This window comes from Gallinula chloropus (genome assembly GCF_964237585.1).
Source record: "Gallinula chloropus genome assembly, chromosome: 26".
Lineage (NCBI taxonomy): Eukaryota > Metazoa > Chordata > Aves > Gruiformes > Rallidae > Gallinula > Gallinula chloropus.
In genome coordinates, this window is record NC_140111.1 from 126886 (window position 1) to 195770 (window position 68885).

General features: G+C 52.0%; 3 protein-coding genes across 3 annotated transcripts; 2 read left to right on the top strand and 1 right to left on the bottom strand.

Moving 5' to 3' along the window:
• Positions 1 to 12733: 12733 nt before the first annotated feature.
• RPRML (reprimo like) lies at positions 12734 to 13069 on the bottom strand (the record flags this gene model as incomplete). Its single annotated transcript, XM_084275579.1, has 1 exon — positions 12734 to 13069. The coding sequence occupies one exon, from the start codon at positions 13067 to 13069 to the stop codon at positions 12734 to 12736; it is 336 nt and encodes a 111-aa protein (XP_084131705.1).
• A 4163-nt stretch (positions 13070 to 17232) lies between these two features.
• ITGB3 (integrin subunit beta 3) lies at positions 17233 to 36434 on the top strand (the record flags this gene model as incomplete). The annotated part of the gene is made up of 15 exons (XM_084275484.1): positions 17233 to 17290; positions 21960 to 22045; positions 26059 to 26242; positions 28203 to 28455; positions 28942 to 29104; positions 29709 to 29870; positions 30029 to 30124; positions 30333 to 30422; positions 30803 to 30937; positions 31366 to 31795; positions 33644 to 33866; positions 34079 to 34179; positions 34304 to 34423; positions 35109 to 35275; positions 36012 to 36434. 15 exons carry the CDS (start codon positions 17233 to 17235, stop codon positions 36078 to 36080), a joined length of 2337 nt encoding a protein of 778 aa, XP_084131610.1. The 3' UTR covers positions 36081 to 36434.
• Positions 36435 to 45013: 8579 nt separating this feature from the next.
• METTL2A (methyltransferase 2A, tRNA N3-cytidine) lies at positions 45014 to 57692 on the top strand. The gene is made up of 9 exons (XM_084275326.1): positions 45014 to 45204; positions 46996 to 47087; positions 50335 to 50696; positions 51980 to 52029; positions 52340 to 52400; positions 53629 to 53768; positions 54515 to 54621; positions 54820 to 54885; positions 56236 to 57692. The coding sequence occupies exons 1-9, from the start codon at positions 45116 to 45118 to the stop codon at positions 56385 to 56387; spliced, it is 1119 nt and encodes a 372-aa protein (XP_084131452.1). The 5' UTR covers positions 45014 to 45115; the 3' UTR covers positions 56388 to 57692.
• The last annotated feature ends 11193 nt before the right edge of the window (positions 57693 to 68885 follow it).

The window sequence follows — 68885 nt, forward strand, 5'->3', positions numbered from 1 at the left end:
CAAATAGCTTTCGGCACAGGTTCTGGGCTGAGGCAGCTGACTGTAAGGAGGAACATAGTCAGTTTGGCACACAGGTCTCATTACTGGTGTTTTCCCATTCCACAGAACAGTGTGTACTGGGATGAGAGGACACTTTTCTCCTCTTTTGGAAAGGTACAAAGGGCTCTTAATGGGGCAGCTGAGCTGTGTGAGTTTCCTGTTTGCTGATCAGTGACAAAACATTTGACTTGACTTCCCCAGTGACCCTGTGGCAGGAAACCAGCCGGACGGGGTTGAGCTGCAGCCGGGCAACAGCAGTTCCACCAGGACCAGATGAGGTCTGTGTTGGCCATGGTCTTCTCGAGTGTCTCCTCCCTTCCACACCTGGGAGGTAATTGGTAATGGGCAGCACAGCTATCACAGGCAGGGACTGAGGAAGAATTGTTTCAACACTGAAGGTGTTGTCACAGAAGATAAGCTTTTCCACTTGCGTGACGGTCAGGTTCGTGTCCACAGCAATGTCTTTCATTCCTCCCCCTTCCCTTCACTACTCCCATGACCACCAGCAGATGCATCTCTGTTTTATTCAGTCAATCCCATGAGGAAGGAGAGAAAGCCATGGCTGAGCCAAGCAGTTGTATTTCACTTGGAAATAAGCAGATGGAATAGACAGATGGGAGAACAAAGCTATATATATATTTTTTATTGCACAGATATCTAATAACCAATAAAATGGGTCTGGGACCACAAAAATCTCTGGCATGGTTGCCATGGCAATATGCACACAATTCCAGTGAGAAGCAGGAAAGAAATCTTTTGTGTTGTTAGGGAGCTTTCTAAAATAAAAATAAATGAGATTTAAATGAGTGATTACGGCTGCCTCAAGGAGCACCTGCCAAAAACTCTGGGCCAGACCATCTACCAGAGTATGGCATGTTTAAAAAAACAAAGATCAACCGTGGCAGAGTGTCCTCTGGAGCCAAAGCTGAGGGGAAATAGGAGGACTTAGATTTCAGGGGATTTTATGTATGAAGGGAGCTGACGCGTGAAAGTCTTTATGTTGTTAAGGTGGTAGAAGTTTACATGAATACAAAAGGAAACTAGATAAATTCATGGAAGCAGAACCCACGGAGAATTACCCAGTGAATCCACAGCCAGGTCTGGAAGTCTGGAAATAACTGGGAGAAGGGAAGCTGAGGAAAGAGTTTTCTTGGTTGGACAGATATCTGCCACCAAAAGTCTCCTCAGGCCAGAGACGGTTAAAATTACAGGGATTAAATGACATTAAAATAACGGATTTATAGGCATAGGAGGCAGTGTCTGCCCTGCTGTCAGCCTGACATTAAGCTGATGGCTACAAGCGGATGAAATGCCGAATTTGGTTCTCTCTGAATATTTCATAAATGAAGTCCTGGCAGAGTGGTGGATAACCCCACTTGTGAGCCATGACCATGAGTCTCACTGGAGCTCCCCTGCACTGCCAACTACCCCTGCAAGAGGCTGAAAGGGGATAGGAGTATTGACAACCTCACCATCTAAGTATGTGCTAGTAACGGTGATGTCACAGTCTGTCATCTTCTGTACCTGGTCTTGCTGGGCTCTCCATGAGTGCATTCCCCTGTGGATTTCTAGGTAAGAGGAAAGGAAAGGAGCCTCTGTCACATCAAACACCTGACCTTTTTTGCAAGGAGTCTTCTGCCTGGGCATCCCAGCTCTCTAAATAAAGTGCAAGGTATGGCTAAGAGCAAGCAAGCACCCTTTACTGTGGGAAGTAGGCTTGGACCTCCTAAAGCTAGCCCAAAATTGGTGAGCAGAGTGCAGGAATCCCACAGCATTGCACAGAGCTGTCAGACTTGCACTGTAACTTTTCCTGGTCCTCCAGACATCTTCCCTGCACACAGAAAGGCCCTCCAGCATCTCTGTCTCTGGGGCTCACACACTTGCAGGCGATAGTGCTTTTCCACAAAATCTCATGTTACAAACCCATTGGGAAATCTGAAAGAATTGTTCAGAGAAAAATCCTTTCCAAGCTGGCATGCCCAAATGCGTATCAGCTAGCAACAGTTTGAATTGCAGCGTTCCTTCACGCTCTTTGTTTCCCAGACCGCGTGGGCCAGTGTTTAATGCACAATCTGGATTTATCACTGGTTTATCTTAATGCAGGAAACTGTCCAAAAAAAGAAAAAGAGGGAGTAATGGAGGGGGAAGGGCTCATGACTGTTGGCAGCAAGTTTTAATTTGGGTTTGGCAGATGAGGGGACTTATTCATGGAAATCTTGCCCTGAAATAACACTGCGCCTGCTCTGCCTCAGCCATGGCACGCGCGAAGCTTGCTTCTTCTTCCCAGCCGTGGGGCTGAGCAGCACATGGGTGGTGAGAACCACAGCCCTGGGGTGGACTACAGGGCACGAGGCTTGGTAGCTGCCTGCAGGCACTGCAGCAGATCGATAAATGGTCTGGCTCTGCTCCTATGTGTTCCCTTGTCACCTGCAGATCGGGGATCTTTTTACAGCTGAGAGTCCTGGGGAGCAGATTTCAGCCGGTGCCACTTGCCCCACACTGAGCCCACCAGTGGCTTTGGCTCCTGTGAACAAACATGAATCCTGTAGCATGCAAAAGCACTGTTGTGTATTTCTTTTGCACCCGCTGATTTTTCATTTCTTTTGAGTTCTGCCTTTCTAGTTCTTGAAGAGTGAAGAACGAGCAGTATTAGCACCCAGGTCACTGTCTGAAGATCTTACAAACCTCAGCTATTTCTTTCCTGTCACTGAATTCTCCTCCAGGCTGAAGATTTCTAGGTTAACCTGAAAAGGAGCTGTTTTACACTTCTGGTCTTTGATTCCTTTCAATTCCTTCAGAAGCTGCAGCACGGACACTGCATCAGTCCCCTCATCCCTTCCTGCGCTGCTCAAACTGTACGGTTCCTCAGAGCGTCTTCCGCAGACTGGGGGCCCGATCCTTACCGCAGAGAGTAGGAGGCAGCAGCAGTCTTCAATGGGGATTACAACTGTGCTGCACAGAGTCTGCCAGGATGATTCAGACGGGTCAGAGGCTGCTTGTGCCCAACAGACCTGACACAGCCCAGAAGATCTTGTGTGCACAGATCGATATCGATCATATACTTTTCCTCTGGGAAGTTTTGATATGTAGGGATAATCATATGCCCTTCCCGCCTGCACTGTGTTACAAGGAGTCCTACATTAATGGAGCTGCTGGCCAGAGGGGATGGCTGTATCCCAAATGCAGTTGGCCAGACATCAGCACAGGTTTAACTTCTCAGGAGACTTTTGCAGGGAAATAGGTAGCCCCTTCTTTGCCATCGCAGTGTACTGCTGCCACCAAAGATACTGGCTTCGTGTTACCTTGTAAGGTACAAACAGGAAAGAAGCCGGAGAGACTGGCGAGGGGAATGAGGTAACAGGCAGGATCAGACTCAGGACCAGAGCACAGCAAACTGCATGCTGTGGTACTGGCACAGAACCTGAGCATCGCTGACATTATAGCTGGGGAAACCGAGGCCTGACTGAAACAGCTTATTGAGCTGTCCAAACCCAGGTGGAAATGATCCTGAGCTCTTTTCAATCTGGACCATCATACTGTTAAACCAGGACTGGGCCCCACCAACCCCAGGAAAACATGAGAGAACCTTGCAGTGATGAACAGCTGCATCGCTTCAAAAAGACTCTCCCCTTTCACACTGTCTGCTCTGGTGTAACAAACCATCTGTTTCATTCAAGGTGCTGCAGGATCAGGCCCTGAGATGCTGACCTTGGCCAAGCAACCAGCATCTATCTGGCTGCGGAGGCTTGTGCTCTTCATGGGGTCAGTTCTGTAGAGCACACTGTGGTGCAGCGTGGGAGCCGTGTAGGCGGCAGCTCTTTCAGAAGGCCCAGGGAGAGCTGGAAAATAGACACACGCCTGACTGACCTTATCCGAGGCTCAGTCCTGCCAGCCCATTGCATATGAATGGATGTGGGTACCATGCAGAGGGAAGGGGCGGATGGAGCCAGAGGAGGGCCCCAGTCTGTCTCCTGAGAGGAGCAGGAAGGATGCTGGCACTGTAAATAGCAAGTAATTTCCATTTCAGTGCTCCTGCTTCAGGGAAGGGCTGGGTTTGGGTGTGTGGGTGCAGATCAGCTCTGTCTGTGCCTACTTTGTGCTGCTTCTCCACAGAATTTTCCTGTCACTGGATTTGCTCTGCTCCCTCACCTTCAACCAGCCCACCACCATCTCTTCCATTTTTTCCTCCTGAACCATCTTTGCAAGGGGCTTTGGCTAATGCTCCCAAGGGCACTGAGGTGGCAGCAAGCCAGAGAGCCCAGTGCAGCGCTGGCCTAAGGCAGAGTAGCTGCCAGCTGCTCATCCTTCACTTACAGTCTCCTGGTCCTCAGGGCTGGAAGCTGCTTTGAGAGCCTTTTGGGACTCCCTAGGCCCATGAGGGCTCACAGCTCCCAGTGGAAACAAGTTCATTTCACATTGTGTTACCTAATGTGATGCTGATTTTTCATCAGCCTCAGAATTAGGCTTCCCTGCCTCAGGCAAAGAGGGTCTGGCTGCCTTAAACACCGGTGCTGCCCACCGCTCCCTTGAATTCAGGGAGAGCATTCCTCCATTGCAGGCAGGAGAGGCAGAAGAACCGTTGTTGAGCTGCTCAGAGTCCACCTATCTGTCCATCCCTTCTTGCCTGTCTACCTGCTGCCAAGGCAGAGAGTGTGAGATCTCCTAGTGGAGAAACAGAGGGAGAAAGGAGAGAATTGCCAAGTGCAACACGGCAGAAGCAGGAGGCAGATAGACACTGTGCCAAGCAGAGATGTCAGTCACTCATTCTGCACCAAGCAGGCTGCAAAAGGGGACGGTGTCCTGGCAGCTGAGCAGTGCAGCAGAAGCGGCTCTCTCCTGGCATGGAAACAGACCCCACAGCATGGAGCAGCAGCTGCCTGCACAGGATGGTGTGGTTCATGCCTGTGTCCCTCTGTGGGGACATTCCCACCACCTCCAAGGCATCCCACCAGTGACAGCAGTTTACAGTCACCGGCCTCTCCATGCTTCCTGTCTCTGGCAGCAGTTTATTGCATCTCCGTGCCACGTCAGGTATTGAGGCCTCCATCTCTCTCTAGCCCAGCAGTCCTTGCGTGCTGCCATGATGTCTGCGCCCCAGAAGGGAGTTCAATGGTCCCTTGAGATGCTGAGTGACAAGCACAACAACAGAGGCAGTGGCACATCAAGGCGTTTCAGAAACTGGGTTCTGTCAAAACTTTGGCTTGCCCAGCGTCCTCCATGCAAAGTTAGCGTTGGGTCTGTAAGAACAAGAGCCAGTATTGGACATCATGAGGCAGAAGGAGACCCTGCCCTAGTTTTCCTGGGCTATCTGCTCCCCGAGTACCAATTTGGGCCAGCGACCATTGCAGGCATGTAGTACAGGGCTGATCAGTGGCTCTGCAAAAGCAAACACTCCACCTCAAGCCCCATCTTGGGCACGAATTCCTATAGGAGAAGGCCTTGATGTAGGTCACAAAGCATGAGAGATATAGGGGAGAGATGTGCCTGGGGTGGCCAACACCCTGCTCCAACCTTCTGCTGCCTCCTCAGCTCTGGTGCCAGCCGCGTGCTGGCAGCACGTATCATCCCCAAACACCACCTCCAGTGCAGGAGACAGCAGAGGAGGAAGCACAGAGGTGATATAAAAAACAGCACTTGCTTTCTTGGCCATCTGTCGCACTGTTGCAGTCACCTTCCCAAACACATCCCAGCTCAGCACTGGCTGGGAAAAACAGGGAGTTATTTTGGTTCATCAGCATCTAGAAGGAACAGGGCGATAGATCGTAGCAAGCAGGCAGGCAGTGTGCAGCATCAGAACTATTGGCTGCAGGGCTGGCATGGGACACAGCACCCTGAGACACCTGTGGAGTCCAGCCACTGCAGGAGCATCCACCAGCACCTCTGATGCTCTGGTTTGTCTGAAGATACATCCATGATCTTGAGGCTGTGGTCAGGGAGATGCAGGATCCCACGTTGCTGTCCTCCCAGGGATGGTACCAGCAGCAAACAGATCTTCACTGTAAGTCCGATCAGGGAGCTGATCCAGAGAACTGAGGACCAAAAAACCCCCAATATTCAGCTCCCTGATCTGCCCCACTGATGGGCACAGGAGGTGGTATGAGAGGAGGGAACCCCTCTCCGGCACTGGTATACTATCACAAAGTTGGGTTTGGGCTGGTGTAAGCATGCAGGCAGAACTGCCATGCTGCAAGTGGCCCACCACACTAGGATTGTTGGTAGGGTCCTACCTGGCCAGGGGAGGCTTAGTGGCCCACCAGCTCCCTGGTTTGAACAGGTTGCCCAGAGAGGTGGTGGAGGGACCATTTTTGGACATATTCAAGGTCAGGCTGGATGAAACTCTGAGCAATTTGATCTAGTGAAGATGTCCCTGCTCACTGCAGGGGGGTTGGACTAGATGGCCTTGAAAGGTCCCTTCCAACCTAACACAGTCTGCGGTTCTATGGTTTAAGTGTGGGATGAAGAACAATGAGCCTTGCTGTGCACATCGGTCACTAAACCACCCCCCACTGCAGCCTGGGGTTTTCAGGTCTCTCTGGAGATGGGCAACTGGACCCTGCAGAGTATTGCCAGAGGTCACTGGGTAGCAGTGTTCAGCTTCCACACCTCATGTGTTGGTGTGGCAGCTGGCATAGTGCACACCAAGCTGGATGGCTGTCTGTACTGGGAATTCATTGCAACAAATTAGTCCAATTTTCAATTATCTGAGAGAACGAACTTCACTAATTAAAGCCTAATTACATTTTCCCTGCTTCTTCAGCTGTCTTGTCCTATTAAACCTGCATTCTGGGACTCACTGAGGCAAGAGGGAAGTACTCACAGCTGCACAGAAACCTGTAAGGTGTGAACACTTGTGGGGCCTGTCAGAAAGGATGGCTCTGGATTTAATCCCTGCACACGAAAGCTTGAGCCGTGCCAGGGAAGAGACCCAGCGTCCAGCACCAGCCTGGCAGCTGTCATGAAAAAGAAGCAGTACCCTGAGCTTGCTTTCATGCACATCTTGTTTTCCTGGAAGGTGTAGTGTTCTGCAGAAGAGCCTGCATCCATCCTCGGAGTGTACGAGCCTCCAACACCATCAACAGACACACTGAGGTAACCTGCTCTGGGGGGAGGTTGGACTGGGTGATCTCCAGAGGTCCCCGACAAGCCTGATCATTCTGTGATTCTGTGATTCAGTGACTTTAAATGCTCACGCAGTCCCATAACAGCTCTGATCTGGTGAAGAGCAAGAAGCATAACCCAAGTTTATTTGGAAGCAAGGAGCTTTCTGTGCCCCAGGTGCTGTGATGGGTGCCAGGCGCTCTGCACACCTCAGCAGGGAGCATGACTTCAGGCAGCCTCAAGCATGGGGCTGGGACACAACAGGGGATCTCAGGAATTCCAGGCCAAAATGCCATCAGCAGCCACAGCAGCAAAGCACCTGGGAAGACACAGAAACTGGGAAACACTTCCCTTTCAAACAGAGAAACTGGTAGGCAGTCTCTGAAGCTGTGAGGCAATGCTGGATCTTGAATTCTGTCATCACTTGGCCTCAGTTTTCCCTTGAGTACCTGACTCTCATAGCATCAACTTGTCCCCCTCTGACAGAGCTAATGGACTACAGAGGCTTTATCTGGAGGCTAATGGCTCTCACGCAGCTGATACAAAAGAACCACGCTGAGCTGCAGGGGGAATTATGGAGTGATGTTCCTGAGTAATTGCACTGCGTATTTCAAGCCATCTCTCTGCTAAGTGAACCCCTACATGCACTGCCTCAGCTTCCTTAATAGAAAATGGGCTGTCATAGCTGCTGATTTAACCAGCACTAAATTAAAATGCAATATGAGGATCAGCTGGATGAACCTGATATGCTTGCTGGAAGGGATGGCTTGGGAGTGGAGACAAAAGCAGCTCTTTGACCATCAATGTGAGGGCAGGAGGGGGATGCAGAAGATTTCTGATTTCCTTTCTGGCTTGATGGGTGCCCCTTTGGGGAGCACAGCAGCCTGGAAAGCTTGCCAGAGCTCAAGAAACCTGTGTTTTCTTCTTAGGTCTGCCATGTAGCTTTAGGAAAAGTGGTCTGTTACCTCCTGTCCAGCCCCCAAGCTGCCTGCCTCATCTTGGAGATGAGCTCTGGGACCTTCATTGGGTTTTTAGGATGGAGGTAATCGTAGGGAGGTTACCAACCAGGACCAGCACAGCATCCTTCTGTGGGCTCAGCTGGGATGAGGGCTTGCCCATGACCACTCTTGTGTGCATACACTTGGGAGAAACACATGTGGCCATCCCATCAGCCAGCTGGGCACTTGTCTGAAACCATGGGCCACCCATGAGGGTGGTCCAGCCCCTTACCCCCGTCAGCACTCAGTTTTGGACCTGCGGAGATCCACTCCAGATGCTCCCCAGGCTTCCCAGGGCAATTTGTGTCTCGAACAACCTGCTTCCCTCCACCTACCTACAGAACAAGCCCAGAACTGCCAGACAAGAGACTGCTACTTCTCTAATTTGATTTGGTTTTACTTCTTTTTTATTTTTTGGGCTCTCAGAAATGTGTTCAGTCTGGATTGAGGTTACAACCTGGGTAATGCCTCCTTGCCTAAAAAAAAGGCTGTTACCATAGCGACGTGACTCTGCACTTCATTACCATGGCAATTCTCAGGAATTATTAAATACTGTGTGTGTTTGGTGCACGCGCTCCAGTACATCTGGTGCCAGGCTCAGGTTGGGATCCTCCCTCCCCCCTCCCAATCTGTTTGTCTCATTTAACTCTTTCAGACAAGGCTACCAGGGCAGGGAGAAGGAGGTGGGTATTGTCTGGGATGGTGTTTGGGGTTTTCCACACTGCAGGCAGGGCTGTGTGACCAGGGCTGATGGTTTTCCTCGGGTGGGTCAAGCTTTCCACTTGCCAAATTACAGAGGTAGAGGATTTCTCTTTGCAGGCAGGCTGCTCAGTAGGGGGAAATGCTCTCACACTTCTGGAAAGGAGCAATTCTAGCTGGAAGGGAGTCACAGCAAGTGTTGCCCAGCCCAGAGATGGAGAGCTGTTCCTGAAGGAGGTTGTGAATGTCCAGAGTAGGTTGCTCTTGGTAAGGGTCAAGAAGCAGTTCCCCATTAGTAGGATAATTTGATTGGCCATGTACTGCCCACAATCATGATGAGTATCTTGTATGTCACTGCTAGGAGATGATTTTAAATGAGATTCAGTGCCTGGTCCTCACTCTGCTGATGACGTGATGACCCACCTAAGCATGTCTCTTCTCTCCCTCTCTGCTGTACTTTCTAACCAGTGGCATCCCTCAGTCATATTTGTACAGCTCCTGGCACCCCAGTGATGTTTGGGAAGCTAATGTGCTACAAGTAACAATTAAAAAAAATAAGCAAAATAACATTAAACTATCCTCACTCAAAGAAAAACTGTTTAAATTTCCTTGGGAGCTAGTACCCACTTGTGAGCTTAAGCTAAATGAGTAGGCGTGAGATGAAAAAACACTATTTGTGGGGAAAGGCAGCAGAAAAAGCCATTATCGTCTGCTTTGCTTACACAAGCCTTGGAGTAAGCGCCTCATCTTCTGTCTGCAGGACTCTGGGGCAGGGCAGCTGGGTTTTCAGGGTCTGAGAGGGCAGCTCTTCCCCTGAGATCCAGGGAGTGTCCTGGTTCCCTCGGCACCTTCCCTTTGACCAGACGTTACCCACAGTGGCATCTGCCCCATGGGAAAAGGATGGGGCAGGAACCAAGGCAGTTATAACAGCAACCAGGACTTTACCTCAAGATGGTCTTTAAACCTCAGATGTCTAACTCTAAGGGTTCCCTCACCATGTCAGCCTTCCCTTGATTTCCTTCTTGTCTGCCCTTGCGATGTCAATACTGGCATCAATCCTCCAGAGATCTCCTTTACCCCAAATTTCCTCTCAATGGGGTCATCAGCCATTTGTTGGGAATCTAACAGGATGGGCAATTGTGAGCAAGTGCCTTAAACCCACTGTAGAAGCCCAGTAACCCCATGGGGACACATGATCAGCAAATGTGCTCACCAGCAGCTTCACTCTGCAGACCCTCTTCTGTGGTCTACACGACCTGGTGATGTAGATGTAGCCCTCATGGCCAGGGAGGAGATGCAGCACAACTAGAGGATGAACATGCCAGTGTAAAGTTGGTCTCTAGATCCAAAGGGCCATGTGGAACTCTCCTAAATGACTGCTGAGGAAGCTCCATCTGCCCCCGCAGAAGATGGAGCTTCTTGGGGCCTTGCTTTGCTCCTCCATGCCATGTATACATGACCCTATTGTGGCTGACTCTTTTCCTTTGCTCTGGAAGACTCCACAGCACAAAAGGGACCAAGACCCCCATGCCCTGCTCCTGGACGTGGCTTCTAAGATGAGTTGGTGGCTATGTAGGATAGCAGAGCCATGTAGCCCCGCTGGGCAGCAGGACCCTGCAACACACACATCAGCTCTCACAGCCCCTGGCAGAACAAGGCACATAGGGACCACTGAGATAAATTGACCAGCTCTTTCACCGAGGGCATTGCTGCAGGTCAGAGTTAAGCTGATTTGATGCTTTCTTTGGATTAGCAAGTTTTCCTGTGCCTTGCTTGGGCTGCAAACACTGGAAGGTTTCTTCCATCATCTCTGAATTCTCTCTCACACCACAGCCACGGCTGGCAGATGGATAGGCAAGAAGGACCAAATGCCAGCTTAAAGCAGAAGCCGGATGGGAATTTAGTGAGTACACTGGGGCTGTCCTCTGACAGCTCCACAACCTGCAGATGCAGTTACACATTTAGGTTATGTGTGCAAGCACACTCGTGCTTGCAGAGCAGAGATCATCGTATGCACCAGGGTTGTTGGCATCTCACCCTGCTGTCATGACCAGGCTGTGGTCCCTCAGAGGAGCAGTTTGCACTCATATACAAAGAGATCAGTGGCAGTAATGCCTCTTCAGCAGCAAGGACCAAAATCCCCTTCCACACTGCTGCCTGAAGCCACTTTTATGTCCTCTGGCGGGGCAGCAAGCCCTCCACGCTGCAGATGCTGTTCAGGTATGGAGCATTATAAGCTCCTCATAAAATGCTGACCTCTGCCTGTTCAACCATTTCTCTCTCACCAGTGGGACATTTTGGAGCTTTGAATCCCAAATTCTGGTCCTGTTGCCACATTGTCTTTGTGCCCTTTAAGGCATTACAGACAACAGGCTAGTGGGAGCAACTGGTGACAGCACTGCCCTAGTCCTGCTCTGCACTGTCCACCAATCCCTGTGGGGTTCTTTTAGAAGGTGCTCAGCAAATATTAATTACAATTCTCACTCTGGGAAAAGCAGAGAGACGTCCTTCTGGACTTAGAGTCAGGTAGATCAGATCATCAGCTCCTTCAGTACCCAGGGCTGCTTTCCCACTACAGAAGCGGACCCAGTGGGAACATTGTTGGTACAACAAAACTCAGATTATTGCCATTTCACACCAACAGACAGAGCTGTAATTCCATCAAAGAACAAAGGTCAGGAGGAGTGCTCCTCTCACACAATTTAATTTTGACAGCTCATCAGGATCAGAGGAGATGTAGATTTTTAACTTGGAGGCTGAAATCTTGCTTTGCAAGAGGTGCTCAGAGCATCTTTATGAATCTCTGCTTCACTACTGGGTGAGTATTTAAAATGAGCTCAAAATACGTAGTTCTTGGCAAGTTTATTTGCTATTGATAATTGATACTTGCCTGCGAAAAATCCATGGTGGTTTCTGCTTTGAATAGGTATCCTCAATTAGGGTTCAACTGGAATGTGAGATGATTATGTCTGGAACTAGGATCGAAATACCTGAACTCAGCACACACAGAGAAAGAAAATGAAGGCAACACCAGATTTCTTTTGAAACAGGTTCTTTTTTTTTCCTGAATGTTCACCAGTTTTCAAAAAAACTCAAGTTTACAAAAACCTCAAGGACAGTAACAATATAGCACTTGGAAAAAAGGCAGTTCTGTACAAAAACAAGCAGGCTTTTGTTCTGGGGTTGGAGTGGGGGTTGGTATTTATCTGGGCTCTTTTCTTCCTTCAGCATAGTGTGAGAGAAGAAAGTAGTAGTATATTTAACAGGATAGCTCTGAAATATCAGGACGAACATGCTTTCCCCATTACAAACCTCCACCTGAAGATGCATGCTTGAGGTCTGACATACAAACAGACTGACACGTTTTGTAGCATGCAGACTTTGTTGTATGAACCACACAGCACTTCCCCTGCCCCATGGTCAAAGATGAGGGCTGTGCCATGCATTTTGCTTTCCCTTTATTTTGTTGGTGTTTTTGTTTCTTTGTTTCTTTTCTTTTTTTAGTGAGTTATTTACCTTTTTTTTTTCTTTTTTTTTTCCTTTTTTTTTTCCTAGCCCTAAATCCCAGGTAGCAGTATCCAAGGTAACAACAGAAAAGAGTCCAGGTCTGCACATTATCACTATTTCTGCAAGTTTCATGCAAAACTTAAGCCATTTCTACATGCAACACAATGCTGGTCATTTATTGTGCTTCATACAGCTCCAGGAAGAATTCCCCATTCACCACAACAGTTTGTTGACTGGGAGGTGCAGGTTTGCTTTCCCATGGACACAGACACATTAAAAGAACCCTCCCCCCTTTCCAATTTCCCCCCCTCCCCAGCTGCCCCAAACAGATGGGAATCTGCATCTCAGCACCAGCTCCAGACAGTTCACTTGCCTACAAAAGCCTGGTGGCTTCAGTAAAGTCCCATGATTGCAGCTCCCACATCCTTGGATGGTCTTCGGTCCTTCACCAGAAAGTTAATCATGCTCTCTGACTTGATGAGCAAGTTGCAGCCCAAAAAGAAGATGCCAAACATCACAGTCAAGGAGAGGACACAGAGGACAGCGATCTGCACCACCCGCGTGATGTACAGGCTCCTCTCATCGGGCGCCAGGACGGAGGAGCTGCCGTCAGTTGCCAGCACCGCACCAGTCCCATTGCAGCAGGCCATGAGCATCCCCAAACCCTGGGTCCTGTTGGGGTAAGCTCCCTGCTCTAGGAGAGTCTGGTTGAAAAATGATCCATTCATGGTCTGTGGGTGATCCCAAATCTCTGGGGCAGGCAGGAGGAAAGCTTGCTGCCTCCCAGCCCACCCCTCACATGCCAGGGCTCGGTGTCGTGGGTCAGCGGGCTCCGACACACCTCCTGCCTTTCTTCTCCTCACAGCACCCGGGATGGAGGGGAAACTTCCTCAAGGCTGCAAGCAGGTAGGAAGCCGTCGTGCAGATGAGAGAGGCTTCGCTCCCAGATCACTCCTGGCACAGGCAGCGTGAGCGTAAGCCCCCAAACAAACAAAAAGCGATAGTGAAAAAAGATGAAGGGGGAGAGGAAGGTAGGCAAGGATCACCCCATGCCTCCTGCCCTGGCCGCTGCCCCAAAGCTGCCACCCCCCAGTGCAGGGCAGTGGAGCAGCGCAGCCCGTTCCCCCAGAGCTCTCCCGCAGGAGGAAGAGCTGATTCCTGCCGGCTGGGAGCTCCACAAATGCAAGTTCCCAAGCTCAAGACTTCACTGTGTTCAAAGAAAAACCCAGCAACTCCACCCCCTCCCAGCCTCCCCCCCGGACCGCCTTCCTCCCCCTCCAGGCTCACCCAGGCTGCCCACTCCTTCCCCATGCGTGTGCAGCCCCACTTTGCCCTGCCACAGGTGCCGGCACCCACCCCTGTGCCAACCCCAGGCAGGGGCTGACCCCTAAGGCCCTGCAAAGTGGCCCCTAACTCATCCTTCCTCCAAGACCGCCCCCCCCTCCCACCCCCCGCCTGCCACCTGCTCCCAAAAGCAGCCCGTATGGCCAGTGTTCACTCTGAACGGCTTGCAGGTCCCTGTGTCCCCCCACACAGGCTCTCCCTCAGGTCAGTGCTGCTCTGGACGATGCCTGGTTGCTGCTCTGTGCCACCCACTCCTTCTCAGAACAGCGCTGGCCCAATCTAGCCCGGTCCACCCCCAGCTCTGCTCAGTGATGCCTGCCCTGTGCCTCCAGAGAGCTGGATTCATCCCCCTCTCTGCATCCTTACCTTCCTCTGGCTGGGGGTTTCCTCCACAGGCATCTTTATCTCCCTCCTCTCCCTCTCCAGCTCCTTTAGCCCCTTCAAAGGGGAGGGCTGTGATGCTGCGCCCTGATCACCGCCCCAATACCTCTGCTCTGTCCCCAGCTCTGGGTCCTACAGCAGCATCACTGCTGCACCCAGGGCAGGAACATTGCAGACCCTCTCCCTCAGATCCCTCAGGCCCACCAAAAGAATCCCAGGGGGAGTTTTATTGCCTCTCCCCTCTCCTTGTCTGCATAAGCATACAAAGTGAAAGCAGGAGTGGGGCTGTCCAGCCGTGTCTGGCTGAGTCCCAGCCCTGCCCGTCTCAGCACCGTGCCCACGGAACTGCCACATCCCGGCTTTGCCCGTTGCTGTTCGCCTGGAAACGCGTCTGGATGGCACAAAACAGCAGATCACCCTCAAGCCACGATGTGGGGACTTTGTCTTGATTTATCTGTGTACATCTTGGCTCGGTTTCTTTGCCCAGACCCTGAAGGGGATTTTAATAAACCTAAATGAGAATTGATAAATTGCAGCTAAAGGCAGAGGCGTGAGGCTGGCTGGGGATGGAGGGTGGCTTGGTAGCACGTCAATTGATTTTCCTTTTAGGCGCCTGGAACCTGTTTCCCTGTTCTTTCTCTGTGACTTTAGGGGCTAAAAAAACTGTCTGGTTTGGGTTTTTACTTGTTGCTTTTTCCTGCTGTTTTGCACTTGGCTTTTCTCTCTCTGAAGAGAAAGAAGACTGCTCAGTCTGCAAGGGCAGTTTGCAGCAGAAGCGCTCGCAGGAGGAAGGTGGGAAGCCCTGACCGAACAAGAGCATCCACTCATATTTGAGTGAGGGCCAGGAAAAAACCCCACGGGAAACCAGAGCATCTGGGGTGCCCCATCCCTGAGGGAAGCTCCTCTCCCCAGCTCTCTCCCCAACCGAAGGAGTTTCTGCTCCCTCTGGTGGCTCCAGCTCCAGCTCCGGCCCCAGCCTCTCCTCTCCCCTCACACCCAGACAGCACGGATTCGGGTTGCTGCACCCATCTCTCCTGGGTCACTGTCCCGGGGTCGCTCGGCTCTCAAACACTCCCCTTCTTGCTCCTTGCCTTCATCCGAACAGGGACTTCTCACCGCAGAGCATCCCGTCAGCTAGCACACAGTGCCCAGAGTTAGTGTCTCAGTGCTGGCAAGGAAATTTGGAAATTCAAATACTTCACTTTGCACTTTTTTCCCTGTTTTTTTAACATTTTTGCAGGAAGCAAGGGCTGGAGTGTCACAGCTTGTGCTGGGCAGTGGGTTTCAGGACACACGGGGCTCTGTGTGTCCCTTTGGAGCCTGCAGCACTTTCTAGTTTGGGCAACCAGCTGCTTGGCAGGATGAGTCCCCCCAGAAAAGAAGGTCTGTGAGATCAATGGCAGGTTGGATCTGTGGGGTCCACAGAGCAGAGCGGGGCTCCCACATTTCTCTCTGTAGAAGCTAGAGAAATTCATCATCAGACACAGGGATGCAGCACAGTGCATGGGGACAGGCTGGTGTGTGGCCAGAGAGCCCCACACGATGGGAAAAGGCCATGTAGGCAGCATTTCAGGCAAGGTGTGCAGAAAAAGCAGGGATTTGGATGTCCTGAAGCTGGCTAACAGGGTCTGCAGTGCAAGATGGCTACAGGATCTGGGGCAGGATAAGACCTAGAACCCCCCCAGAAAGCAGTTTTGAGGGTTGTATTCGTGTTCCAACCAAGGCACAGCTCTTTTTGGACACTGCACGAGTGTCGATGGTCTGCTTCTAGTGCCCTTTACCAAATCCTCATTGACAGGTACTGGGGGAGGAGCTGGATCCCAGGGGGAAAATGATCCCTCAGGGAGCCGAGCCTACGCAGCCGCGGGAGGGCAGCAGCACCCCACGGGGACGGTGGGACCGAGTGGGGGAAACAAAGAGGCACCAAAACTTCTTTTAAAGCCAAGAAAACTGCCGGCTCCTGGGGCTGGGTCCCCATTTCCATCTCCCCCTCGCAGACTCCATCATCTCTTGTGGAGAGCAGCACGGCTCCGCGGCAGATGCCGTTATCCCCCATCCCCTCCAGCGTGGGGCTGCGGTTACTCTACAGCACCTTACACATCACCCACATCTTCCGGCTCCGCGAGGCTGTGGCTGCAGCTCTCAGCACCCACATGAGTTTGTTTTCTGCTTCCTGGCGTTTCTGCTTTGTGGATCATACAGCTCATTGCTGCCCTCAACTCCCATCACTCAGCTGGAGGGAGTAGCCCAGGGCTCCAGGGAAACAGACCATCCCTCTGTTTTGCCCCCAGACTGCATTTTGAGTGCCTCAGTTTCCCCATCTCTGGGAAGGACCTTGGTACCACAGGGGAACAAGGGGTTTATAAAACCCCTTTGGGAAGCACTCAGAAGCAGCTCTGTCATTTCAGTGGGGAAAATTCTTGTGCAGATCCAATTCTCTGTGCCTGGTCGGTAAGGAAACAACTTCTGAGGACACAGAGGAGAAAAAACAACACAAGTGAGAAGAAAAACACGTCCAAATTATCTGACCCAAAGCTGAAGTTCCTTCCCCTCACAACGTCTAGGTTTCTACACAAACTGCTGATTTCACCAGGTCCAGTTCCTGACTGGGTCTCACTGGGCTCCCAGCTCTGTTCCAGCAGCTATCCCCATTCGTGCTGGTGCTCTGTGGGGAGGGGTTGCTGAGAACCCACGCTTTCATATCTGCATTTATTTGCTCTGTTTCCCCTTAAATCCTTGAACTCAGAGGCAGCTCAGCCTAGGTGCAAAGCCCAGGCTGCCTTTCAGGCAAGAGTTAATAAAAGGAGGGGAGTGAGCGAGATTTTGCAAGGAATTAAACCCAGGGGAAAGAGCCTATGGGAAAAGAGCCTGTTACCAGCCCCGGGGCTGTAGGTCAACAGCGTGAGCACTTCCAGCCAGGGTTTGTTAGGTCCCTGCCTGGGCTGGGTGAGGAGCTGCAGGCAGAGCGGGTGGGGGCACTGCCTGACTCAAAACCCCAGTGACGGTTTCCTCCAGCTGGCCCCACTCACCATGTGTGTCATACACCCAGACTCATGATTCATCTCCTCGACTGCTCAAAACCTCCAGCTGCCCCAGAGCTCGCTCGCCATCGCTCAGGACGGGGCTGGTCCAAGCAGCCCCCCACGCTTGGGGCTTGGAAGAGAACATGGGGAAACTCCACATGGCCGTCGGGATCCTCGTGCTCTGCGCTGCTGGTGGCTGGGGTAGGTTTACAGCCCATAGTGCTGTCGCTTGCTTAAAGCCAGGTCATCTAGGGATTGTGTTGCCTGTTATTTCCCAAAATCCTGGGACTTTTCTGCATTCCCAAGGTCTGCGATTTCCTGGCACGGTTCCCTAATAACAAAGCACCGCTCCAGCCGGTTGGACTTCGGCTGGATGGGGGCCAGGAGGGTTTATAGAGTCAAGACACGGTTCGGTGTGTTACTCTCACATGGGGAGCAGCAAGTTTATATTCTCTACTTAGGCTGCAGTGGGATCCAGGGGGGTGGTTTGTAAGGGAAGGACTGGTTTATATTGGAGTGTGACTTGGGCTTAATAAACAGAAGATACACTGGGGGAGTTTGCAAGGCAGGTAGTCATTGTATCCATATCATTTTAAGGGCACGGAGTGTATTTAAGCCAGCACTGCTGCCTTACATTACTTTTATCATGCTTTTTTAGCACTTCTTATTAAAAACTCCTGATTTCCAGGATCAGGTGATTTCAGGACAGATGTGATCTGTATATAAAAAAACTTTCCAGTGTCTGAATCATGGGGAAGTGTTCGCTCCTCCCCGGAGGTGTTTTGGGGCTCAGAGTAAATTCTGCAACTGCAAAATGATCAGGTGCCTTCAGCTCCTGGTTTATAAATCAGACCCATTGTTTTCCAGGCCAGACTCGGGGCAGGGGTTGAGGTAATGGTTGTTTTATCTAAAGAACTCCAAACTTTGGTGAACTCCCAGGAACAGCCTGAGGCTCCAATCTGCTGCCTGTTCCCGGTGCAGGACAAGGGATGATCCCTGGGAGAGTATGGATTTACAGAACTGCTGTTTAGGGTTGTGCAGGTGATTTCTCAGCTCCCACATGTCTGCGTCTGTAATCAGCTGAGCTCAGGTTGTGGCATCCCCACTCTAGGAAGATGCTGTCAGACAGGGAGGGGTTCAGAGGAAAGATACCGCCCCAGGATGGTGTGGGCAGGAGATCAGCCAGGAAAGCCCAAATCCTTATCACCAAGTCAAACAGAAAGGCTATGCAGGGTGTAAGTGTAGCTCGTATCTTCATAAGGTTTTCTAAAACATCTTTATCAACTGCTTGGGGTGCGTATTCTTGCTCAAACTGGCAGAGGAAGGAAGAAATTAAAGTACATGGCTGACTCACAGTACGTAGAGGAGGTTATGACGGGTGCAGACTGGGGACTGAGTAACTTTCTGCAGCCAGGGAAGGGTGATGCTCAGTCACAGACGTCTGGTGTGTCTGGGGTATCTCCAGTGCATCATTTCACCTCACTCAGGGCCACAATATTGCCCGGCCCCAGGTGGGTGGTTCCTGTGCTGCCCAGTTTAGTTTCCTTTTCCCTGCATTTCATGTGCTAGGAATTCTTTTCGTTTCCAAGCCTTAGTCTTTAGGATCAGATTGTTATATCAGAGCAGCTGCCTTCATAGTAAATAAATGTGGGATTTGTACTTTGGTTTATTAGGACTTTTTTATTAGTTTTTATGGCTGGAAAAACAAGCCCAAAATGTTTAAAAAAGGAAGGGATAATATGACATGCTAAAAAGCCACAGAACTTATTTGTTTAGGCTATGCTGGGGTGTTAACTTGCTCACAGCCTGGGAGGCACTGCGGGGCACTCACGGGGCCATAGCCTGAAGGGGCTCGAGCTGCAGCACCCTCCTCCCTCCCATAAAGCCCTCCTGACACCGCACCCCTGCATCCAGCCACACAAGCAGGGGTGGGAATGCCAAAATAGAGCCACTTCCCCGCAGGGAGGGGGGTGAGGCTCCCCGCTTGCAGCATGTTTGGATGGTGATAACCACCCTCTGTTCATCACCACTGGCAGCTGGGGGGTTTTGGTACCTTCTGGGAGAAAGTGGTGGCCCTGCTCCATCCAGAACTGGGTTAAGTGCAGCCATGAAGGGCTCCATACAGCTCTGGAGGTTGGGGAAGGGTCCTCCATCCCCAGGCTTGTGTCTCAGTCATGGAGCGATGGAGACCACAGTCAGACACTCCAAGCTGGGGCTTCAGGCAGCTCAAGGGGGGAGGTACCCTCTTGAGGGTACTCCCTGGGCAAAGCCATGACACGGTGTGTGCCAGCAGACCCCAGCACAGCCCCAGAAGTGGCAGCATCCCTCCCACAGGGACTGCAGCAGGGATGGAGCTGCAGCTCCATCTAACCTCACACACTGCACCCCAGCCATGGGGCCACTGCTCTGCCCAGGCAGAACAGCCCAGCTCATGGCCCTCCTTCCAAAATCAACCAGAAAATTGGGTTTACATCACCAGCATGGAGGGGGGACACCTGATCAAGGATCCCAATGGGCTGTGGGGTTGCCACAGGAGGGAAGGAAAGGAAACCACCCAGACCCAGAGGCTGCACATGGGCAGGAGGGAGTTTGTACCAAGTGCTGGGGAGCAGATGAGTGTGCCAGCCTAAAGGGACAGTCCTAGGCTCATATGTCCCAGAAGCCAGGTTTTGGCATGAGGAGGGGAAGCAGAGGCAGCTGGGGCCTTGGCTGGAATACATGAGTTTGGAAATGCTCTATATCCTCCTTTCAGTACAGCCAGGTCTCACTGTGATCAGGGTTAGCACTGCACAGGGGAAACTGAGGCAGGAAGTAGCTGAGGGACTTGGCTCAAGTCACAGGGGAAGTCTGTTTGAGACAGGATTTGGAGCAGTGCATCTCACAGCCCAGCATTAAATGGATTCTGGGCCAGGAGCATTGCTGGTAGCACTGGGGGCTACAGCCCAGCCCAGACAGTGCTGCAGCCACCACAGCTGTGAGTCAGCAGCTGGACACGGCTGTAACAGGGCGGGACATGAGAGTGGAAAGCAGTGAAACTCTTGGCATGGGGTTCGTGGCTACCTGGCACCTCTCCCCCAACCCTGACCAAGGGGCTGTGGCACTGGTCCAGGTCTCAAAGCGTCAGGGCTCCCCAGGGACCGGCAGTGTTGGAAGCTGTTCCTGTGCTTGGGCATGTGGCCCTGGGTTAGCAGCTCTGAGTTTAATCCCAAGCACCTCGAGCTGCCAGGGCTCTCCTCATTCCCCGGGCTGCCAAGGCAATGCATCCCCTGCCCTCCCCGGAGGGGTGACCCACTGCCAGCCGTGCCAGATCCAGCTCCCAGTGCAAATCCGAGACAGCACAAATCCCAGGCACGCTCAGCTCTGGGCTGCAGTTGCTGGTGCCTGGCAAGGCAGGAGGGATTTCACATGGACATGGCAGTAGCAGGCGTGGGAAGCAGGAGGTGGCACTGTTGGTGCCACTGCTGATTCCCTAGAGCTCTTTGGCTTCTCCCCGCTCAGCCCCAGCTATCCAACTCCTCCACCTCAGGAGGCTGCTAACATGCAGCTAACTGCCTTCTGGGGGTACTCCAGCCCTGTCCGGACACCTATCTGCACGACCTGTCCTAAGGACCCTGCTTTGGCAGGGGGTTGGACCTGATGAGCTCTGGAGGTCCCTTCCAACCCCTACGGTTCTGGGATTCTGGGATGCAGACAGCACCATTTGGGCAATGCTCAATTTAAAGTCTTTCACAACCCTTCCCGTCCCCACACGCTGCTTTCTGAGTATGTTGTGAATGGCGAAAGTTCTGGGAGCAGATGCCACCCCAAAACTGGCACTGAGACAGGCAGCTGGGTGTTAGTTCCCCTGCATGGGATGAGCAGGGGGTACAGATGGCAGAGGTCCTGCTGGGCACGTTCCCAAGCAGCCTCTGGCCTTCAGGGCAGCCACAGCGTGTCCAGCCCAGCCTGGGACACCATTCCCACACAGACACACATACCCAGGACACGCTGCATGCCGGGACACTGCGCGCACACACACACACACACACACACACACACGTACACTCGAGCTCCTAGGCTGTGTGCCAGCAGATATGAGTGCACGGTGCTGTCACCGTGACTCTGTACAAAGACCTGACAACATCGTTTCACCGTTTCCTCTTTCTGCCATGTGTTGCATTTCCTGGGGCAATGGAAAACGCCTCTTTTTCTGCCTGTGGTTGCTGGGCAGAGCTCAGGGCAGGGACGGGGGATGGGGAGGGAGGGGGGCGGGGCACACGGGACAAAGCGGAGACGCTAGAACCCACTGCTCCACACTGGCATCCCCTGGGCTGCAGCGTTCCTCAAGCCAGGCAGGCACATGGCTGCAGTCTGCTCTGCCCAGGAAATCCTAAAACTCTGCCAAGACACTGGTGCCCCGGGAGGGAGGAAGGGCTGAGAGTGACGCCTCCAGAGCTGTGCCCCCAAGCTGCTCCCCACTTCTGCCATGGGCAGTGGGAACCGCAGAGCCGCAGGGTCCAGTGCAGCCAGAGGAGCCCCTCCTGCCCTGGCAGGGATCAGTGCTGCCCTGGGGGCTCTTCAGTCTCCCCATGGACCCTGGCCTCTGCCCATCATAACTGGTGCGAGTGTGCATCTCCCAAAGTGCAAGGGTGGGGAAGCATTTAAGGACCTGTCAGGTTCCAAATGATGCTCAGTGCTGGGACGGATGAAGCCCAGCTGGTAGCAGTCTGGGAGGTGGTTATAAAAGGGGCAAGGAGAGAGCACCTGGGGCTTGCTGGAGCAGAGCTCTGCTGTGTGGAGGTTGCAGCTGCTTGTGAAGCTACTGGCTGAGCTCTGAGACTTCAGTACATGTGTGGATTTGGGTTGTAACTGCTCTGTTTTGCTGCTTCAGGGGGAAACGTCTGTACCATCCGTGGGGTGAACTCCTGCAAGCAATGCCTGGCCGTGAGCCCCCTCTGTGCCTGGTGCTCCATGGAGGTAAGAGGTGGGGGAGGCTGAGCTGGCCTGAAGCATGACCCTGAGCAGGATAGGGGATGTATTAGGAAGGGGTGAGCCTTTGGGGCTGTGGGATGGGTACTGGTTCCTGTATTACAGCCACAAGCTTGGGTTACATCTGTTCCCACCATGTCTAAGCACATTCCTCGGTGGCATCTGGCTCTGACCACAACTTGACATGCATATTGTGGGGCTTGGGCTGCCGTTCCTGACCTGCTCTAAAAACTGTTCCTTATCGGGGTGTGTTGGCAACAGCTACATCGAGAAGGCTGGGAAAAGCTGCTGTTTCCACTGGGAATTCACTTTGTCTTGCAAAAAAAAAAAAAAAAGTACATTTGAAAACTTTAGCTTACTTCTTGTTTGCTTCTTGAAAACCCATTGTAACACTGGTAAAGGAGCTTAATTGCTGGAAAGGGAAGGGGGGCCTCCAGGCAAGAACAAATAATACTGATTAGCAGTTAAGGTTTGGGTTTAAAAGCCTTTTTTTCATTAGAAGGAGGTGGGGGGAGGAGGACAAGGTGTCTGGTTTTGGTTACTGAGCTAAAGAGGATGTGAGAGCTGAGCTGTGGCTCTAAATTCACTGTTTGGGTAGGTAAGAACAGGGAAGATGTGCCATGCTCCTGTCCAAAAATGCTGCGCTGGGGGTGAGTGTGTGTCGGGGAGGGAAGAGGAGGGAGTTTCCATCCCTCAGGATGGGATGATGGATGGGAGAGCAGACCTGGGCAGAGCCTGTGAGGTGAGGCTGGAATGGGGAGAGGTGGTGAAATATCCTTCAGGGCTTTGCAGCCCTTTGTTTCCTATCCAAGAACATTTTTCTTGCTTTGTCCTTCTCCATCTGGGAAGCCCTGCTTACACTGGCTGCTGCTCGGCCTGTGGTGCCCACCAGGACAGGGAAAAAGTGATCCAAGCTGGAAAATACTGTTGGCCCGATGCGTTGGAGTCAGCACATATCTGGAGGGGATGCCTCATCCTGCTCATCAGATATGACCAGGATGTTGCTGGGAATAAAGATGCTTGTGCCCTATCTTATCTCCTCAAGGAGTGGCTGAATTTTTAGTGTGATAAGGGGCTTCCTGCCCCTCTCCTGAGGGAGAATGGCTGGTCTGAGTTTGGCTCAATCCCTCCCAGCCGCCATCCCGGGCTGGGCTGATGTCTTAACACTGCAGCGGGAGCTGTGATGGGGTTCCTTTTTTTTTAACTCCAGATCGGCAAAGGTTTCCAAAAAAGGAAATATTTCCAGTGCTGCTCAGAGCTGTGCTCATGGATAGACGTGACAAGCAGCAAGGGAGCAGCTCTGTTGCCAGCAGCCGGCCCCCGGAGAGCCGGACTCTGCAAGCTCTGCTCAGTAACTCTGCCTCCAACATCTGGACCACATTGTCTTAATTTAGCAAATGAGGGTTTTTGCTGTGGGTTTGTTTAATTTCCCTCGGGTGGAAGAGGTCTGTGATACTGCACACCCCCCATTTTTTTTTAAAGAGACAGTGGCCTTATTTGTGCTCCCACCACAGCCCTTTCCCATCCACGCTGCCCTCCCTGGGAGCCCAGGGCTATCAGTTACTCTGCTGTGCTGGCTTTGGACAGCAGGATTTCATTGCAGGTTTTTGTGATCACCGACCCCACCAAGTGCTGATGCAGTGGAGAATCGTGGGTTTTTTGTTTTTCAGAGATCTTGTCCACTCTAAACAACAGACATGTCCATACACTTTTCCTTTTGGAAAAAGTCTGTTAAGCCTTGAGATGTGGTTCTAAAATCACTTGGGAGATTATCATGGCAGATCTTCCAGGGTCTCACCCACCCAAAATGTCACCTGCAAGTTCCAGTGGAGGAAAGGAAGACAAGGCTAGGCCAGGGTTTGATTCAAAGAAGCTGCCAGAAAGCTTTAGCTTAATTTGTGGAGGCATCTGAGCTCTCCTGCAGAGACGCTGAAGCTGTATATGGTTGCCTGTGAGATGAAAACAGAGATACCCTGGGGATGTGTGACTTCCCACAGCCCCCCTGCCCAGCAGCAAGGAGCACTGCCAGCACCCTGCCTGACCCTGTGCTGGCTTACAGGGATTAGAGGCAGCGATTGGGATAAACAGAGGGAGTTTGAGCGGATCCTGAGGTGAAACCTCCTTCCCTGCAGCAGGACAGAGGTGATCAAAGGGGAGGTGGAGCTGGGGAGCATCTTGGCCAAGGGCTGTGTCTGAGCTGCTGACTCTGCAAGTCTACAGAGACTGGGAGGGAAACAGACTGGAGGCTGTGAGGACCTCATAGGCAAGTGCCCTGTTCATGGCACAGTAAATTGTTTTCCCTTTGCCTTCTGAAGTAATTTTGTGTTGGGGAGGTGTGTGTGGGGGGGTGTGAGTCCTGGGTCAACCACGATGTTTAGGGCTCCAGGAAAAAGGGAAAGTGGGAATGATGTAATTAATCCCATATGGTGCTACTTGTCCTTTGAGGGCCTGAGAGTCCCTCTAGATCTTCAGGTATCAGCCAGTGCCACAGTTAAAACCCATCTGCCCAGCCTGCTTTTCACCTGCATATCTTTACAGCAATTTCCCCACCCAGGACAGGAATGTATGTGCTGGTTCCTGGCATCCTGAATAAACCAGGCACATCTTCCCATTGCATGGATCCCTACGAGACAAGCCTGTGGGCTGGGTGGGTTCAGGGGAGCTAATTCAGAGGGATGACTTGTCTTCCCAACAGCATGCTGTCCAGGCAGTGGGGGTGGGAGCAGGAGGTCGCAGGGGAGGAACACGCCTGCTGATGTGTTCTCTGGCCATCGCTTGGCCACTGCTTCCAGAGGGCTGCAGGCCAGCCAGGGCCTCCTGACACTGGTTGCAATTTTCCACTTGTTTGCTTAAAACATGCAAATTCATTCCTGGGTTCAACCAGCCTGAAACTGGGGGGAACTGGTGTGCTGGGTGGGGAACCTGTCTGGTGCTGGGATGCTGCAGTGTTGGGGTCCAGCTTCCCAGGAGCAGGTAGGGAGCTGAACTAGCTGCACTGGGACTTGTGACACCCTGCTTTGCTTCATGAAAATGCTGACTGTCTACTGCAGGACTTTGTGTAACAAGTTTGGGGCTGTAGGAGGGAGATGGAAGAAACCCTGTGGAGGGAAGAGTGGCTGCTGCCAGGCCAGGAATGCATGGTAGCAGATTCTGGCAGTGTTGAGCTGTGAAAGAAATTCTTCCCATGTTTGTCTTTATGAGAAGCCGAAGGGAGGGGAGCCCTTCTGGAAGTGTCATGATAAGGACGAGGAGCTGGGAGCTTTCTAGGAAAAGAGGGACGGGGTTGAAACCCCATCATGACTCTACACTTTGTGCTTCCTGGCCCTGATGGGTGTTTGACAGCTTCACCCACAGGCCCGTTGCTTTGTCACTCCTTTATTGGTTTTCCTTTGCCCAAACAGCTCCATCCGGCCGGAAGCTGGAGAGCTGGAGATAGGACAGGAGTGCCACGGGGTGTGCTGGGCCCACCCACAGCAGGCCTGCTCCTTGCGGTGACCTTTCTAAAGGCACGTGTTGAGAAAGTGGGGGAAAAGATGGCTTGTGCTTTGCCAAAGTCTAAAACCCAATAAAAACCAGCCCAGACCCTGCGCCTCGGCCTGACGTTACACCCCACCCCCCCAAACTCCTCCACTCTTCTAGCCATCCCACACAGATGGGCTTTCCTTTCAGCTCTGCCAGAAACCAAAGCTGAGGCTCCAAGTCAGGAGGGGCTTTGGCAGGGATCTGTTATCCATTGCCCCTTCTTGGCAGGGGTTGCTGAGCTCCTGCACAGAGTACAGCAGACCCAAAACCTGCTCTGAACCCCAGCAGGACTTGCTGATCCTGGATCCCCTCTGCCTGCCCCTTCCCTTGTGTTTCCCAAAAAGCCTCTTACCCTGGTCTTGCATGAGGTGTGATAAAGCAGGGGGTCTCCAGGATAAGGAGGAACCTCCCTCCTTCAGGCATGACACTCTGATGCATTCCTGGGGGAGCTGGCTCCTGACTGTGTCCCTCTCCCACAGACACAATCGTCCCCTCGCTGTGACCTGCTTGCCAACTTGCAAAAAAGCTGCAGGCAGGAATACATCGAGTTCCCCACCAGCACCGTAACCATCCAGGAGGACCGACCCCTCAGCGACAAAGGCTCCGGGAGCTCCACCACCACCCAGATGAGCCCCCAGAAAATAAAGCTGAACCTGCGGCCGGGTAAGAGCCCCCACACTGCTGTGGGAAGGGGATGTGCAGCGGGAATATCCTGAAGGGCTCAGGCAATGAGTGAACCATTACTCTGCCTTGCTGGGCAAGACTGTCCCATGTCCACTGAGGGTGAAGACAGGCTGGGGGATGTGCCAAACATTCTGGAAACATCCCTGATGGGCATCTGAGCTGTCTGTAAAATGACTTCTGCAGCTCAGGCTCTTGGGTCAGGATTGTGGTATCCTAAGGAGGCGACTTCAGCAACGTGTGCTTATTTGATAAAGCCATTTAGACCTCAGACACTGCTGGTGCGCTCTGACTGCTTTGGTGGAAGTCAGCTTGTGTGTCAGGAGCTGTAGAGCAGCTGGCAGGGTTGGACTGCCAACAGGTCCTTGTAACTTCCCAGCTGCTTCAGACAGGCAGGCTGGAGCAAATTAACTGTTATGGTTGGTTGCCAGCACTGAGGAGTTTCAATGCCAGGCAGGAGGCAAAACTAATGGGCTCGCTCACCCAAGGTCATAAAACCAGTCTGGGGAATGTGGAGTGAATGGTGCCATCAGGGTGGCTGTGCTCTGCCCTGCATGTAGCCCACCATGACCATCCACTCACTAGTCTATTTACACTGACTATTCCAGTCTCAGGAACAAATTTTGGTTCTTTGTGCCCCTTGATGCCCTGGGGGCAGGTATCTGCGGCTGACAGCACATGATATGCTGCGCGCTTCCCTGGGCAAGAGTCCTCACCTGTCTGAATGACAGCAGTCTGAAGTGTTCCTGTGCAGTGAGGACATGTAGCTGCTCAGTGGCTCTTGTTCTACTTAGGTCTTGAAGGTATTTGGCAGGAGACAGGTAGGTAGGTGTGCTCCTCTGGAGAGGAACTGCACAGCATGCAGTGCCCTAAGTCCCTGTTCCTTGGAAGCTGTAGAAGAAAAAACTCCAGCTTGATACCATCTCTGCCCAACCTACAAGGCTTGGCATGAGTCATCTGCCTTGACTTGAATCAAGAGCAAATGCTGAAGGATAGGATAGGTCACAGCTTATGTCCCACAAGCTCAGAGTCCTCCTGGGTTGAGTTCAACAAGAAGAAACAGATGATTTCTGAGCACAGATTTGGGGCTCCTGACAACGTGAAGGTGCCACAGCAATGCAGCTGGAGTGGGAATGGAGCTCCTTGGGCTCTAGGAGATTTCAAAACTTTCTCCATACTGAAAGAATCTGACATACAGTTTTAGAAGGAAATATGAAAACAACAATTTAAGCTCAGTTAAAGCTTTTTTCCTCAACGTTTGAGGTGTTCTGAGAAGGCTGCAGCTGTGCCCCAGCTTACATTTCAAAGAAAGAACCTTTGTCTCTCTTAAAAATCAGAAAAGAAAAGGTCAACCCTACATGTTTTCAGTGCTTTAAGTACAAAAGTCATCAAAACTGGCCAACTCCCCAGAATGTTCTAAGGAGGCTTTTGTTTCAATGGAAAATATTTCACCAAAAATTTCCCAGAAGGGGCATGAAAGAGCCAAGAGGAGAGGGAACAGGGAAGGGGGAGGCCCTGGGAGGTGCTTGGAGGCCTCAGGATAAGGCTGAAGCAGCCATGCAGCCCCCCAGTAATCCCTGTAAGACCTGCCCACATGTTGGGTGTTTCACTCGCGTTGTTAGTGCGAACAGCTTAGGGGGTCAGCTCTAAGCAGGAGGATCTGCTCATGTCCTGGTAATGAGAGGTTTGGAGAACAGGAGCCATAAGCCACCCTTACCATCTCCAAGGGGTGCACGGCACATCTCACCTCCTGTTCAAGCACCCTGCTCTGAGGACTTTGCCCCTTTGTGTCTGTTTAACTGTGAGAGTTTAAAGCTGTGGCAAGAACATCTCCTTAGGCTCCTGCTGACCCCATAGGCTGACTTTCTCCCTGGTCCTGTGAGGAGCCCCTTTGCTGCTCCTGGGAGAGAATCTCTCACTCTGCCACCCTCTCACATTACAGATGACTCTCAGATTTTTCATGTCCAAGTGCGTCAAGTGGAAGACTACCCTGTGGACATCTACTACCTGATGGACCTGTCCAACTCCATGAAGGACGATCTGAGGAACATCCAGAGCCTGGGTACCAAGTTGGCCAGTGAGATGCGCAAGCTCACCAGCAACCTGCGCATTGGCTTTGGGGCCTTTGTGGACAAGCCCATTTCGCCCTACATGTATATCTCTCCTCCTGAAGCCATCACAAACCCTTGCTATGAGTAAGTTCTGGGTTGAGGGAGTCCTGTAAGGGCCAGAAGTTAATGGGACATCACTGAGATGGGGCTGGAAGTCCATGGCAGTGGATTTCAGCGGGGAGTTGGGTGTCTGACTTTGGGCAGGGTTTAAACCTTGCTGCACTGAATAATCTGCTGGCACACAAAGGAGGAACAGGTCTAAACTAAAAATACTGTTGCTGAAAAGCTCTTAAGGAAACAATTTTACACCATTTTTTTTTTCAGGAGAGAATTTTAGGCTCAAAGTGACTCCTAAAAATCCCATCAGGACAGAGCCTGGGACCTGACCTGAGCCCAGCACCTACAGTGCATGGCAATTGATTCTTAAAAGGTCCTTCACTGGCCTCAGGCTCTTGGGGTTGTTAGGTCCCTCCAGCACATCCCAGACAGGGCCATGGGACAGCTGCAGGGTGGGGATGGGAGCTGAAAGAGCTCTGTAGGCCTCATGCCCTGACTGTGCTCCTCCCACAGGATCGGGGAAACCTGCCTGCCCATGTTTGGCTACAAACATGTCCTGTCACTGACGGACGAGGTGACCCGCTTCAATGAGGAGGTGCAGAAGCAAAGTGTCTCACGGAACCGTGATGCGCCCGAGGGTGGCTTTGACGCCATCATCCAGGCTACCGTGTGTGATGTAAGGGCAAGACTGTGTGGCTAGGAGAGGGTTGGCAGGCTGGGCCTAGTGGGTTGGTAGGTACCACCCAAGCCCACCAGGGCAGGACCATAAGCCCTGTGAAGCTGCTGCAGGGCTGAGATCTGGACAGGGAAAACACTCAACATGGAGGTTTCTTGGCCAATAGCCATGGGAAGGGAAGAACAGGACCCTCGTGTGGTCCTGGGAGGAAACAGAAGCTGAGCAGGTGCTTGGGTATTGACAATGGTCCCATGTCAGCCCTGCAGTAACCAGCTCAGAAGGGATGACATCTCCTGTCCCTGCTGGAGATGAGAGGGGTTGCATCCCTTAGTCACTACCTACCTCAATTAACACTGGCAAATTAAAGCCTGTCTTTTGCCTTTGCAAGCAGCCCATGCCCACCTGCCAGGTTCCACGCTCCCACCTCCCCAGCACTCCCCTGGCAGAGCAGAGCCAATTCCCTTGGTTACCACTGCAGTGACAGGTTGGTCCTTACGGCCAAGCCGTGACCCAGGGTGTCAGTGAAGGCAGCAGTGGGGTGCTGACAGACAGGGCTGCCCTCAGCACACATTGCTGCATGATTTGGAGCTGCCTTTCACTGCAGGAGAAAATCGGATGGAGGAACGATGCTTCCCACCTCCTTGTCTTCACCACGGATGCCAAGACCCACATTGCACTGGATGGTCGGCTGGCTGGCATCGTGCAGCCCAACGATGCCCAGTGCCACATTGACAAGGATAATTTCTACACTGCCTCCACCACGCTGGTAAATCCTGAGCCATGCATGGGGTTGTGGAGCCCAGAGCTCCTGTTGAGGGTCCCCACGGGATGGGGAATTTTGTCCAGACCTGCTTGTAGAGCACAATGTGGACCAGGGTGGTTGGAGGTACATGTTCCAAGGGTATAGCCTCTCTTCTTCCCCAGGACTATCCCTCTCTGGGCCTGATGACTGAGAAACTCTCACAGAAGAACATCAACTTGGTCTTTGCTGTGACAGATACAGTTGTTGGCCTCTACCAGGTAACAGCTGCTGTGCGGAGCCATCTTTCTGGGGGCTGGTGGGTCCCAAGAAGCACCCTTAGCAACTGACCATAAGTAACTGCACATAGCCTGGTGGTATCCTGGCCTATCAAAGCTCCTTGGGAATCTCCCGTGTGCCTGGACAGGGTTTGGCCCAGCCATGGCACATTCACCCATCACAAGCACCATGCTTATGATATTTCTCCAGAACTACAGTGAGCTGATCCCAGGCACAACCGTGGGCACCTTGTCCAGAGACTCCAGCAATGTCCTGCAGCTCATAGTGGACTCCTATGGGGTGAGTGTGCAGGGTGGTGGCCCCATAATAGTGCTCTTCCTCCTAAAAGAGTCACTGCTTCAGATTGCAAACAGTCCACAAAGACTTGGCAGCATCCCCAGCCCAGAGAATCATCCCTGGACTAGCTGTGAGCATTTGCCTCCACCCACACATTGTGAGGACCCTGGGGAAGGGAGAGCACTGTGTTTACTGCCTGCCCCTTCCCATCCTTAAAGGCATTTTCCTTTGGGAAATGATGTAGACAAGTCCCAAGGGAGACTCAGGGCTCTTGGCTCCTTTCCCGTGTGTGGGAGCATCGCTGTGGTGGTGGTGGGGAAACCCCTCCCTGGGACTAGCCCTACCCAGCCTGTCATCTTCATTGCTCCTCTCTCCTCCCTTAGAAAATCCGCTCCAAGGTGGAGCTGGAGGTGCGTGACCTCCCCGAAGAGCTGTCCCTGTCCTTCAACGCCACCTGCCTCAATGATGAGGTCATCCCTGGGCTAAAGTCTTGCATGGGGCTCAAGATCGGGGACACGGTGAGGAGAATCCTATTCATGGACTTGGTTTCTTTTCCCCCCTTTATGTAGCAGTGCTGCCAGCTCCTGTGATGCTCCCTGACAGCACTGTCTGCTTGTCCCACCACCTCCCGGGTGACACAGACCCTGTAATCTTTGCAGAGGGGAGAGGGGGTCCAGCTGGGTGGGTGCAAGGAGGGAAATGTTGTTTTGCAAACTCTGTGGTCCTCTAGCTCGGCCTGAGCCGCTGGCCACAGCGTGTGGGATTTAGCCTGGTTACTGTGGCAGGCAGACCCCTTGGCCCAACCTGTGCTGGGTGAGCTTTGAAAAGCCCAAAGAGCTGGTGGGTCTGACTTCTAGGCCCCTTAAGCTTTGGTTAGGGCCTGGAGTGGGTACCCTGGTATGGTGACGGTGGTACTGATACCTGGACCCACCACTCTGCTCTCCAGGTGAGCTTCAGCATCGAGGCCAAGGTGCGGGGATGCCCAGAGGAGCGGCAGAAATCCTTCACCATCAAACCGGTGGGCTTCAAGGACACCCTGACAGTGACGGTGAACTTTGACTGCGACTGTTCCTGCGAAAGCCAGGCCAAGGTCAACAGCTCGTTCTGCAGCCAAGGCAACGGCACGCTGGAGTGCGGCGTGTGCCGCTGCAACCCCGGGCGCCTGGGCTCGCACTGCGAGTGCTCAGAGGAGGAGTACAACCCCTCGCAGCAGGACAACTGCAGCCCCAAGCAGGGCCAGCCCCTCTGCAGCCAGCGCGGCGAGTGCATCTGCGGGCAGTGCGTCTGCCACAGCAGCGACTTCGGGAAGGTGACAGGCAAATACTGCGAGTGTGATGACTTCTCCTGCGTGCGCTTCAAGGGCCAAATGTGCTCAGGTGAGTGCTGGGCTTGGAGGGGAGGCAGCTCTGGGTATTTATGCTGCTTAAACTTGTGGACAAGGGAGATGCCAGCTCTCCTGGGGCTTGTCCCATACATTGTCTCCCTCTCTGGCTTGCCCAGATGTGGCTCTCCCTGGACCAGCCATAGTTCTGGAGTGATGCCAAGGGGAGTTACTCCCTTTTTGGCAGCTGGTGTCACCTTTTGTGCTCAAGAGTCATGGCAGTGTGGTGGGCACTGAGGGTTAAAAGTAGACCTCTGTCCCCACTTAGACTCAGGAATCCCATTGGGGTGGTTGGTAGACACCCAGGGAAGCAGCGTTCAGGTGTGCAGGGCAGGGATCGGTCAGACCCTGCTTGAATCTCAGCCCCTGACACATCAGAGGGACTGGTTTGCAGAAGAAAACCCTGGGGTGGAGGGAAGGGAGTGGGGAGAGGCAATTTTTATCTTCCACCTGGTTCCTGAAGACTTCCCCTTTGCAAAAGCATTGAGGAAGCAAATTCCCCCAGCCCTGACCCCCACGTGCCTTAGAGCATCATCCCTCCTGAACACTCATCTCTTCCATGTGTTGCTAGACTCTCCCTCTCTAGCCCTAGCTGCTGCCGCCTCCAGTACTGGGAAGAGAGAACCAGGTCCCTGACTACCCCTTCCACACCAGAGACTGGGAAAAGAGCCCTTGTCCTCAAAACACCTGTCCCAAGAGTATTTTTCTCAGAGGATGCAATGAGGGAGGCAGTGCCCAAGACTGGGTCAGGAAGCTGTGGCATGTCCCCTCCAGGAACACAGCACCCAAAAATTATTTAAGGGGGAAACAAGAGAGGGTTTCCTATCCTCAGCCTTCTTCCATGAGCCCAGGTGAGGTGGCTGCAAACACAATGCCAAAACCCTACTGCTTTCATGCTGCAAGCCCCAAAAATCCCCAGGAAAACGTCAGTGGCCAAAGCTGCTGGAACCCAGCAGGTGAGATGAAACCTGATGGCCAGGTGACACTTGGTTCCTGCTCCCCAGTGTTCCCAATCTGATCCCGCCTGCCTCTCAGCCCAAGGCCATGGCTTCCTCTACGCTGCTAGGATTGATCCTTTACCTTAACCGCCTGCAGTTATCGTAACCACTGGAGCTGGAAACTCCAAGGTGTTTTCCCCACCCTGAGTGCCACAGGGAGCTGGGTGTCTGGCCCTGCTCCTGCCCGTGGATGGGCAAAGGGCGATGGTGAAGCACTGCCCTCAGCCTGGGTGAGCTGTTAATTAACCTGATCTCCCTGTCACTGTTGGCATCAATCCTGTCCCATCAAGCCACTTCTCCCCAGTCTCCCTGGCTGTTTCCATGCCTTGTCACCCAGTGCAGCACTGTTTTCCTGTGACTCAGCCCTAGTTCCTCATTAACAGGGTTACACATTATTCCTCGTGCTGGGGATGGTGCCCAACTGATGCCCCACCGGGAGATCAGTTCGCAACGTGCCCGGTTGTACCTGGGGCTTGGGATGGGTCAGCACGTGCCGGCTCTGCAGCGACTCCACCCTTCACCGGTTCTTGTCTTTGAGCTGGGATCAAACCACAATCCAAATAGCTCAGAGCTTTGGCAGGATTTGAGTGTGTCTGCCCGATGAAACCAGTTTCGGAGAACCTGCAGAGCCTGTCGGGCTTTCCTCAGCAGTTTGCTTCCCCTGCCTGGTTTGGGGCTGGGAGATAAGTGGAATTTGGGGGGGGTTCTGAACAGATGTCCTGACTCAATCTGAAATTAAAAGCCAGGAAGTAGAGCTCCTCTCTGGATGTGTGGGTATCCCATGTGGATGGTATGGGATCTGTGGGAACACCCGAGGGTCCTGACGCCCTCTGGCTTGTCCCCAGGCCATGGGAAGTGCAGCTGTGGGGACTGTCTGTGTGACTCAGACTGGACCGGCGACTACTGCAACTGCACCACCCGCACAGACACCTGCATGTCCAGCAACGGGCTGGTGTGCAGTGGCCACGGCTCCTGCGTCTGCGGCAAGTGCGACTGCACCCAGCCTGGCTCCTACGGTGACACCTGCGAGAAGTGCCCCACGTGCCCAGATGCCTGCACCATCAAAAAGTGAGAGAGGATTGAGAGCTGGGACAGGTTGTACCCCACTCAGGGGCTGGCGGAGAGCTGAGATGGGTCGTATACCATCAGGGAGATGGCAGGAGTTCTCACCAGCTCCTGGGCTGGGATTGCTGTAATTTCCACTGCTGGAGACCGAAAGGTGTGATGGTCTCCTGGGGGCAGCGTGGAGGAGCTCACAGTACCTCCCTCCTCTTCCTCAGGGAGTGTGTGGAGTGCAAGAAGTTTGAGCGGGGAGTGCTGGTGGAGCAGCAGACCTGCAGCCGCATGTGCCGTGATGAGATTGAGACAGTGAAGGAACTGGGTAAGAGAGGAGACCCAAACCTGTGCCCCAAATGTGGAAACGTGGGGGCTCCACATGCCATCCACTTTCCCTCCACGAGTGCATCCCCCTGGCACAGGGGGCTCTGAGCCTCTCGCTCTGGCAGGTGACAGGGGCAAGGACGCTGTGAACTGCACCTACAAGAATGAGGACGACTGTGTGGTGCGGTTCCAGTACTACGAGGACTCCAGTGGCAAGTCCATCCTCTCTGTTATTGAGGAGCCAGGTAAGACACAGCTGCTGCAGTTGGAGGATGCAGAGTGTGCCATGCTGGGTTTCTAGGCTAAATAGGGGGATTTTGTGTCCCTTTTGTAACTCCCACTGCTTTAGGCTCATGGGGCAGCATGGTCAGGGGCTATGAGAGGGGTTTAGGAGATGCTTCATTCCCTGCATGGTGATTTCCTGCCTGTCTCACATTTTTCCACTGTGTTGTTTAGTTATTTCACCCCAGCACTGACACCTAAGATGAGGGTTCAGCCTTCCCCTAGATTACTGGCACGGTATTGACTCACAGCTGGAGAGTGGGAGTGCTGTGGGGCATCACCTGGGTTGGTGGCTTGGGGACAAACTTCCACCAACCCAAGGACTTGGTCTTTGGTGTCACTGCCCACCATGGATGGGACCCGTGACGCCTCTGAGCTGGACTGCTCCAGGCTTGGGTGCAGAACCCCACCCTATAGACAGGAGGATCTCAGCACATGCACCCCACAGTCTGGATTCTCCTTCATGGAGCCTGGTGCTCTCAAGGTGGAGGCTCCTGCTCCCTAACAGGGGAGGATGAAACCCTCCTGAGACCAGAGGAGATCTGTGTAGCCATGTCCAGGCAGCTCCAAAGCTGTTTTTAATTACTCTGGGGGAGAGCTGATGTCCCCTCAACCCCTCACCCAACCCTGCCTTGCTCCCTCTTCCAGACTGCCCAAAGGGGCCAGACATCCTCGTGGTCCTACTCTCGGTGACGGGTGCCATCCTGCTCATCGGCCTCGCTGTCCTGCTCATCTGGAAGCTCCTCATCACCATCCATGACCGCCGGGAGTTTGCCCGCTTCGAGGAGGAGAAGGCCAGGGCCAAGTGGGACATGGTGAGGGACAGTGGGTTGGGTGTGCTGGACAGGAATCCCAAATCCCATAGCCCCTGGGCTGAGTGGATCCAGATCCCAGTGCTCTCAGCATGATAGACCAGTTACTGTCTGTGGTCCTAGGGCATGGCCCTTAGGGACCAGTTTGCCCCATCCCTCCCTGCGGCATGGAGAAGTGTTGCAGGCAGGATTTGGGGTGACACTGCTAGCCTGGACACCCCTTCCCAGAGCCTGATGCATTCACAGGGTCTCTGCACAGGTTATAGCAGACGTTCTAGATGCTTCTCCCACCTCTAGCCTCTCCCAAACACTTGTCACCAGTGTGACTCTCTTACTCACTGCCCACACCAGCATTTCCATCCCATGAGCAAGACAGAAGGTCCCTCCTGCCACGGGGTGCTGGAAGGGCTGAGGCACCTGGAACATAAGGGAGGGGTGCTGGAATGGTGCTCCTACCTCCTCTTCTTTCCAGGGGAAAGGGACAGGGTGGCTCTTGCAGGGGTCCTCTGTGCTCCTGAGTCCCTGATGCCTTTTCTCTCCTCCACAGAAGCTTTTCTCTGCTCTCCCTCAAGAAACCTTATGGGGAGCTGTTACACTGTGCAGCCAAAGCCTGAGCAGAGATAGATCTACCACTTGATTCTGAGATAGTGCCTCAGTTTCCCTGGCTGTAAAGTAGAAGGAATGCTGATGCCAAGCACACAGTGATGATGCTCTTTTTCCATTGTCATCTTTTTTTCAGGGCCACAACCCCTTATATAAAGAGGCTACATCTACCTTCACCAACATCACATACCGTGGGAACATGTAAGGATGCCACATCCAACGCTGGCCATGGGATCAGCCAAGGACCTGTGGGATCCTCTAGGATCTGGTTTACAGAAGAGCTTGTGTGTGTCAGTATGTCTGCGTGTAATTGTCCTTCGACTTCCTCTGAAGCCCTGCTGTCTGTTACCCCACTATCACTGCAGGGATGAGCTTTCCACAGCAAACCTCTCATCCTTACCTCGATGGGTCACCTTGCAGGAGCTGGTGGCCCCTCCATACACTGAACATGGAGAAATGGGACTTCTGTGCCTGGCGAATCTGTGAACTGTTAGGTGCTCATTGGCCTCAGCAGATTTTTGGGAGCAGCTGCTTGAACTGAAGGCTGAGCTGTGCTCTTCCCATGGCCTACGCTGGTGAAGCTCTCCCCACAGAGTCTCCTCATGCTCTGGACGGATGTGGTCCCCTAAGTCTGGGAGCCATCTCCTTGGGGGACGGAGCAGCTGCACTTGCTGCTGGCAGGCAGGAGCTGTCCTGTGGCTTTGTGGGTTGAGGACAACACTCCATCAACCTGGCAGCCTCCTGCTGCTTGTAGCAACATGTTTCTGGTGCAGGACAGTGAAAAGCAAATGCCCTGGAACTGCAGTGCCCTTCCTCACTCCCTCCACACCAGCTGCATCTATGTAGCACCACCAGCTGCACCTCTGTAGCACCAGCTGTGCTGGTCCCAGCTGTGGCCAGGCACAGCCCCAGAGATGGTGCTGAGCTCCCTGTGCCCCCTCCACTGTCTCCTTGCTGCAGCGCACATGGCTGTGCAGGCAGCGGCCTGGGGATGGTCACCATGCCCCTTTAGCCTGACCCTTGTCTCCTTTTTGCTTTTTATTTTGGGGTGGGGCTGTATTACTGCACCACTCTTGGTTTTCTGTGTAACTCAGGGTTCCAGGAGAGCAGGTAGGGACCAGGCTGTGTCCCGCTGCCTGGGGCTGTGCCTGGCCTGGGCTTTGTCCCAGGGGAAAGAACAGATGTCTGAGTAGGCAGTTTCAGCTGCCAGAGCAATGGGGCTCCACTTTGCTTGCTTGTACCTGTACCCAGCAGCATGGGAACAGGGGCTGGGTGGGAGCTGGGGCTGGGCCCTGGACAAGGATGGTTGATGAGCAGGGGAGTGGTAGCAATTCATGCCACCGAAATAGAAACAAATAAACAAACCTCGAACTACTCCTGGTGGCAGTGTCCATGCCAGCGGTCTGTGCCTAGGCTTCCTGGCACCCCAGCATGCTGGGGCCAGCAGAGCCCTGGGGTAAAGGTGCTGAGCCAGAGAGCTGGGTCCTGCCTGCACCTACCTCTCTGAGCACCTAGCCCACGCACCCTCTCCACGCCATGTCGGGCTGCAGGGATACCCATGGTCACCCTTTGAAATGGCATTTTGTGACCACTAAAGATGAGAGGAAACGGTTTGTCCAGCTCTCTGACCCACTCCCCTGGGCCATTGGGACCCCCAGCCTATGCAGGGGGTCTGGGTGCCCAGAGGCTGGTGCTCAGTGCCCCCAGCTGCAATGGGCAGGGGCTCAGGGTAGGTGTTAACAGCACCCAGGAGGGGTTGGGGGTGGGTGGGGGGGGAGAAGTGGGCCTTGGCCCCAGGAGGAGTATTTCAGTTGCTGGCAGGATGGTGCCCAAGGCAGAGCCTGTCTGCAGTGAGCAGGAGACCCCAAGGCTGTCTGGGGAAGATGTTTGGGAGGCAGGGGTCCTGAGCCCTCTGTACTTGTCCTGGGGCAGCATCTGGTTTGGGCACACCCTTGGAAATGCTGCAGAGCTTGTGGTACAGAAGGGGTGCAGTGCCAGCCCAGGACAGTCACCCCTCGGGTTATCCAGCCTGGGAACCTGCTTCACTCTCCCAGCTGAGCCTGGCCTGTGAGCATCCTTCCCATGGGACACATCCAGCCTGCACAGGGGCTGATCCTGCTCAGGGCTACAGGCATGGTGCAGGGCCCAGCAGACAGCAGCTGGAGGGACAGAGGCACAGTTGCACTACAGTCCTGGATGTTGTCCCCATTCCTGTGCCACCCTGTGCCTTGGACATCCCATTGGACCCTGTCCCAGCTTGCTGGTGGTGGGGAGCTGAGCCTGGGAATGCCCCTTGTGCCGCCAGCAGCTCTGTGACATCAGACAGAACAGGGAAGTGACACCAGGTAGCAAGCTTGGGGACTGCTCGGTGCTGCCAGGGTGTACCTGAGCCCACCAGGGCTGTCACGCCGAGGGTAAGTCAGCTGCAGCATCCCTGGATCAGGGATGGGGATGTGGGGTGCTGTGGGGAAGCCCAGCTCTGCAACACCTTGTTGCTAGACTTACCCTGGCACTGAAGTCACCTCCTGCCCCACCACAGACAAGAGCCCCAGACATCCTTCCCAGATGTGTCTTCAGCCACAGCCCTGCTGGGTGTGACACCCCCCCCCCCCCCCCGGGGTGCGTGCAGGGTCCCATGGGTGCTGCTGTTCACAGCAGGGCCAGGACGAGGAGGGGATGGAGCCCTGCAAGCCAGTGAAACCTTGCGGCCTGGCAGCCACTGAGGCTCAGCAGCAGTCCCCACACTGTGGCTCAGCAGAGGGTCAGTACACATCTGCCTGGCTCCAAGCTCCATCGGTCCCCAGGAAGGTGTCCTTATCCAGGAGGACCTCTGCATCCATCAGGAATGTCGCATCCAGCAGGACTTCCAAGTAAGTGAGGGGGTTTTCTCCTTTGGGGGGGACCCCACGTTTGCCCGTGTTTCGGTGCTCTTCCTGTTCCCTGCTCACACCCAAGGCAGAAAAGCTGCGGGATGAGAAGGGGAGGGCGATGCACAATGATGCCAACGTTGCAGGGGGACTTTGTCATGGTGCATGGTCCTGACGGCCGAGACGTATCCAGCCAGGCAGGTGATGTGCAGGAGGGACGTGCCAAAGGCAGACAAAGCCACACAGGTGAGGGGGCAGCACTGGCCTCTGCAGACACTCACACGCGTCCCACCACACACTTGCACTGCCCTCATTCCCCAGGGATGCAGCTGGATTGTGCCAGGGGCTGCATATCCCTATATTCTCCTGGGAAACGCAGGCAAGGATTTGGCCTGGGGATGGGTTTGGCTGCTGCTGAGCACACTGGTGTGTCTGGGGCTGGGCCAGACTCCTGCACAGGAGCTGAGCAACCTTACAGGGACAGAGGACTGGAGCCTCCCAGGACATTCCCATTCCCCTCCCTGGGCTCAGCCTGTGCTTGGACAGTCTTTGATGGCTTGGGTGGTGCTGGCCGCAGACCCCCTCTTCCTGCAAGCGTTTGTGGAAGGAATGGCAGCCAGAGGACAAGAAGAAGAAAAGCAGCAACAGACAAGATCAGCTGTGGTGGCAAGCCTCTAGGGCCACCAGTGCCACGGAGAGCTGTCCCCAAGCATTGCAGCACAGAGCCCCCAGCCCTGCCAAGGAGGCTGTCACACCCCAGGACAGGTAACGCAGCCATCTTTGCCCTGAGCCAGTCCCACCCCTGGGTCTCCCTCCATGGTGATGTGGGTCCCCAGGGTAGAGGGATGGGTGCTGGGCAGGGTCGTCTCACATGTGTCTGTCTGCTCCCTTGGTAGGAAAAGCATGTCCAGCCAGTGCATGAATCAGTATGAGGAGGGAGAAGACCAGGATGAAGCTGAGCTAGAAGGTAACCCTACTCCTCCCCATCCAGCTCAACCATGTTGGCTCCATCATGCTGCTCTGAAATGGGTTGTCACACCTTGATGACTCCAGCATGCTGGAGTAACCAGAGTGATGTCACCTGTGTGATTCAGGCAGAAGCAGCTCGATTTCCCATTGAGCTGTGGGATGAGACAAGACCCCTGTTTAGCTAAGTTCACTGCCCCTTGACGGCAGGGGCCGTGGCTGCCTGCAGGATCAGGCCCATGGCAATGAGGATGAGCTGCTTGAAGTCTGGAGTGGCCTTTTGCCCCAGAATCAGGGCTGTGGGTATCACTCTCAATTCCCTAGGAGAAGACATTTACAAGCAGTAGTAACTCCAGCCCTGCTGACCCTGCAAATTTTGGATCTGCTGGTGCTGGGTACCACTAGATGGTGATGTCTGTATGTGCTCAGCCAAGCACTTTCCGCCTTCCTGTATTATGGTCTTCTGCTTTATGGTCATCTCCCAGTGCACCAGGGATGGATCCCCAGGGAAATTTCAGAAAGAGAGGACACCCTGCAACCCATCCCACAGACACAGCTCCTGCAGCAGCACTTTATTCCTGAAAGCATTGAAGTGCTCCTTCTTGGAGCCCATTAATAAAGCAAGTCCTTTTGTAAACTGATGTCTACTAATAAATCCAAGAATGAGCAAAGTGCTTCCTGACATAACTAGGAGATAATTTAAGGCACATTCTGCCCCATTCCAACCTGAAACTGTTTTTCAGGTCTCTGGAGTTAGTGAGTTAGTGTTGCAGGAGCACAGCATAGGGACAGGTGTCATGATGGAGTCCTTCCAGCTCTCCTCCTGGTGATGTCTCCAGCTATGAGTGCTGCCTGGAAAAGCCCATGAGACTCCCCACTTATTCGTCTTTCCACATGCAGAAAATGTTGCTCCTTCTGCTGCTTGTGCTCCCAAAAGCAGCGTGATACCAAAGCCTCTGACGAAGAAGAGGGTGATAAAACTCCGTCCCAGGAAGACAACCAGGTGAGCATGGAGGTGGAAGCTGGGTGTGTGGAACTGCTGCTGCCCCTGGCCTGTTACCTGGTCACACGCAGGGCTCCTGCCTCCCCACTCATCCCTGCAGTGCTGTGCCTGTTGGCATCATCAATCTAGAGAAGAAACACACATGTTCTCCCCCATGGGCTGTCCCCAGCCAGTTTCTGTGAGTGGTGGATTGGGCCAGCTTCTGACAAGGGCTGCGGGTCACAGAGCTTGGTCCATCCAGCATTGCAGTGTGGCCAAGGGAGGTTTCCAGGGCTGTTTCCTCCTGGCTGACGTTTCTGCTTCCCTGTGCACACCAGAGTGACCGCGGTTGCTCTCTGCCAGAACTGGCCTGAACTGGGGCAGACAGCAGAGATCCCACCATCGTTTCTGTGCAGCCTCCAGCAGTAAACATGAGCTGCTGCACAGTGTTTCCCTCCTGTCCCTGTGAGTGTGGACCTGTGAGCGTGGAGCTGGGTGGTGGGATCTTCTCTGGCACTCCTTCCAGCACTGCCTGGCCCAGAGGGCTGGGAGAAGGACTGGTGCCTGCACTGCTTGCTCCAGCTCCATCAGCAGGAGCTCTGTATGGGTTGGTCGCTTATCAGTGCAGCATGCATCTCAGTTGTCAGTCTGTTCATCTGTCTTCATGCCTCTGTGTGTGTGGCAGGAACTCCCGCATCCCTCGGCAGAGAATTGAGTGCAAAGCAGCAAACATGACAAGGAAACAAGGAAAAGGTAATGTCACCTTGTTACTGACTTGTCCCCTGGAAGGCATGTTGCCAGCATGGGCAGGAGTGGTTTGTCCTTTAGCTTGGTCCTGTGGCATTGCATGATCCTCCTGAGGCCACAACCGGGAGTACACAAAGGAAGGGACAATCTGCCCCAAGAATGTGGGGACCCAGTGCCTGACGTGCCGTTTTTGGCAGAGAGGTGACTAAAGCCCATGGGCACAGAGCTAGAACTAAACCAGCCACCTTATGTTGAATACAGGCTCACCCTTCCCCTGCTCACATTCCCCAACTCCCCTGCACCCTCAGTAGCTGTTAGAGGTGAATGTTTTGCTATGGGCAGTAAGGAACATCCCACCCCAATCCCAGTCCCAGATCCCAGCAGTTATAGCTCTCCGTTTCCACACAAACACAATACAGGTGGTGCCTCCCTGTAGCCTGTTTAAACCCCCATCCTCTCCCTGCCTGCAGCATTCTCCAGTGTTTCCAGCCTACTCCCAGGTGCTGATACCAAACTTCCCAGCCCGGAGGTGGCTGCTGAGAAGCTGGGGATTAACCGGACCAGTCAAGAGGCAGCCGAGGAGCTGGCGTGTGCAGGAGCTGAGAGTGAGTGCTGGACTTTGTGTTCTCCCCTGGGGGATGTTCCCAGCCAGTTTCTGTGTGTGTGAAGCAATCATCCTCCATGTGCCTTCCCAGGCAGCACTGTACCAACATGGGTCCCAAGCCGGAGGCTGTACTTGGGCTGCTGCATTTTAGGACTATCATGAGTACATCGCACTTTTCGGACCTCTTTATGCAGGGAACACAAGTTCCACAGCCCAGCTATGTGGGAAAGCTTTGAACAGTTTTGCTCCTACCCTTGGATTTTAGTAGCAAATCTTTTGGCAGTGCCACCTCTGAGTGGCATTTCAGAACCACAAAAACCTGCCTTGCTAATGGAGATGCCACTTGCCTGCAGAGGCCAGGACTATGGATTTCTCTGACCTTCTGGACATCATTACTGACCATGAGTGTTCTACCCAGACAACATGTAAGTAAGAGACATTCTACTCTGGCAAAAGCCTCACGTATCCAGAGGTATCTGAATTTACCTGGTTCTCAGCCTAATTGGTACTGAGCAAGAAATCAGCATCTGGGACCCAAAGAAATGAAGGCTGCTCTGCTCAAAGTGGCAATAGCTCAATGGGCTGTGACAGGCCAGCTCAGGGTTGGCTCTCCCTGCAGGTCAAGAGGCAGAGAAAAGAGGACATCACTGTGTCTTCCCATCTCAGGGACATGGGCAGGAAGTTGGTCCAGATATTCATGACTACAATCAGGAGGCCAAACTCTTCTCTAACATGATGGGTCACAGGAGAAGAAGACCTTACCTTCTTCAGCTAACAATAAGCTGCAGGGAATTGTTCTCCCTGCTAGATACCTAACCAGCACTCGGCAGAAAATAAGGACGGATTCCCCCAGATCTTCCTGGGGGCTGCTGGGATTTCTTTTCCCTTTAAGCTCTGTGAAGGTAAGACAAGGTTCAGTCATGGCTCTGACATTCTCCTCCTCTCCAGCCTCTGAGAAAAATGACTCCATCAGCTTCGATTCTGCCGACATCAAGGGAATCCTCCTCCTCAACATCTTACTGAAGCTGGCGGAGTTGGCAGCTCTACCCCGCAGAACTCTGTTTCGGATCATCAGGTGAGCTGCCTCAGCTCTGCAAGACACAGAAGGCAGGTCCCCATTTTATCAGGAGATTTGTGTCTCGTATAACAAAACATACAGAACACAGGGGCATCAAGACTACCTCTCCAGAAATAGTTCATATCTAGTTGGACATCCAAAAGCACTGCATAGCTCAGGCACCCACTCTACAAAGACGTGGCTGTAAATGTGTCTTATCACCCACCTTTGCGGTTTGAACACCCCCACGTACCCGGCCTTTCCAGACGTGCGGGTGCTGCTGTGTTTCACGGTACAACGACGCCCTCTTTTGTCTCCTAGTTACTACCAGCAGATGCTCAGGGACTACACTGGCCAAGAAGTCAGGGCGGATGGTGACTTCCTCAAGCGTGGCAGAAAGAAGCCTCACAAAATTCGGAAAGAGAGGATTTACCCGAATCCCACCTTTGTAAGCAGGGCCCGCGTCCCAGCCAGGAAAAAAAGGACAGTGGTATCTGATGTGGAGCACCTCCAAGGTAAGCCTGGCCCAGTGTCATCCTGCCCTGTCTGAAGTGGATGGCACTGGAGCTACGAGGGTGACAACTGGAGTGGGGCATTTGTCACAGCTGCTTCTGCTCCCTCCTGGCACGTGCCCTTCGGAGGATTGCTAGCTCTTGTACTGAGTTCAGCAAGGGTCAGGGTCAGCCTGGCATTAGCAAACCTTTCCCAAGAGACAGAGTTAGAGCAGACCTTGGGAGTCCATCTGGCCCAAAACCCTCCCAGGCCAAGATGCCAACTCAAACGGTTGTGGTGGGCTGTGCCCCAGTGGCTCCCAGAAGGGAAGGAACCACCCTCCAGCAGTGTCTCTGCAAGGTGGCCACCTTAAAAGCTTTGAGTGGGTCAGCTCTGGGTTACCTCAACACCTATGTGCACATCTACATCGTGGACTGCTGCAGATCAGGCACTGCACACACAGCCAAGGCATGGGTGCCTTTATGGATCTATGCTAGCTAATGCTGGGCATGCCAGATGGCAGCATCCTGCAGCAGGAGCGAGGAATTCGGGATTTACAGCCCTTCCCTGACAAGGGGGCCAGGAGGAAGGAGGCACTGGCTCCACAAGGTCAGTGACTCTGGTTTCCACCCCCTTTGCCTCGTTCAGACAGCCCTTATGCTCAGGTACCCATCTTCCCTCTGATTTCTGAAGAAAAAGTGACAACACGGGCAAAGCGAAAAAAAGGCTGGCAGAAGGTGTCAAGGCGGAGGAACAAGCTTGAGAGCCACACCTGGGTGCAGGAGGAGAGAGAGACAAGCAACACTTGTGTCTGTGAAGACACAACTCGTACTTCATTTCATCAGGCAGCTGCTCCCAAGTGTTATGCTCCCTGCAGAAAGCAGAGACGCTCCCCTGACATCAACAGCGAGTGCCTGAACACACAATGTCATCTGACAACAGGCTGTGTGGGCAAGACACAAGCACGAGGGAGTGTGAAACGTGGATGGAAGAGGTCACCCTTTGTTGTACGGGGACAGCAACTAGGGCAGGACTAAGCATGAGCCTTGTGTAACCTACACAGTGACTGTCTGGGGAGTGCTTTAACTCCAGACAGGTATTACAGACCATCAAGTGCAAGCCAAACTGAAACCAGGAGTGTAGTAATGGTTCAGTTGTTTATTCCTCTGCCAGCCCCACATCCTGACATGGCACTGAGGGGCTTTTTTTATCAGAGATGTACATGCGGGGCAAAGCACCGGTCTGCCCCTGCTCCAGCCTCCCTCCTCCAGCAGCCCCGGGGCCGAGCCGTACAGGCCCAGCCCGGCCCTCCGCCTGCGCCTCAGCCGTGGCGGAAGACCGGCAGGCGCCGGGCCGAGGAAGGCGTGCGGGCCGCTGGCGACCGCCGCTCAGAGCCCCGGCCCGGCCCGGCCCCCGCCGCCGGCACCGCGTGACCCCCGCCTGTCTCACGTGACCGCCCCGCGCGCCGACCCGAAAGAGGCCTGCGCGAGGCGGCGGTTCCGGTTCCGGTGGTGCGCGGCCCGTCATGGCGGCGCCCGGGGAGGCGCTGGAGCGGCGGCCCTTCGGCAGGCGCCTCCTCACGGACCCCGCCCGTCTCTTCCAGCACAACGCCTGGTGAGGGCGGCTGCCGCCTCCTTCACGCCGTCGGTGTCGGCTCACGGTCCTGGACAAGGCGCTTCGGGGGCCGTTGCCTTGCGGCGCCTCTCCGCGCCCGGCCGCGGGGCTTGGGTGGCGTGGCCGGGGTGGGCGGGTTCGTCCTCAGCGCCCCGGGGTGCCGGTGGGCTGGGGCGTGGCCGAGCGTAGCGGGGCTCCCGGGGCCCGGTGCGCGCCGAGCCGCCCCCGCCGTTTCGCGGAGGCCTGGCCTGGCCTGGCCTGGCTTCGGAAGCGCCCGCCGGCGCGCGGAGCGGCCGGGGGGGAGCTGCGGGTGTGGGGCTGGCGGCCGGAGGGGCTGTTAGGGCGTGGGGGTGCGGGAGACCCCTGAACCTAGGCCGGTGCTGGGGGTCCTGAACCATCCCCGGGGGACCCTGAGCCTTCCCCAACCCTTTCTGAAGCAGTTGGGATTCTTCAGGCTCCCTTGTCTTGCAGGAGAAGGTGTTGTTTTGCTTTGTGGCGATTGATTCAGTGCTGTAGTTAATAAAGTTAAGTTACCTGCTCTCAGAAATCTAGAGCCCAGCTCCATCTGTGTGTGTTAATGAACATGTACAAACTGAACACAGATCGTTTCACCCATCTGCTGCCGTGCGATGCGCTCGCAGTGTGACGTGGTGCTTGGGACAGGAGGTCTGTGGCTGGAGAAAGCTGATGGGTTTTGATACATCAAGCACCCAGATTTATAAGTTTGACAGGAACTGAAGGTATTTTAACTGGACGTTGTACCCTGTTAAGAATTGGGTTTGTTTAATTTGCAGCCATACAATTGTCTTGGTTGGAAGGGACCCTTTAGATCATCAAGTCCAACCATCACCCTAACCTGCCATCCACTACTAAACCATGTCCCTCAGCACCACAGCTAACCCTCTTTTAAATCCCTCTGGGGATGGTGAGTCCACCACTTTGTGCACTTATCAGCTTGTCATTTATTTTTGGGACTGTATTATACCAAGAGTCATTACCAAGGCATCTCCTCAGTAGTGTTTTCCTGCAGAAACTTGTAGTAATCTAGTTTTTCACAGACTTGACATGTAAGTCTCTGTTTTGTGAGTTAATACCAAAAGACTAATTCCTCCTGAGAGCAGAATAGTGCCTCCTGGTTAAGTGACTCACTTTGGCTACACAAATACACATACACTTTAAGTTCTGTTAGTAGCTCTTAATGCTTTAAAGCTTCTTGCATATTTTCTCATAATTTGATCTAATACAGAAATAATGCTTTACCTTCCAAATAACACTGCTGCCTTTGTTTTAACTTGAGAAGGAAAATGTCCTTTTCTGATACAGCTGAAGCAGAGGGCCCATGTTGATGACTTGCCTGAGTGGAAGCGTGTAAGCTGTACCTGTCCATTGCCTGTGTAGGAACAGCTGCTTTTCACCACCTGAGAATAGCAGCTCCTCTCCAAGGAGGCCTATTTGTGCTGAGTGCCCTTGTGCTTTGATAGTAAGGATTTATTTCCTCTAAGCTTGGGTAAGCATCAAACAGGGAAGAGAAATAGAGGGTGGATTTGGTGTCTCGTGGGACCCATTCCAGTTAGGTCTTTGTAATGCTATGGGTGCCATTCATTCAGAACCAGGAGCTGTGTGTGCCCATAGCTGAGGTACTGCTGCTGAGCTAGGATTCAGGATCATGGAAAAGCTCCACTGCTGGCACTTCAGAGAGAGCTGTCTAGGCCTTTCTCTTCTCTCACTGTCTTTGTCCTAATGTCTTCAGCTGAGGGGTTCATATTTTCTTCTTCTTTTTTTTAACAACAGGGATAATGTAGAGTGGTCAGAAGAGCAGGAGGCCAGTGCCAGGAGTAAAGTTCAAGAGAACAGCTCACAGCTATTGCCACAAGATAAACAAGGTACTTTTGGCTAGTCTTCTAGTGTTAAGTCTTCACTTGTGCATACAAGAGTGAAAGTCTGGTCAGAGCTTCATGTGCCTCGATTCCTCCTTCCCCTTTCCCAAATCATTCAAAGTACATTTCCTAGTGGTGGATAATGTAAAATGCAGGAGAGGGAACATTTTTGTTCTTAATTTACCTCGTTGTGACCTCTGCCTTCTCCAGAGACTCACCCTACTGGAACAGAAATGGCCTTGGTTGGGATGAGTCATCCTGGGTTGAGCTTTGTTCATACTGTGTGTATTTAAATACTTGGCGGTACTCCTTGTCAACAGACTTCTTTCAGTGTAGTGTTATTGCCTCTCCCTGCTTTTGCTCTCTAAAGCTTAACTTCTAACAGTTAATCTTTTGTTTGCTTGCATGCTATGGAGCGATCCCAGGTTCAAGCTCAGTTTTTCTCTTGAGAGGCTCCAATAAACTAACGTCCATCTCTGTCTCTCCTGAGCTAATGAACAGCATGATAATGATGATTAAATTAGCAGTGTAGAAAACTTACTTTAGCCTGATGGTAGAGTTTATCATCAGAGAGGCAGAAAAGGGATTCTAGTGCTTATCTGAATCAAGCTAAAGGTGCAGGGTTTTGCAGTCAAATACCACAGCTGAAACTGTTCTGAGTTGGTTAATAACATGTCTTCACACCTGTTTGATACCATCCAGCCTCTTAAATGATGGTGAAATGGCTTCCTGTTGTTTGGTGTGATAAGAGACTTGTTTGATGATGATCTTGTTATACCCCACCGAGCTGAAGGAGGGATCTGTTCCTTTTGTTCAAATGAGATGGAGTGTGTTGTCGTAAGGCAATGCTGAACACTACTGGGGCTGTGGGGACACTTCCCATATAGCTTCCAGTTGTGTTCACAATAGCAAATTTAATTACACCAAAGAGCAACCCTCATAATTTCTTGGATTCCCAAAAGTATCCAGCAGTTCCTATTATGATGCCCATTGTGTTGAGTTAATTTTCAAATCTGGTTAACATTAAAGGGTGCTGTCTGTCATGCTTTGAGAACCTATATACAGCTCTGAAACTGTGGAGCAATTGCTGTTAGCTCAGTTTGTCAGGTCTTCCTGATGCATTTCCCAGACTGAACAATGGAGGCCAGTCAAATGTTGATGGCTGCTATTCAGTGGGAAGCCTGGAGACAATGGGATGGCTGAAACAGGGAAGCCAGCCCAGCCAAATGTGCCTGAAGGATCTAATATTTTGAGAATCAGTAATGTCCAAGCAGAAGAACAAAGGCAGGCTCTTGGTCACTGGGGCTGTGAGAATTTGTTCTGAAGAGGGAAAGAAGTTCCGTGGGGTATGTCGAAGATCTGTCTGTCGACTGGGAACAGAGAAAGAAGTGGAAGAGTTTCTTGGTTTCCTTTTGAGGCTCAATAATTACCCGCTCCCCTGCCCTCGCCCCCCTGCAGTTCAGGGGGTCCCTAGTTCTCTTCCTGTGTTTTGTGAACAGTTACTTTTGTTTGCACTTCCTCTGCAAAGTGAAAGAGTGAGTGTGGGCTTGGCTTTGGGGTGTCCTTAGTAAGATGAGCAGAGTCAGGAGTCCTTATCAAGAAAGTCTCTGGAGGAATCTGAGGCATTAATGTCCCCATGAGCTAATACAACAAAAAGGATCATGAAGCAAGTATTTTGTGAACTTTTCTGGCATAAGTTCTGCAGGAAGTCAGACTGAAAAATTAATGTGGCCAGACTGAAAAATTAATGTGGGTTTTTTTGCTTTAAAGCTGTTTCCTGCCTGGTCTTTGTCAGCTGGCCCTTGATATTCTTTATTCGAGGGCTTTGGAAACACTAGACTGAGCTTTAAATAAAGCTTCCACACATGTGGGTTGGAGCACAGCAGCTGTTTGATAGCATCCAACAGAATTTCAGGATAATTTAACACGGGAAGAGTGCAGTGTGGTGTTCAGTGCTACACTGTGGCAAAGATTTGGGTCATCCAAAATGGCCAGTTTGGAATGTTGCTGCAGCACTTCAGTTAAGAGTCCTGTTACAGTCAGGCTGTTGTGGGACTGTCAAAGCCCAGCAGGGATCTGGACTTTTTGTTAGCTGAAAGAGCTTTTCCAGCCCCAGTAGCCTTGTGTATCCCTGCTAGTGCATTGAAGTGACAGTTGTGGAATGGCACCGCTTCCACTGATGTGAGCGGGCGCTGAGTTCTCCTGTGCAGATAGTAAACTGACTTGACTGTGCTTGCTTTGGGCTCTGGTGAGATCATGGCACAGACTTACTGCTCTAATCTAGTATCAGACATGAACATTTCTTTGAGTTTAAGAAGAGGGTTTCTTAAAAGGAGAAAATCCTTGTAGTTGTGGTAAAGAGATTATTTTTATATACAGCTCTTTGTGCTAAAAATATACGTATGACTGACTTCTGATTCTCTGTTAAAGCCATTTTTGTCTATGTTTGGCTGAGACTACATATTTTTCCAGCTGTTCTTGGTTCATTTTAATGTCTCCCTTCAGATATCTTCTGAACACTTGTTATACTTCTCAGACTAATAAATAAACTGCAGTCCAGATAATAATAATCATCTCTTATTTTAAGACGCCTGCTCTTTCTTTTAACCCTACTCTTAGTAGGTGTTGGAGAGAGGTTATCCATTCTCACTTAGAGGTCATCTTTAATTGTGGGAGAATCATTTGCTTTTGGTAATGCACGTGGTCCTGTACAGAGATGGCTGAGGAGTTGTCTGTTACTGGAATGCAGTCAGGTTCTCTGGCCGTGGATGTTAATGCTGCTAGGTGATTACAGGCTGTTTCTCCACCTGAAGAAAGGGGTAGAATGTTGGACAGGAGCTCTTCACCTCCAGGCAGCAGTCATACAACTTCTGAGGCATTCTAAGTGCTTTACACAGTGTCATGAAGCTCCAAATAAATTCTTCCAGTGAACTGAACAAGTTAGTAGTAGACATGGATGTAAAACCTGGATTTTTTCATTCCAGCATGCTCCAAAGAGGCCTGTTCTGTTGCTACCTCCCTCTAAATCCTACCAGGAGTCAGACAGTTTCCTCTTCTACCTCTTTTTCTTAAATTCTAAAGTGACTGTGAGGAGGCAGACTGAGTGCTCATGTGGGATGGCACATTTAAATAAAGGTGATTTTCAATCCAGATTGCTGGATAGATGTTCACAGTGATCCCCGACTGTCTGGACTGATTAAACTCAGAGACTTTCTGATTTGAGCCCTGGTGATGTTTCTGTTTGTGTTTACAGAGGAATATGAGGTGAATGCTAAGAGGTACTGGGATGACTTCTATAAAATCCATGAAAATGGCTTCTTCAAGGACAGGCACTGGCTGTTCACTGAATTTCCTGAGCTGACGCCTAACAGGAACCCAAGTCAAAATCTGGAGTCTGTGCATGAATTTAGTAACAAAGAGAAATCCGGCAATGAAGGACTGGGAAGCTGTGAAAATGGACATTGTTCATTGGAAAACAGGACAGATAATCAGTTAAACCTGATAAAAAGCACCCCTAAGATCTGCAGAGATGAGGTGGCTACACAGAAGTGTGGTGAGCTGGATCAAAGTGATGGAGATTACCCAGGAGCATCCGCATCCTACCGAATATTAGAGGTAATAGCTATAAACAGAGTTGCATCTCAAACAGTCCCTTAGTGTGAGTGGGAAATAAAAATATATGTCATTGGCAAACAGCAAGTGGATGGTAAGATTGCCTTAAATGAGTAAAATGCAAAAAACAGAAGGCAACTGAGAACTGAATTAAATCTATTGGGATTCTTTGGGTTCAGGCTGTGAATTGGCAGAGCACAAGAACTGTTAGAAGCTTCTGAGTTTTAAATATGTTCTATTGCTATCAGATGTGGAAACAAGCATTTAAAGGTTATCTTTTGAAGAAGCTGATTCTTTTACTTGTCTGTATAAAGCTTTCCCTTGTCCTTTATGCTTTTGCATGTTTGTTTGCCTTGGGAGGTGTGAAACAAAATAATAAAACCAAGAATGTAAAGATGCTGCTTGGTTTGTTCCTTATGGCCCATGTAATAATGGGGAATCTCAGCCTGGTACAGGGTCTTTTCAGGGGAAAGTAGAACTTTGAAATACTAGATTCCTGACAGCTGGGAATGACCTTTTGCTCTGCTACCTGTAGTTTGTTTACTGTTGATATCACTGTTGTTGTTGAATGCTTCATATTCTATGGAAGTTCTGCTCTTGCAATATGAATGTCCTTTTTTTTCCCTGTTTTTATTTAATCTGAGGCTTTGAGACTTCCTCAGGTTGTTGTGGCTTTCCTGTCTTGCCTCAGTGCTTTCAGTAGTATCTGTCACTGCCAGCCATCAGTGATGTTTTCTGCTCAGTCTATTTCAATTTTACTGATTACTTAAACATTCAGAGGCACGTTTCCCCAAACCTAGCTGTGCTAGCCATCTTCTCTTCAAATGGGAACAAGCAGAAGGAATTACAAGGCAGAATCATTGTAGGCCTAGTTGTAGCTTGAGGGAGAGCCATCTAGTGAAGGGAACTATGGAACAGCAGGAGGTAAATATAGTAAAATAAACTTCTGATTTTCTATGGAAGTGAGTGCAGCCAATCTGTGGCCTTTGCCAGTTCATATGGGATGCTTGGGATTCCAGTTTTCTGAAAAGTAACGATATGCAGCTTGTTTGTAAGCTTTCTGTGAGCCCTGGCTTAGTAACTTCCCACAAGTGTTTGTAAGGGAACCTTCTCCTCAGCACGGGACGTGTTCAGATCTCGCAGCGAGATCCGCAGAGGCTGCGCTCGGTTGTAACTTGCGAGTTGCTTTTTGTTTGTGGCTGCAGAGTGATGATTTGAATTTGGGCACGTGGGACCTGTTGAAAAAATGTATTTTCACTCTGTGTATGTCTCCATTGTGTGCACAGGTTGGCTGTGGTGCTGGAAATACGGTCTTCCCAATTTTACAAACCAACAAGTAAGTAGTTCTCCATAGGTTTCTACCTGCATGATACACCAGCCTCGTGTGGTTTTAGTTCTGACAGTCACAGAGAAGGGCCAGATGCAGGTGGTATGTTTGCCATCCGTGACTGCAGATGTGTGTGTTTCGAGCTTGGAAATCTTTGGTCTTAGAATGTGACTAAAGAAACATGTGAGTTTACATGTCTCATTCTGTGAGGATAGACTAAAGTCCAGGATTTCTGGCTCATAGTTCTGTACATTTGAGACTCTTAATTCCTATGGAGCATCTTTGTATAGTTGATGATAGTCTCTTTTATTTATTTCAGTGACCCAGGCCTTTTTGTTTATTGCTGTGATTTTTCTACAACTGCTGTGGATCTTGTCCAGGTAAATTCAGTGATGTTTTCTGCTCATTCTGTTTTAATTTTACTGATTCCTTAAACATTCAGAGGCATATTTCTCCAAGCCTAGTTATGTGAGCTATCTTCGCTTCTTCTTGGTGACTTCTGAAGGTAGGAAGAACACTGTGCCAATTGTCCGCTAACATGACAGTGTCACAGCTGCCATCAGCTGTCTTGCTGTGTTGGCAGCTTTTCTTTAACTAGCCCTAGTGCTGACCCTTGTACTGGTAAATACCAAAAATGAGCTATCAGAGATTGTAGAAGTGAGGGAAGTTGGAGTTCTCAAAATGTCACATTGGCAGCAGACAAGTCAGGGGAAAGAAAATTTGGCTGTGGTTGGCAGAACTAAATCCAGTACTCTTTAAGCAGAGTAACTGCTGAACCTTGAAAACATCCAGGCTATTTTTTAACAGGAACCGAAGCTGGTTTTGGTTTGTGTGTGCACTCCTGTCACTGCAGTTCTAGGAATATGGTCTGATTCCTCAGAGGGATACTGTTATGTGTGGAGCAGGAGGCTGGAAGTTAGTCAAAGGACAAATACTACTAACAAATTTCAGGTCAGAACAGGAGTGAGAATATATGAAGTACCAAATGTGATCAGTGACTTCATTGGATGAGATGCGATGGGGAGCGCAGCAGCAGAGGCAGCAAGCCATTTCATCCTCTTAAGGTGACACAAGCACTGTTTATAGAGGCTGCTGCGATCCCTACCAGCAGCTTTAGAAAATACATGCAACTTCCTTTAGAAGTGTATATGTGATTTTTAAGAGTGTAATTTTAGGCATCCAGGTTTGATTTTTGAGGAGTCAGCTTGTAGTTGAAGTGAGTATTGATTGCAGTGATGCAGAGAGGGGCCCTGATGCTCTCACTTTTGTAAAGATTTCAAGCTTAACTTCTCAGCATTATTAGTGGAAAATCTGAACTTAAAATTGCAGTAATCCCTCAGTTCAGTTTTGGGGATTTTTGGCAGTGCTGATTGTCTGAATGTAACAAGTCCAAGCTCTTTGTAAACCTCCCATGCGTATTGATTTGTCATCCCTGTTCCTTGTTCGACCAGGGAACTGCTCTGGCCCCACCTGCCTTAGGCCAGTGAGGCTGAAACAGACCTCTGACACACCACTTTACCATGTGAAAGTTAAAATGCTCCCATGCCCAGGTAACACTGAGATCAGGGTCTGCTGCTAATGCTCTAATTTCTCTCTCCTTAAATACAGAACCATGCAGAATATGATTCTTCTCGCTGCTTTGCATTTGTCCATGACTTGTGCAATGACCAAAGTCCTTTCCCAGTGCCAGATGAGAGTCTTGATGTTGTTATTCTTATCTTTGTCCTCTCAGCAATTCACCCAGAGCAGTAAGTTTTAATAATTCCTTCTGCTTGCAGGAGATAATGCATATAGAGCTGGAGTTCTTTAATAGTATGTTCTTGTTCTTTGCCTGGTCCAGTTTTCCATTAAGCCTCTGAAAATTAAATTTGCGGGTACATTCTGTTGTAAGAAATTCTGGCACAGGATGGGTCTTATTTTGAAGTGCTAAGTGGCTCTAGATTTCATCTTGCTGTGGTCACAGCTGCTCACCTGAACCGCAGCCACGCTGCGCGCTCAGCACCCCTTTGTGGAATGCATGCTGCTGGATTTTAGGCTCAAAGGCTGGATGAATTTCTCCCATGGGAGGTGGCAGGAAGGGAGGGGACAGGGTCAGGAAAGAGTTAAGAAAGTGTGACAGTGTGTTACAACCTACACTAGTCTCACTTTTTTGTTCCCTTTATTTTACTTAACAGCATTTTTCTTCAAATTTGCTTATTCCTTGTTTTCCAGAACCACTGGAGATCTTTCTGTAAGAGAGAGCAGTTAAGCTCTTCTGTGGTGGGCTAAATTATTGTTGCAAAAAGGCAGATTCAGGGAGTGTCAGAAAGAAAGTGGCCAAATAAAATCAACCCACCTAAGCCTGAGAGAGTGCAGAACAGTGCTAACTTTTGGTAGCTCTTGATAACAAGTTGAAACAGATGTTATATTTAATACCTTCTTTTTTGAAAGTAAGCTAAGGAAACAAGCAGGATAGTGCAGAATGTTGAATACCTCTGTTGTGTTCTTCCCTCAGGATGCAGTGTGTCGTGAACAGACTGAGTCACCTTCTGAAACCTGGAGGAATGATCCTGTTACGGGATTATGGCCGTTACGATCTGGCCCAGCTTCGCTTTAAGAAAGGTGTGTGTTTCCCCTTGAGGGGTCTTGCCAGATTACTAATAGATGATGCTTCTCTGGAGTAGTGTCCATCCTGTTTAGGAGGCAGGTCATTAATTTCCCTTAAGCACATCATGTACTGGGAGAAGTGCCTCTTGTTGGATGGCAGTTGTTGATTTTTAAATGATAACTGGTAACTGTTTAAATCCCTCTTGCCCTTAGGTCAGTGTCTGTCTGATAACTTCTATGTGAGAGGTGATGGCACCAGAGTCTACTTTTTCACACAAGGTAGGAGGCTTAAAAACAACCCTCTAAAAACCATCCCTCTAACCCTGCTCACATCTTCTTGTCCCTGTGCCCTCAAGCTTTGCTGCTAGCTCTTTCCAGCCTGTCTGTCTTTGGAGAAGTGTGAGATTTTGTAGCCCTGAATTGCACAGGTATCTGGGCTTGTCACTTGCTGATGCAAATATGGCGTGGTGAATAACTTAGTGGAAGATCCTTTTGGAGGGTGACTAGTGTGTTTGCTACACTGGGAGGGGTGGGATTGGAAGATCTCTTCTTGAATCTTGTTTCCTGCAGAGGATGGAGTGAGATGGACATCATTTGAAGGAACTTCTCTTAACTTTAGTGTTCTGTGAGGAAATGAGAAGGGTGTGGTTCAGTGCAGAGCTGAGGCAGGCTCTCCAGTCCTCCTGCTGCTTGGTGTTCAGCTGGGGTTGTCTTCTCCCTGCTTATCACTGATTGCACCTCCAGTCCCTTTCCATGCAGGCCCGTCTGCATGATCAGTTTTAGAGCAGTGGCACAACTACAACGAGCTATTCCCTTCCCCACTGCACAGGTCTTGTTTGTCACAACAAAATGAATGTGTAATGCGTGTTTGGCAAGCGCTTTGTGATGGCAAACAGCTGATAAAGCACAAGCTGGGACCTGTGAGCCCTTTTCTGCAGAAACTCCATGCAAACCCTATGCTTCCAGGCTGCACTTGAAGAAACTGCTGCTCAGCAGGACTTGGTCCGGCTTTGCCCAGGGCCAGCGTACTGGGGCACTATGGTGCCTCTGTGCTAGGTCAGGAGTACCTGCCAGGGTGAGTGCTGCAGGCTCAGGGCTCTTAGTGCTTGGATTGGGCCCCAGCAGGGTGTGGCTTTTGAAGGATTTTAATTTTTTTCCTCCCAGACTTAATGAATCCTGTTCCCCTCCAGCCTATGCAGCACAGATCTTATTGCTGCCATTTAAGAGCATAAGTCTGATCCCTTTGCTCCTGTAGACTCTGAAATTCCTCTGGAAAGAAGAGGGAGGGTGAAGGAATGATCTGTCCCGACTTGCCAGGAGATGCTCCCTTAATCAGTTACTGGAGGCGATACCCATGTGTGAAACTGCTGCTCTTCTCTCTTTGTCAAATCTCTAATTTTAGTTGTCCTCCATGTAATTCTTTCCTTCCTTGGTAGAAGGTAAACTCAAGGGGAGTGAGAGGAACTGTGATCTGAATCCCCCACTGGTGCAGCAGTTAAGTCCCGTCAGATCCTTACATTTCCCTGCTCGAATTAGGCCCATCTTTCGACAGAGTTTGGCCCTTGGTGTGAGCAGTTATGAATTAAATGAAAGCTGTGGCATCCTCAGTCTCCTCCTTTCTGCTTCCAGATGAATTAGATAATCTCTTCACAACAGCTGGGCTGGAGAAAATCCAGAATCTGGTTGATCGGCGACTGCAGGTGAACCGTGGGAAGCAGGTGACGATGTACCGCGTGTGGATCCAGTGCAAGTACCGCAAGCCGGCTGCCCCGCGGCTGTGAGGAATCGGGGCAGCGGTTTAGGTTGGAGCCTCTTCATGGCCACGTGCAGTGTCTCCTCCGGGTGAGATGTGGTTTTAGAGTTCAGCACACGCAAGACCCCAGTGCCTTTTACAGTGCTAGCATCACTTGAAGTGAGTTTTGCTAAGGATGAATGCTCTAAGAGGAGCCCAAGCAGCAATTCACGTGTCTTTTCTACCTGGTCTGAATTTTAAAAAAATTATTAATGGTTTTAACAGCCTAAGAAATGGTCAAGCTGTATTACAGCAGCTGAGCAAATTGAGTGGCCAGTCCCTCTTACTCTGCATTTCCACATGAAACAGAAGGAGAACTTCAACCTTACTTCTGCATTGTGTGCTCTTGTCTTGGGAACAAAAACCACACAAAGGGTAAATCTGCTGCTCTTTGCAACTGGTTACTATGCCTAATGGGGATCCCTGAGCCAGCTTATCTCATGCAGCTCTCTTCTAGTCCTTCAGGCTTGTGCAGAACCACCAGTAGAAGCAGAGCATGGCAGTTTCTCTGTAAGCTTCCCCAGGGATGCCTCATGGAGTGCAGACAACCTGTGGAGAAAGCAGATGCTGCTGTCTTGCCCTCACTGTCCACAAGGATGTTCATCTAGAGCATTAACACACTATAGCTTGTGCTATACATTTCTTTCACGTTCAGGCTTTCAAAAACTTGGGGCTGATGCTGATTTTGGGGCACCTCCAGAATGCAGAGCATCCCAAGCAGTTCACAAGACAAGAGTTTATGCAGAATTACCTGCAGTGAACAGGTGAGAAACTGTTCTTGCTGGCTGCAGCCCCCAGGTCGCAAACTGCACTGCCCTGTCGTGGTGGTGTGCTAAACCCAAGGAGACAGGACACCTGTCTTTAGATAAGAAATCTGAAAAATATCTACAGCTCCTGTTGAATTTCTTGGAAGAAGACAGCATTGTGGCTTTCTGAAGGTACTTCCCCACCTATGACAACAAACATATTTTATCTTGGCTGGTTTTCTTTTGTTATTTTTAGGGTGTGGTACAAGGGGTATTAGAATAAATGTTGTGGTAATGCTTTTCAGTGCTGGTTTGATTAATACAAATCAGGCTTTGACAGAAATTCACATGCTCCTGCATGCCTGCTCTGAAGGATTTGGGCTGCCATTCAGTAACTACAGGTTTTTTCCTCTTTTGTGGTCGTGAGTGTCACTAGTACCTGCATTTTTCCCAAGATGGGAAAGCCTTGCCTCATGTCTCCTACCTTGTTCTAGTACATTATTTTTGTACGGTTTTTTGTTTGTTACACAAGGTCTGTTGTGTGCACACTGCTGGCAGTTCATGCTATACAGAGCATGTCTGTTTTATCAGACACTTGTATTTGTAGGTTATAGTTGCCTAAGAATAACTGTCAACTCTAAAGAATGTGTAGGTGATGAAATAACTGCAGTCTTGAAATGGGAAAAAGGGTAAAAAGATGAGTAAATGCCATTGCTATCTTTGGAGAGTCTACAGGAGTCTTGGGAGGCAAACCAGGAGCACGCTGATTTGTCAGGTGTTGGAAGGGGCTGTAGTAATTCTCTGCTGGGCATGTAGCAGCATGACCAGTTCGTAACTTCCTCGCCATGGTGTCACCCTGCAGGGATTGGTGTGTCTGCTACCCAAAGGCTTCTGGCTTGGGACACCTCAGCCCTTCCTGTGGAAAGGTTACCCAGCAAACCCTTCACACCACAACGGCAGGCTGCAGCGCTGGGGTGGGAATGGAAACACACTGTTGACGTATTTTCAACATTATTTTAAAAACACAGAGGAAAAAAACTAAGTGGGAAGAGAATTCTTGTTCAGTTCGTTGTACTGTATTTTCTGAAGGGCCTAGAGACTGCCCAGTGTCTGCAAATGACACAGGAGGAGTTAAGGCTTGGAGTAGCTGGCTTTGGAAAGCAGAAAAATGAAGGAGAGATCATTTTGCTTTGCAGCCACTGTGTGGCCTTTTCTGCTTCTCTATTTCCTTTCCCTTTTTGTAAGGGCAATTTAAAAAGTTATGCCTTGCTACTGACTTTCCTTTGATGTATCTTCACTAGGGTTCAGAGAGCAAAACTGCACGAGGGGAGCACGTGTTCCTTGGCTCTCCAGTTCCTGCTGGTCAGCACGTGAGCTTGAAAAGCTGGTGGGAACCTCAGGGGAAGGCAGGGGAAACAGGTCTGTCTCCTCTGTCCCTCCCACTTGTCCCTAACATGTGGCACAAGCCTGACTCAACCCTGAAGCTGTGCAGCCGCTGCTGTGCTTTCATGGTAGGTGTACAGAGTCCGGTTCCCTGGTGAGTTGGTACCGTGGGCAAGGTCTGGGCAAAACACAGCTCAAGGCCTCTGGGAGCTGAGCAAGCTCACGTCTCCTTGTCTTATCCAAAGAGTCAGGCTTAGGAAAAGAAGTCCTGTGCCTGTTTGATGAGATGTGACTCATGTAACCAGCTCTGTTGCTTTCAGTGAAAGACCTCCCCTGTGTTACTGGTGCCGTAGGCAGCTCCCTGGGGTCTGTTCCCTCTTGGTCCTGTTCCCTCTTGGTCCCCAGAGGGAGACCTCCTCCTGGGACAGCTTTATCTCCCTGGAAGAAAAATTACTGACTGGGGTAAACAAGCAGCATAATTAGTGTGAATTAAAGTAATTTGAAAAATGCCTTATTAATCATCCACAAGCTTGTAAGCAGCACAGGAAAAAATGTTTTTAATTATAAACATGATTTATTTAAAGTTGATGGACTCCCCTTTAAATTTAAACTTCTGAATGGGAGAAAATGAAGGCTAGTAATTTATTTGTTTCTACTTTCAAGGCTGTGTCCCTGTTGCCTGCCTGGTTTTGACTTGGGCTTCATGCAAAAACTTGCAGCCCTGTAAGCTGTCAGCCATTGAAGTGGCTCTTTGCCTTTCTTAATGCTCTTCATTCTGCTGGGGTATTTAAGCAATCACTCAACGTGAACCATGCTGGGCAGACATGCTTTTGTTTCCAGTGCTGCTGGTGGTGTTCAGAAAGCAACAAGTTAATGGCCTTAAATTGAGCCAGGCCTCCTACAGGCAGATACTGTCTGAGCTTCCTTCATTAATCTGTGCCAGCTCCTGCTCTCTGAAGCTGCTGCTCTCCTGCCACTCCAGGCCTTGCCTCCCACACAGCTCTGCTCAGGTACCTTGGTCCTGACTTGCAGCAGCTTCTGCCATTCCCACCTTGGGTCTGCTGAGCAGGCTGGGTTGCACAACAGCTTTCTAACACATACAAAGGAAATCTCAGAATTCACTTTTCTACATCTAAAAGCCAGGTTAAATGCCTTTATTTTTCTCTCTGGGTTTTTTTTTTTCCCTTCCCCTCTTCATTCTCAGCAGCGTGGCATTAGCTTTAAATCCATTCTGACTGTATCTGCTCTGGTTTTGTTGCCAGCATTCCAGCCTTGTGATCTGTGGCTGACAGGCAATGCCAATAGTTGAACCTCCCAAGCAGAAGAGATGATTTCATAGCCCTTCAGAGGCACTGCCCCCATGGTTCTGCAGCCAGACATTGTTACACTTCGGAAAGTCTGGTCCCAGTTCTTGCCAGAGGATGGTGGATTTCCTTGGAGGTTCGTAGATTGTTTTGGCTGGAAGGGAACTTTATCATCACTTATTCTGACCCTTTGTATAACCCTGCTTCTGACCAGAAGTGTGTGACCAGACACAATTGTCTTCTCTCCCAACTACTTCAGCTCCACCTTCTCAGGGTGTGTCACCATTATTTCTTATTCTGTAGTTAGTTGTAGAACTCCACAATAAATGAGATGTTATTTTCAATAAAACAGAGGTGTGAGCAGAAGCAGCCTCCACGTGTGCATGCCAGGGCCTTTTGGTCTTGCATCATAACCAAAGCTGAGCAAACTTCCTTTCGTTGTTGGCATTGGGATGAGCCCTGGCTGGTCCCCAGTTGGACTCCCAACAGGAATCACAGACCCAAACTGAATTTAACCATTTTTTCCTCAACACAGTTGGAAGATGCACAGAGTTTACAAGTGAGGGCATGGATGAGGCTGCTGGGATTGAGTGATTAAGGGATTTGGTGAGCATCCTTCCATCTGATGGAGAGAAACTGAGTCATGAAGTCCTCTTTGTTCCCCTGATCAGTCAACTGGATCTGATTTGCCCATCAGAGCAGTGCCATCACTTCTGGTTTGCAGCCTTATTGGGGAAAATTAGTCCAGAATAGAAGCAGCATGGTCAAGACTGCTTTTTGCTACTGTCCTTATTTATCTACCTTGACAGGGGCGTGTGCTGGGCATACCTCTTCTTGTGCAGTGTCTATAGGATTCTGATGCTAACAGTACTGTTACATGTTTTCAGGGCAGCACAGAAATTACTAGAAAAGCAAGGATGAGGGAAGAATTTGTTTGAGGACTCTCCTGTGAAGTGAGGTGCTCTAGAGGGAAAGGGATTGTCAGCTCTGCGCTTAATCAGCAAAGCTGTGGAGTTTCTGCTTAGCTCTTGCTGAAGGCAGTAAGTTCCTGTGTGTAAGTGCCTTGCTGAATGGAACTTGTATTGCCTGGAAAGTGGGACATGGTGCTGGAAATTACCTGTGCAGGCAGCAGTGAGTGCTAATCTGGACTTAAATCGGATACAGGTACCTTTGTTATGGAGAGCGCAAGCCAGACCTGGCAACTTGGCTGGAATGCTGGCAGGGAGAATCTCTGCCCTGTGTGCCTCTGCTTCTACCTCCTGCCCAAAGGTGGTATAGTATGGCAGCAGGTGTCATGCCAGTGGAAATTTTTTACTCCTGAAAATACAGTCTTTGACCCACAGTTGGATGTGTGGGAGCTGGCTGTGGTTGGAAAGCACTAATGGCAACCATCACCAGCAGGCAATGTCAGCATCTGCCTGGAGCTCCCAGCCTGTTGGTTCATGGCTGCTTGCAGGAAGGAAGAATGTCCTGGTGAGGTTTGGTCCCTGCTGCTCTAAAGTGTATTGAATAACCTCAAAGAGTCTTCATTGCAAGTGCCAACCCAGCCTGTGAACAGCAACATTTTTGGGGTGGAGAGCAAGTGTGACAGTTGTATTCAGGTTGGTTTGATGTTTTGTAGTCTAATGGACCCTTGTAGCTCCTGCATTTTCCTGTTATTTGGGGATTGAGGAGTTTTGGGGGATCACAGCCAGTCCTTTGGCTGATGAAACCTTTCAGCTCATGTGAGATGGGAAGCTGCTGTTAGCCTGCCTCTGAGGTGTGCATGAGGAGACCTGGTCTGCAGCTGCAAGCAGAGAGGTACCCTGCTCTTCTCCAGGCAGCACTGGATGTGCCTTTCCTCATTTAGGGAAAGAATTGGCTGATCTCCCCTCCAACTGCTACTTCAGCTGTGGGATCTAGTACGAGGTGCAGTGCTGGTGCCCCCCCATTTGGGGCAACCACCTAGGCAGGTACACTGCACTGCAGTCTTTAATTACACAGCTGCACATTTTTTTCCACATTCAGTGCCAAGGGTGGATGTGAAGAGGTCGATCAAGGTTGCATGGAAAACTAAATCTGGCTTTCTCTCAACTTCAAGTGATTCTTCCCTGCTGAGACGAGCCTTGTGATGAAGGTTGGTGTGTATTTACAGACATTCACACAGAGGCTGAATATACTTACAGAAATATGCATGCAGTAACTCCAGCTTTACAATAGGATGTTGATTTAATTTTCCTCTTACACAAATCTCAGAGCAGTTTGTTTAATTGAGGCTTTCAAAAGCCCTGTAAGGTAGGGTGTTATTATGGCCTTTTTATGCAGGAGGAAGAGAGGCAGGGGGCAAATCCTGCCGGGAATAATACCCTCTTGTATTCTAGGAAGCTGGTGAGTGAGAATGGGGAAGGATTTTCTGGCACATAGAGGAGAATCACATTGTTTCAGGTGTGTGGAGAAGAAAAAACCCAGTGGGCTTTGGTTCTCCTGGGCAAGGCGGTGGCAGTTGCACAGGTCCAGGTTCCCAGGCGCGGCCGGCTGCCTCCTCCAGACAGGACACACGCTCCTCGGCTCAGGGCACTGCTGCTGCTGCCAGTGGAGGCTGAGCCACTTGGATGCTTTCCGACAGGGTTTGGGTATCAAAGCCTCCCTAATGGGATACCTGAAGGTGTAGACAGAGGGAGCGGCAGGAACAACCTCTGAGATAAACTCATTGTGTGGGAGGGTGGAGGCTCTCCTGAATGGCCTCAGGAAGGAGTCAGGTGATGGCATGTTATCTCTGAGTAGCTGAGATACCAAATTTCTCTCAGTCTAATGAAAACGAGGAGAGATCCTTTTAATGTTCCTGTGCAGGAGCCCTACCTCTTACTAGATGCTCAGTCCACATAAGGGTGTGATGTTTTGAATGCTCCTTCATTTGTGACTCCTTGGGTACAACAGAATCTGCTCTGCAGGCAAGGGTTGGCCTCTTCTGGATGTGATGCCTAGAGGTGAGATCATCACCCAGTTCTAAAAGCTTAAGAAACTTGTTAAGTGTCCAGTGCTTTTGGTTTGGGGTTGTTTGGCTGGTTTTTTTTTTTTCTTTCAATGGCTGTAAAATTTGTGGATTTGAGATCACTGAGGCCAGCTTTTAATTCTGAAGTCTCAGGCTATTTAATGCTTTTCTCAAGTCCCAAGTTCCTGGAGTCCTGTTATCACTGTGGAATCTCAGCTCTCCTTTTTGTGTATGTCTTACATTATGTCAGTATGTCTCTAGACCTCATGAAAGTGCAGAAATGCTAGGAAAAACACAGAATTTCACAAATCTGGAAAGCAGAGCCAAAGGAAAGACACAAAAAACACATTAAAAAGATCAGGAGCTTAACTTCTGGTATTTTATCTTTTCAAAATTCAAGACAAAAAGAACTTGTTACATACTATGTTAAAAAGCTCTTTAAATCCTTACCTAATTTTGCTGAGATGTAACATGGTTTAAGAGTGAAGCTGGGATGCAAAGGCAGGGGTTTGCTGGCTGGAGGGGAGCTCTCCCAGGCTGCACACGTTGAATTCAGTGAGAAACAAAATGGCTGCGGCAGCTGAGTAGATCCTCAAATCAGGATCCACGAGCAACATGCCAAAGACACTGCTGACATCCAGGGAGGCCGATGCAAGAAGACAGGAGCAGCCACGGGGGATGTAATGGGAAGTGTTAACACTGGCTGATGGCAGACCTGGAGAGCGGGATGCTGTACAGGAGGAATCTGGCAGAGGTAGTGGTGTGGGAGGGCTGGCTTACCCCCATGAGTGAGATAATAGTTGGTCAGCCATGTACATACTGTGTTGCTCATAATCACCCAGGCACCAGCTCTTAAACCAGCTCCTCTAAAAGTCCCAGAGCTCAGGGGCTCTTCGGAACTGAAAGAGGGAGAAAAGAGAAGAGTGTTTGTGTGTCACGCAGGTGTGGGCTGGAAGGAGTTTCCCTGCATGAGAATTGTTGGCCATCCAAATATTCTGTTCAATTGCTGGACCAGAAAGTCCCAACACCCCAAAACTGCTCACAGACTGAAACACTTGGGGGAAAATCAAGTTGAGATTGAAAGAAATTTGGTTTCCTAGCCTTCAGCCTTGTTTTAGTTTTGATGTTCTATAGGTTTTTAAAATTAGTATCTTAAAAGTTGACATTAGAATGTTTAATTTAATCTGAGGTTTTACTATACAAAATGATTAAATATTTACGTTCTCCAGGTACTTTAAATTAGAAAACATTTCCCTTTAAAAGCAGTGTCACAAACAGACTTTTTCGTGCCAGGAGCACGTTCTAATAACTTGGCTGCTCTTGTTTAGCAAACAATTTGAAAAATCCACCACTTCTCTTGCTGAGTCCAAACTGGGGGCGGAGGGCGGGGGGGATTAGTGCCTGCAGCAGATATCACTGTGACAGAGGCCAAGTGTGCTGTGTCTTATCACAGAAATATATATTTATTTTACCTTAGACACCGCTGCTGTTCAGGGGACCTGGTGTTGGATGCGCTGGCACAGCATGGTTAACGAGTACTCGCCTGGGATGGGTGGTGCATCCCTGCTCAAAGCAGTGTCCTGAGTGAGTTGAGGAGGAGAAACCTCTGAGATCACTGACTTATGGGCTGTCTGCATGGGGGCATCTCTCCAGTAACGTATTTCCTACGGAGGCTACCAGATGAACTTGTGTAAAACCCCCTTGTACCTACCAGGTGCTCAGCAGATGGCAAGTGGTTTTCTTAAAGGCTACTCCAAAATTTTTACCAGTAGCCAGAAATGGTTGCAGTTTGCTGATTGCTCCTCCCTCTGCACCACAGAAAGGCGAGTTGCCATGTCCTGTTTGTGCTTTGGCATCTTGGAAAGGAAACTTCAAGTCAAGGTGTTGCTCTGAGCTGTGGAGAGTTTGCAGCAGAGGAGTTGGGAAGGATGTGACTGTATGGCTATCTGAGGCCAAGAGGAAAGGGTTTGTGAGCACTCACAGCTTGCTGAAAGTCCAGGAGCAGAGCTGAGCCAGCAAGCCTTTGGACAGTGACCCACAAGGGCTGTCTTCTCAAAGCCCCCCCCCCCAAAAAAAGAAGGGGACGTGCTCCATCCCTGACATCACAAGTGAGAAGAGAAACCCCAGCCTTCCTCCTGAAGAGGAACATGGGGCAGGGAGAGGGGCAGGTCACTCAAGGAGGATGGTGCAACCTCAGCTTATCAACTTCGTTATCAGAAGTCACCACCCACTGCTTCAGCCTGATCCCGGCAGAGCCCAGGACTGCTGCCATGGGTCCAATGTCAAGTCTGGAGCAAGGTGGTGCTTTTAGAAACTGCTCCTCTGCAGTACATTCTCTGGGAGGCTGTTACCTCCCTGGGCATCTGGTCCTGCCAGAGGAAAGAGCAGGGTCCGTGTCAATCTGGCTGCAGTGGGCACAATAGCAAAGCACCATCAGGAAACAACAGCCCTGGCAGTGTGATCCCTCACAAGGTGGGCAGGAGAAGGAATAACCTCAGCCAGCTCCCAAAAAGCACAGGGAAAAATTAGCTCAAAGTGACCCCCCCATCACCCCTAAACCACAAATTTGGAGGGATGGTGCTATAGATTGGTGCTACGTCATCAGATTCTTGGCTGGTGCTCTTGAGAGGGTAAGCTGCCCCCTCTCTGGTTTCTGGGGGTGGTGGCACGGGTCCAGAAGAGCTGAGGGGTGGGGGAAGCAAGTCCCTCTGTTGGGTGTAACGGCTCCCAGATCTATGCCTCCCACCCAAAATCAAACCGAAATGCACAAATGGAATTCATACCTCCCTGAACAATGTTAACTGCAAATGGTACTAATTAGCGCTCCCCTAAATGGCTGTGATTACTTTACCAGCTGATGGAATATTTACCCTAGAATTTGTTCTTTAAAACAAAAAAAAAATCCTCAAACCCTCGAAATGCTATTTTATTTATTTATTTTACAAATTCCTGCTGCTGGTTGTGCTGAAAATGTGACTCACGCAGCAGGAGCTGAAACTGGAGTGGCTCTTCTACCGAAAAAAACAGATTAAAGCACAGGAAACAGCTTGTGAGGACAGGCAGACACTTCGAGAGCGATTTCCAACACCAAGTTAACAAATAACGCCGGGCTCGAAGTACCATAAACTGTTCTAACAGAATACAGCTTCCCCGTCACCTTGACAGAGCGGTTTTTGTCCGCGATGCTGCGCCAGATCTTCCGCACATCCCCATTTCTGCCAGTCTGGTAGGTTCCAGCTCGGCTGTGAGGGGCTGGATGTCACGCAGGTGACGGACATCCCTCAGCTTTCCCTGCGCCGGCGGGTGCTGCGGGAACCTCTTCCCATCGCTAACCCGCGCCTGCCTCCCCTTGGACGGGACCGGCCACTTCCCTTCCCGACGAACCTGCTTTTTAAGACGATGCTTTGGTGCCCCCGCGTCTCCCGTCTGTCTGTGTTTGCTTTTCGAAAGCCGGTTCAGCCTCGACAGCCGAGCGGGCTGCGCCGCCCGGCAGCGGCGCTGTGCCTGCTGCCCCCGCTGCCGGTCAGGGGCGAGTAACGCCGGCGGCTGCTCGCTCCCCGCCAGCACCGGCCCCTTACTGCCGCTATTGTCTCTCTTGGTGGGGCTTTTCTTCCAGCACGGCGCGGCGGCCTGACCTGAGAAAGGCGAAGGTGGACAGTGGCTAACGGGGAGCTGCGCGGGCCCCTGGGGTTGTTTCACGCGTGACAGCCCCGTACTTGATCACACCCCTCCATCGCTGAGAGGGCGAGTGGGGCTGGGGGCTAGGCCCCTGCCGGAGGGGTTCTGTGGGTGCCCGGGCGGGGGCCGGTGCCCTTGTGCCGCCCCTCGGGGTGATGAGGGTGGCTTTGGGAGCGAGGTCGCTCTCGGCTGCGGAAGATGGAGACTGGAGAGGGGGTGAAGAACTGAGGGGGGGGCGTGGACACCCTGCCTGCACCCCCACTCCGGGGAACCCTCCTTGGGAGGAGGACTGGCCCCCGGCCCTGCCGTGACCCCCTCGTTCTCGCAGCCCCCCCCCGCACCTGCCCCGCCCCCAGACCCCCTCCGTGCCCCGAGGCTGCGTCTGACCCTCACCTCGTGCCTGCCGCCCCTCGGCCTGTGTGACACCCACTTCCCCCCACAAGCCTTGCCCTGACCCCCGGGACCCGCTCACCCCCTCCCGGCCCCGCCGCCCCGCCCCGCCCCCGCTGACCTGCCCCCCTCCCCGCCCCTCCCCCGCCTCGCGCCGCCGTGCAAATCTCGCGAGACAGCGCGTGGTTTCACTAGTGTGTGTGCACCAATCGATCCGGGCCGGGCCGGGCCCAGCGCCGCGGGGAGGGGGCGAGCACCGGCCCCGGCACCTGCCCACGACCCCCGCGGGAAACGAAGGGGTCCTTCCTGCCCTGTGCCCCCCCCGCGACCCCCCCCCCCCCCCCTCCGCTCGCCCTCCCCACTTGCCCGGGCGCCGCCGCCCGCCGAGCCCTCCCTCGGGCCTTTGTCCTGCCGCGAGGCCTTGCGGTTGCCGCCGGCCTGCGCGTACCCCGGCGGCGTCAGGTTTCTTATGCGAGGCCGGGGATCCGCGGCCTATCCATCCCTTCTCACCTCTCGCACCCGCCCTGTCTCCTTCCCTGCTCCGGGGCCGGCGAGGGACAAGCCCCCACCTTTCCCCCCTCCCCCCAGCTGCCGCCGCTCCCCTCCCCTCCGCCCTTCTCCCCCGCGTGGAGCCCGGGTGCCCGCGGCGGCGGCGCCTGGCTCACGAGAGGCCGCGGAGCCGCCCCTGGCCTCCCCCTCCCGCCTGTGCCGCCGCTGCCGCCGCCGCAGCAGGTTCCCTCCCTCCCTCCTCCTCCTCCTCCTCCTCCTGCCCCCGGCGGCGGCGGGATCCGAGCGGTGCCCGGGGAGCGCTCGGCCCGGGCAGGAGGGGAGAGGAGCGGCGGGGCGGCGGCAGGAGCAGCAGCGGCGGCAGCGCCAGGTGAGAGAGCCCGGGGGCGGCGGGCGAAGCGCGGGGACCCCCACTGACTCCCTCCCCGGCGCCGGGCCCGAGGCCGCCCTAGGGGCGGCGGGGCCGGGGTGGGGTGGCGGGGGTTTGCCGGGCAGCGACCCCGGGCCGCAGCGGAGGCGGGGGCGGGGGGGGCGGAGGCTGTTCGACGCTTCCCCGCCGCAGCCGGCGGCGGGGCCGGGCCGGGGTCACGGCGGAAGGCCCCGAGGCCTGTGCCCCGAGGCGGCGGGAGCGAGGCCTGGGCCGCGGGTCCCCGCCTCGCCGGGGCACGGTGCAGCGCAGGCCCCGCGGCGTGGCCCGGCCCGACGGGCGGGGGGTAAGAGCAGGGCGGGGGTGCGGGGGGGCGTCGGCCCAGCCCGGCGGAGCGCGGAGGCCCCGGCCCGGCGGGGGAGGTGAAGGGGTGGGCACGGCCTGTGAATCCGCGGCCTGGGAGTTGAGGCGGTGCTGCCTGGGGTGCTGGGGAGGAGGAGGCAGGCCGAGGCGGTGCAGCAGCTGGCAGCGGGGCAAGGCTGCTCGCTCACCGGCTTATTTTCAAACGCGTGCCTCCGTTTCCCGAGTGGAGAGGGAGGATGGGAGAAGAGGTGCTGAAAATCCCCCCCCGCGAAGGAGTCAGGGAGGACGGGGACGGAATGCCACCCCGCTGTGGGGGGACGGGGAGGGGAGAGGGAGGGAGGGAGGGAGTCCGGGGCAATCCCCAGGCCTCGGGAGGGAGTTTGGCCCTGCGGTGGGGGGAAAGGCTTGGAACTCGCGGCAGTCCCTTCCCCAGACCGGCATCCCGGCGTGGGGATGCGATTCCCTCACGGATGGTCGCCCGGTGCCCCGTAATGGGGGGAGAGCCCTGGGAGTAACATCTCTGCGTTCATGGCTTGGCTTGTCATTTTCCTCGGTGCACAGATTTCCTGTTTTGAAAACTAGGTGATAGCTTTTTGGGGTTTTAAAGCCAGCAGTAGAAATAGGGTTCGCTAATAACCACGTTTAGTATCCCATTAGTTTTTGAGGCTCGTTACTGATTTAGGAGAGCAGAGAGCAGTTTGTAAATGCCCCCGGATGGGTTCACTGTGCCCCTTGTAACATATCTGCAGCGTTTGGAGGAAATGGCAGGGACAAAATG

Excerpts from the sequence above, each read along its gene's own strand:
- METTL2A (XM_084275326.1), top strand. The coding sequence starts at position 45,116 with ATGGCGGCGCCCGGGGAGGCGCTGGAGCGGCGGCCCTTCGGCAGGCGC. Across the intron at positions 52,030-52,339 it reads CCAATTTTACAAACCAACAA|TGACCCAGGCCTTTTTGTTT; the intron begins GTAAGTAGTTCT and ends TATTTATTTCAG. Across the intron at positions 52,401-53,628 it reads CTGCTGTGGATCTTGTCCAG|AACCATGCAGAATATGATTC; the intron begins GTAAATTCAGTG and ends CCTTAAATACAG.